Raw genomic sequence first — 71353 nt, 5'->3', positions numbered from 1 at the left:
GCTTAACTAGTTGATCATCCTATCAGTGATATTTAATATAAAGGTTTCTCTCCAAAGTTTTCCAGTTGCATAGACATAGACACAGTATTTCCACAGCTTATACCAGTATAGATGTGGGCATTTCTAAGGATGTTGATATAAAATTAATTCATTGAAATGTGCATATGAGGAGATACATGAACACCCGAAACCTCTTGGGAAAAAAAAATCAAACTGAGGGTTTGGAATTCTTCAAACGCTGCTGTCTTAACTTTCAAATGTAGGCAAAGGTTGGTATTTGACCTTTGACATTTTGACTTTGTACATGGCCAATCCACAGACCATGCCAAGAGCTGCAAGAAGACACCCAGCGATGAATACCAGGTTCAGATTCAGGTTGGTCACTGGAGAAGAGAGAAACACAATTTGAATTCAGTCTCGTCTAAAGTCTAATTGGGACTCAAAGAAGGCAGGTGTGCTGTTAAGAAAACGCTCCGTGTTTTCATACCTGTGGCTGCCGGGGTCTCTGCTGATCTCCTTAGGCGCAGGGGGCCCTGGGAAACATAGTGATTTGCAGTTTGGACGACAGCCTCTCTCTTTCGGTTGTGATGGTGGTGACCACTTGGCCATGTGGAGTTGATGCATCCTTGCGAGCACCTGGTGTTGGGGACTCCTGCTTCACACATCAGGACTGAACAGCTGATGTATACCTGAATACAAGAAGACACGCTGCCATTATATCAGAAATATCTCAGGAGACATTTACTCTCACCTGCTTAAATCTGATTCTATGATCCGCTGCTCACCTGATCGTGCAGTCCAATGAACTTGAAAGCCTCCATGCTGAACCTGAACTGTTTGTTGTGGGCAGGGGAATAGATCTCAACAGTTGGGTCCACTTTACACCTAGTCAAAGCAAGAAAAAAAAAGATAAGAACATTGCCTCTGCACTCACTACAGGGACAGAGGTAAAAGGAGCATAGGTGATGCCAAAGATGAGGTTGCCTAAATCAAGACTTTCAAATTAGGACATATTGGAGAGCCTTTGAGATAAGGGGAGATAACCATCAAAAAGAGAGACGGAGCTTATCCCAGCTTATACTGGGTGAGAGATGGAGCCCACTCGGGTCACCAGTCTATCACAGGGCTGACATGACAGACAGGCAACCATTCATACTCTCATTCACACCTACAGGAGATTTGGTTACAAACAAAAGCCCCAACAACAAATTGTTACAATCACTTTGTGGTTTCCTTTGTTGGCACTTGAGAAAGTTTTCGTACCCATTTTCAATGATGGAGTAGGTTGGATGGTAGGTGGGGTTATCATATGGTGCAGCTCTGCAGGAGTCCACAAACAGTTCAGTGTTGTTGACTGAAGAGGTGGCCTCTAACTGCATGTAAATCTTGCTCCCGATGTCGTACTCCAGAGGGTACGAATTTGGATCAATCCTAGTTTGGTACTGGTTGTCAGGGTAGAACTCAAAGTCGTAGGTGAACGTGCCGAAGCCTCTCTCCCACACTGTGACATTCTCTCTGTGTGCTGTGAAGCCCAGTGTCACATTTCCTCGTTTGGGGTACTCGCAGTAGAACTGCACCTCCAGCAGGTGCTTCCTGGTGATCAGGTCTCTGCTGTTGTCGACCGTGGTGATTTCATTCTTGAAAATGAGGTTATCATCATCTTCCTGCAAAGTAAAAAGTTATGCATTCAGTCCTCATGCAGTAAGTGAAAACAAAAAAGCAACACCAATAACGTGATGAAACAAACAACTCCCTCGTTACCTCGATCTGAGTTCCACAAGCGTTGAGGGGGACGACAGCAATGACGTGGGTACTGTTGGAGTGTGTCTGGAGGCTGCAGACGGTGTTGGTGGGATCACTGAGCCGCAGATGATCCTCGTGGAGTCCATTGAATGACGATTTGTCAACATGTACCGTCATTGTTGACTCACTGCAGACCACGTGGGCTTTAACTGGAACGAGATATGGAAAAAAAAAACACATGAATCAGAACATTTTTTTAAAATATTTTTTGACAAAACCTGCATTAAGCAATATTTATTTATTCTTTTAATTTTTTACTTTAGTAGTGTCTATATCAAAACATAATGAATATTATAATAGGTGTTATTAATTATATATATTTAATTTTATATTGATATATGTTTTATGGTAAGCAGTTAGCAGGTAATGTAGTTGGTGAACATTTACACCATTACAGTTAAAGTTACACTACCAAATGTTGACAATGAAGTAGCCCTGTGACTCACCTTGCTGATTCCTGACCTCCACCAGAACACACCTCATCTCGGACTGATAGATGCCAGACCTGGTGAGAACAGATTAGAAGATAAATTTGCAGATGCCACCAGCCTTTAAATCTAACCTTAGATACACATTTGCTTCTTTTCTGAATGATCAAGAATTATTTTAAATCTTGGTAGCTTAACAGGTTCCTTATTTTTTCATCCCTCAGTGGCTCCTCTGAGTATCAAAGTAATGGACCTCGTTGCTCAGAGGTGAATTTTGTAAAACATCAAACACAGAGAAATGACACTTACTGTGAAGTTGGGGTGGAGAAGTGATGGTGATGGTGATTTTGTGTGGCTTGACCAGTGGATGCAGCAGACCTGCAAAATATGATAAAAAAAAAAAGTTCAGTTATGGTTTCTCCCACACACACTGATTTGTCATAGAAGAAATGAACCCAAGGCTCACCCCGTCACTGATTCAACAGCAAAGCAGATTGGGAAATGATCTCCAAGGTCATCTGGGATAGGCGTCCACCTAATGAAAAACTCATCATGTGTGTTCCTGTGCTTGCTGATGTTCATTGGCCCACTGATGATGATATCATGCAATCTGTGTGAAAACAAAAGAAACCAGATATTTCCTTGTTATCACTGATCTAATCTTACCTGCTGATATGATGACAATGTTTTGTTGCCACAGGGCCTCACTGATTACATTGGTTCTCACTCACGTTGCATATGCAGCTTGTGCTTTGACTCTGATCTCCACTTCTTTGTTGACCTCTGCGTGGATACGTGCTCCATTTTCAGGTGTTGGCTGCACAAACTTCGGCAAGTAGAGTCCATCTTGACATGAGGGAGCAGGTGGGTCCACTAGAGTTGAAAAAAAGATCAATTGAAATCCCAAAGTAAAATAAATATTCAAGAGCTAGTAAACTGCCACTGTGCCACTGTCTATGGGTCAAAACTTTAAAGCTTTTGCACTCTGGCCTCATACTGTGATGTCACTAAGTGTTTACACCAGGTATCTCCAAATATAATAATCTAAATATTTTCAGATAATCAAAAGTTTTCCTCCATGTGTAGAGAAAACCTTCCTGCGACTTAGGCTTAATAATCCTTTTTTAAACTGTTTTTACAGGACATTCATAGTTTTAGAGGACCTTCATAGTGGATAAGCAAAAATTATTTAACTGAATAATTACAATGTTAAAGATCTTAGAACTTTTTTAAAATTAGGTTTTTGGTAATCTTTTCTGTGGACTTGGATTCTTGATTTCAGTATTTCTAAAACAATGGCTACAAGTATGTGTAACGCCATTCAAACATGCATGAAGGTTTTAACCCATTGAGGGCAGTGCAGCAGCACCTTTTTAGCTCAATATGAGTTACTGTGGATTGTGGCTCATAAAAGATATTGTCAGACATGTTTGTGCACGCATAAAATCTTACTTACCAAGTAAAGAGAACTGCAAAGGTAGTTTACTGAGAGGAGCAGACGTGGCATGCAGCTGCCCTGTAGTAGTGTATGGTGTCGTGGTTCTGGGTGTGGTTGTGGGTGCAGTTGTGGTTGTACTGTGCCTCCACCACCACGGGGTTGTGGTTGATGGTGTGGTTGATGGTGCGGTTGTAGTGGTCCACCACCACCACGGGGTTGTGGTTGATGGTGTGGTTGATGGTGCGGTTGATGGTGTGGTTGTACTGTGCCTCCACCACCACGGGGTTGTGGTTGATGGTGTGGTTGTACTGTGCCACCACCACCACGAGGTTGTGGTTGATGGTGTGGTTGATGGTGCGGTTGATGGTGTGGTTGTACTGTGCCACCACCACCGCGGGGTTGTGGTTGATGGTGTGGTTGTACTGTGCCACCACCACCACGAGTTTGTGGTTGATGGTGTGGTTGATGGTGCGGTTGATGGTGTGGTTGTACTGTGCCACCACCACCACGAGGTTGATGGTGTGGTTGTAGTGGGCGTCTGCCAAGTAGTGGACCACTGACCCCAGGGGTGTGGAGCTGTGGTGGGTGAATGATTACTCCACCACCACCAGTTATGTGTTGTAGGTGGTGTAGTGGTTGTTTGATATGTGTGGGATGCTTGTCTCTTTCTCCTCCTCGCCAGTGGAGTCCTGGCGGATCGGGATCCATCTGTGTAGGCCAGAGTGATGTGGCCTTGTGGGTAGTCCTCCACCACCAACTCAAATCCAAAAACTCTTGGGTTGGCAAAGGTGTTGTTGTAGTGTAATGTACAAGAATCCTAAAAATGTGAACATTTAGTAGTTGAGAGGCACAGCATCAATCCATTAATATGCAATGTATCAGTAAAAAGATTTTTCAACCAACCTGATCTAAGTGGAAGCCTGATGGCTGGTTGCACGAGCTGCACTCTGTACCTCCGGCATTTCCATATCGGCATCGAACTTGGTCACCATCAGGATCAGTGGACATCAGGTTGTATGTCCGTGGGCAGTTCTGAGGAACTCTTGAATAGACACATTAACATGAGTTAGAAGAAATGTTGACAACATGTGCGCCTGGATAGCAGGAGGATATTCTCAAATTCTACAGTTTCCTTAAAAAAATGGTTTGAGGTTAGTAGTTTCATGGTAACTCCAGGAGACTTACCGGAGGAAAGGTAGAATGGCAATGTCTGGTGATCTGTTTGGTTGTCTGGTGTCAGATCTCTTTCCCAAATCCACATGAGTCAGTAGCCTCCAGTTACTATTCCCGTTGCGCTTTGGGATCCAACAACAGCTAGCTGCCCTGATATGTGTGGAAACAACACTTGAAATACTGCAGATATAGATGTGAGTAACTGAACAAATTTACTTAATAAATAAAACAATATTTAAATGACCTATATATATAGCCCACCTCTCTTGAAAAGGTTTTTCACTCCAGAGTTTTTTCGTAATGACTGTTTCAGTTTCACACCACTGCCTGTTAAATCGTGGCGCATTGGTGCTCCTGTCAAGCACCCCCCTCTGACTGCTGATGGTCTGGCCACAGTTGCCGCTGGAACAGTACGACGAGAGGGAGTACTGACACCCATCAAAAGTGTCCCTGTTGCGAATGTCGACCTGTGAAAGAAACTCAAATTAAGCAATTGTGTGTGTTGGCTGTATTCTATAAACCTAGCAGTTATATCACTCTATAATGCTATCCATTTTTAACCAGAACACTTTTGTAATATAAACAACACAAGCAACACGTAGCTGAAGGTCATATTTTAGTCAAAATCATAAACAGGTTTTTAAAATCACAAATTACAGTCAGAAGGTAATCCAATTCCAACATAAGCCACCAAGATATCCACCTCCTTCTACATTGTCACATACCGTAATCCTAACTAAAATGCTTATTTTTTCCATGAACAGGCAAATATTAGTTAAAGAAAGGTACTAAAGACACTATACAACATTAAATAATTTCACGTGTACTCAAGTTTACTTTAACTAACTATTTAACTAACTATTTTGTCTTGATTATGACAAATAAGCATTTTGGAGGAAAAATGCAAAACACATTAGCACATTTAAAATTTTCAATCGACACCTTGCATACAGTTGAAAGCAAGTATGAAAACAGGAATCTAAAGCAAAACTATTTTAGACCTTTCTGAAGATTTAATTCTTAAAGCAGGAGATAAAGAAATTTGGATGCACTGTTGCTGTACATGTTATGCTAAAAAACGATGAAACCATGAAAGGCATCTGTTGTGGACACTGTGGACCAAGAAAAGATAAATTGATTATTTTGGGGTTTTTTTGTTTTTTTTACCCCTGATGTGCCTTGATGATGTTTTGAAATGCAAAGTAATAATAATAATTCAGGATACATTGTGTGCAGCGTTTCAAGATAAAAAGACAAAAAAAAATCAAATAGACTGAGGAAATAGAAAAAACTGAAATTGAAATTTGCTGAATTTAAAATTGTACTCTATCAGAATAACCAGAATGATGCCCATACAAGACAGATTCACACATTATCTGTAGACAATGTTGAATAACATTATCATCTCTCACCCTATGGGATCCATCAGGGTTTTGTCCTTTGTAGGAGAAGGTCACGGTTCCCCCATAGTAATGCGATGCAGACACCAGTGAGACCAGGAGCAGTTGAAGCAGAGGCACCAGTGTGGAAGCCATGATGCCAAGAACTCACCTCTGTCTCCAGATTCTCAGCAGTTTGCATCCACCTGCAGCATCTTTTATATACACCCACAGGTCTGCTGGACAAGTTGGACGTGGTCCTACTAAGTTCAATGGCATGCAGACCGTGTTTGAGAACAATAGGTTAATGTGACAAAAACTGGTTTTCAGTGAACAATAACATTGTGTTCTGGAAACGCCTCGCCTGAATTCCTTCAAACTGAAAATGAAATTAATGTATTATTGTCTTTGTCAAACTGACTGCACTGTGAGAGGTAATTAAATACATTTGTGGCATTTTGGAATGCTGATAAATGATTCACAGCTTTTTCCTCAAATGTGAATCTAAAGTGAACAAATCATTAAAAATTTTTCAAGTACCTGTGACCACTACATCAGTCTACTAACAAACCATCCTCTGAAGCAGGAAGGTGTGAAATCACGCAGAGATACTTTGTGTTTGTTAATGTTTTTCTCTTAGCAGCGTCACGCAGGCTACATGCAGGCAGCATTGGGTCAATGAAAATAAGCGTGATCGCTTATTTATTTATTTTAATTTATTAATTTTTTTTTGCACACGTACACAATAGTTTGAAACCAGAAAAGAGAAAGAAAAACAAACAGACGTGATAGAAAGGTCAGGAAGCCACAGGCATATACAGTGGATGTCCATTGACGTGGTCAGTGAGCCTTTTGTTAAAGTGAAGGTCACAACTCATTATATTTTGTAAGGCTGATCCCAACCACCCCATGGAGGAAACTTATGATCGCCATTTGTATCTGCAGTCTCATTCTTTCAGTCATGACCTAAAGCTCATGACCACAGGTGAGGGTCGGAGAGAAGATTGTCTGGTAAATTGAAAGCTTTGCCTTCCGGTTCAGCTCCCTCTTCACCACAATGGTCCAATACGATGCCTGCTTTACTGCCTACGCTGCACTGATCTGCCTGTTAATCTCCTGCTGCATCCTACCCTCACTCGAGGGAGAAACTCCATCCCAACCCGAAGAGAGCAAGCAACCATTTTCAGTGCACTCAACTGTAAACCGCCCCAGTGCATGCTGAAGGTCCCGGACTGATGAGGCCAACAGCACCACATCATCTGCAAATAGCGAGGACAGAATTCTGAGGCCCCCAAACCGGACACACTCCAACCAGCACCCACCAGCTGCATCTTGAAATCCTGTCCATGAAAATCACAAACAGGATTTTAGTGAATTAAACCTTTATGATGCTTTATTCTTGCATGTATTAACTACATCAGTCAAATGATATTCATAACACGCCTTTCTCTTGTTGTAACCAGCTTATCTACATTATTGTATACATAACAATGTTGCTGAGTAAATAAGGCGAGGTATTATGATTCTGTTTCTGTTTCTGTCTGAGTTTGGAATTAAAGCAACAGCACTGTGTGTTTTTAACAACTTCAAAAACATTTTGTTGGCACACTAACTTGTACACTCTGTCCCCAAACGCCTGTTCTTGCAATATGAGCATGACTTGAGTGTGTACGATCTGCCGGAACTATGTCAAATGCCGCCAACTATGGGTCTTCAGCTAGCTATAAGAAGAAGCTAGCGTGGTATAGTCACAGTACAGACATCATGGCAGAGTTGAAGAGATTAGCTCCTAGTGTCGGCATTGTCGCACACTGCTGCTGTGGGTTAGGATGTTTTTGGGGAATCAGATTGGCTGAATGCAAACTTGACATGCGTGGACAGCGTGATTGCTGGTTTATACTGGGATGAGGACTTTGTGTTTGTTGCCTGAGCGATCAATAGTCTTTGTTTTCTGCTGGTATTTTGCACCACCTTCTTTGTTTTTCTTTTTAAATTAATTAATTCAAGGGATTTGCAGTCCAGTACTTCATTCAAATTTTAAATGGAAGGTTTCAGGTAACATGCATGTGCATATCCACTCCCAGTCAGTGTAAGGTTTATCAACCCAACCTACAAAGAAGTAAAGGCACACATAGTCTAAAAGGCTTGAGCCGTGATCAAGTGTCTTTTCACATGAAATGAAAGTGAAGAGAAACCTGAAAACATTTATTTACCTTGATATAGAGAAAGTAGGGTGAGGCCAGGTCACAGTACAGTTCACCTGAATATCTAAGTGACAAGAGAAATTTAAAGTATTTTGTACTGATAATTCAAGAAGGAGGGAGTATGAGGTGGAAAGGAGAAGCAGGAGCCACAGTTGTTATTATATGTGGAAAATGCTAGTTACTATCTGACACTAAACTCTTTCCTGAAAAAGACCTGTATCAGTGTCATCTTGTGAGTGTGGAGCATGACAAAGAATGGCTTTAATCAAATCTTTATATTTTAAACTTTTGATTCAGATGTTTGTAGTAATTCAGGACAGCTTTGGTATCTTACATATTTTCCATTTACTATGAGGTTGAAGTGATGACTTTGAAGGTGATGTGGATTTTTCTTGTACAAGTTTCTATCAATTTTGCTGTTAGATGTGTTCTTTTCTAAGCTTAACAAACATAAAGGTCAGTATGAACATTACCAAAAGCAGATGCTTCTGTATTATCAAAACACCAGGTGAGGGAATATATTTAGGAAAAATTGTTCCTCCGCCTGTGCAGTTCAACAGTTCGACTGACAGTACATCCCTACCAAAACAGTAACATTTGTAAATGCAGCTTTCTCTCCCCATTCCAGTCCTCCATTCAGAGTAAAGTAAAAATAATTTTCTTGCCCAAAAATGAGTTTTTAATAACTGTTTCCAGACTGTATAAATCTTAAAATGACAGCTTGGTGTGTCAGTGTGCACTGGGCCTTTACAAATCGATGATGTAAGCTGCCCAGTGAGGGCTGGGGGCTATTGTGGCAGTTAACTTAAGAAGTCGAGAACAGTGCAGTTGTAAAACTTTATGCCATATCACCTTTAGGTGACACTACAACACCATGACACACATGAGTCTGACTTATTGTAAAGTCATTGTTACTAGTGCACAGACCTAATATATTGTACCAACCCAATCATCCATTAATGCATTCATCCATCCATTACCTGCACTGCAGGATTTAAATATTTTCCATATTATGGCAACTATGTCCCAGTTAGCATGATCATATATCACTGTGTATTTTGTTGCAAAACTAGATCCAGATGCATATTCCTAAATATTTCCCATAATAAAGCTTCACTAATCAGGATGTGTCCTGGGAAACCTGGAAAACCGTTTCAGTTACCAGTAACAGAAAACACATGGAAAATGAGAGAAAAAGTAAAATGTCCTGGAAAATAATGTGTTGTCCTGGAAAATAATTTCACCATTCTCCTATTCTTGGGTAAAATTATTTTCAGGATCATGTTGACGTTCATATAGTAGGCTAGTTTATAAAAGACAGTATTTTGAATAGGCTGGCTGTTAGGAAACGTTTGCCTTCAGGGCTTTATGCCAGGGAGCCTTGCTGGCAGAAAGACTTCTGGCTTCAATTTTCAATCATTCAATGCAGGAGAATATCTTGTTCCTCTTTTACTTCACACTACATTTCAGTTGTTTCATTACTGCTGCCCTCTAGGGCCGAAGGAGAACTCTGCTGCAGTATAATTTGTGTATTCAAAATCAGATTCAAGTGAAAGTATGTGAGTATAAGATTGGCTGTTATCATGTGACTGCATTTGTCATGCAAGTTCATAATTTTAAAGCCTTTTCTCATTGTCTTATATTTTACGAATTATTTTCAATTAATCCATCCATCCATCCATCCATCCATCGCACTGGCCACAATAACACAGAATACCGATCAGTCCTCCCACTGACAGGTGGCGCTGTTGAGCAGCTACTTCCCTGCCATCGCATCCGGATTGAGGGAACATCAAACTGAAAGTGCCGGAGCTCCCTCCCTGGACCAAAGCAAGCTAACTTAGACCGTTCACCTAAGGTAATGAATCACTACTTTACTATTTACTACAGCATTGTTTTATTTCGTCATCATTATGATTTGTAACTTAATTCTGTGGCGCTCCAGCTAGAAGACTTTCTTTATTATGGAACTAGTTAATCAACATGCTAGCGAATTAGCATGCTCGGATATTGCAGATTCATTCTCTTTAGCAGCAGTTAGCTAGCTGTCATACACCGAGATACAGAGAAGCGTGAAACTAATTGTGTCGAAACTATTCATTGAGACTAGATTCACGGTTTGTTCTCGTATTAATTTAGGAAGGAGATATGTATTTATTTATCTAGGAAACCAGAACAAGGTTAGCTCGCTGTGGTTTCTGGATTCTTAAAGGTAACTTAAACTTGCTATACTGAGCGACGGATTCTCCTCTTTTTTGTGTCTTCACAAATAGAGTAAAGGTTTCAAAAATCTGAAGATGTGTTTAAAAGAGTCTTTAGCTTCTCTGGGATAATCCCATCCAGATTTGACAAGGTTTAGCTGTAGTGGTTTTTTATTTAAACCTGGTCTGATGTGGTTCAGATGTGAAAAAAGTAGTGATATCTCTTCGCAAAATGTACTTACCGTATCAAATGTAGAAGTACTTATGCACTAAATGTTCCTTGAAACAGGTATTATTAAAATGATTTTATTTTACTGATTAAACTGAAGCAATACTGAAGCAACATTGCATAATATGCTTTTACTTTTGTAGCTGCTCGATGTGGAGCTATTTTAAGGACCATACAGACAGGTAGTTTATTGGTTTCCAACCTAAGAACCGGGCTCCTCTAAAGGATATTAAGATAACTTTGGCAGCCAGGAGATGATAAAGTTGGTAGGACAAAATACAAAGTTGTGGTGAATATCGCTTATTAATATTTGGCTCTGAAATGTTGTGGACTCGAAAAATGGATATACTCAAGGAAAGTACAAATACTTGAGTAAATGTACTGTTGCATTTCCCCAGTGGTTTCTGCTGGTTGCTTCATCTTTATAACAACTGATTTATATTTTGCAGGATAGTTTCCAGTGACGTGAAAAATGGTAGGTAGCTGTTATACTCTGCACAAATCTCACTTAACTTTACAAAGCAGGCAAGATTTTGTTTTTCATATGTCTTGTTTCTGTCATTATCTGTTGTTTCTCTGCTATTTAGTCTCGCAGATATGATTCCCGGACAACCATATTTTCTCCTGAAGGCAAGTGTTTGTTTTATTCTTTAAACAATTGATAATCAAATGTTAAGAGAGGTTAAAATACAGGATGCCTGTTATTATATTAACAGCCTTATATGTTATGTGCAGTGTACAATATATTATGCAATTTTTCCATGAATCACATGCCACATTGGGTGTTTTTGCCAAAGATTTGGATTGAACATTACTTTTCCTGGATTTTGTGGGTTTGTAAGGATGGACCCACCAGAGGATCTGTGAAATTGAGGATATTACATTCAGACCATTTGGGGTACTAATTAGTTTAATTAGTTGGCTGAGGCCAAGAAGAAGGGCTAGAAGTTCCATTCAGGAGGTCCAGTTTCTAGCTTTCAGCCATATTTCAGAGCTTGTCATTATTGAGTTATTTATTTTGTCAAAGTATTTTACTTTATTTCACCTGTGTTTCAGATATTTAAGCCTTAAAAGGTTTAAAAGTTTTTAGCCAAGAATGGTGATATAAACTTTGTGACTGTGATTTACAGGGCGCCTGTATCAGGTGGAGTACGCCATGGAAGCAATCGGTCACGCTGGAACATGTCTGGGGATTCTAGCCAACGATGGAGTGCTGTTAGCAGCAGAGAGACGCAACATCCACAAGCTGCTTGATGAGGTTTTCTTCTCTGAGAAAATCTACAAGCTCAATGAGTGAGTGAACTGAGCTACGGAGGGTCTCTTTTGCACCCACTAATTCGAAAAATAAACACATCAGTTATAACATTATATACCTATATCTTGTGTATCCTTAACCCTTTCAGAGACATGGCATGCAGTGTTGCTGGGATTACATCAGACGCCAATGTACTGACAAATGAACTGCGGCTAATTGCACAGAGGTAAGCTTCAGAGGAAAACCTGCCAACCATTAAAGTTTTAGGGTTGTCCCATGTACCTCTTTGGATATTCCGGGTCTGCTTCTAAATATTGGATCCATGCAAGTTTAATAACAAATGATTTTGTTCCATTTTAAATATTTTAATGTTCAGTGGAAAAGTGTCCAACTTTTACTAAACAATTTAACAGGTTTTGGAACAGGAGAGCCTGAATATTCAAACCCATAAATACAACAATAAGATTGTTTAAATTAAGAAAAAATCCAATCCAATATATTATGACTGAGTAAGAACCTGCCAAATGAAGATATGAATTCTCAGGTGTTATCACTTTCTTTATAGCCATTTATCACCTTCACCACCAACTGTTGACAAGTTTAAATTTTTCTGCAGATATTTATTGCAGTACCAGGAGCCAATACCCTGCGAGCAGTTGGTGACAGCCCTGTGTGACATCAAGCAAGCCTACACACAGTTTGGAGGTAAGATGCAAAGTATTCTCTCTATGTAGTTTATTTGCTCTTAAACTTTAATGTTGCTGAAGGATTCTAGCGGGTGAATTATACATGACCTTTGTCATTCTTGGCATTCGCAGTCTGCATGTTTACAGATGTCTACCAAAATGTCACATTGGTACACAAGTGGCCAGAGTATCGACGGAGTATTTTCATTGTTGCTTAAAAAAAAAAAAACAGGTGGATTTTGGCATTCATTAACAGCTGTGTGGTTTGTCTGAAAAGGAAAAAGGCCATTTGGTGTTTCTCTGCTGTACATGGGTTGGGACAAACACTACGGTTTCCAGCTGTACCAGAGTGACCCCAGCGGCAACTATGGAGGCTGGAAGGCAACCTGCATTGGCAATAACAGCGCTGTAAGTCTGAAATTAATTAGATAATGAGAATCAGGGAGATGATCTCAACAGATACACCAGATAGTGTCTTGCAGTTGTTGTGGTATCATTCAGAATATGAACAATGTTGTATAGAAGTAATTGTAGTAATTCTGAATATGAATAGCATAATGCTAAAATTAGGCATTAAAAATGTATATTTTAAAATTTGTTGGTAATATAAAATGCTAAGTTGTCAAAGCAACTTTGAGTGACAAATAAGTTGAAGAAATAAGTTTGCGCATCACGCCAAAGTTGAGTTCAGCTACACTGTTCCTCTGTGTTGTGTTTGATGAGTTGACTTCTTGGTCTCAGGCTGCAGTGTCCATGTTGAAGCAGGACTACAAAGAGGGAGAGATGACTCTCTCCTCTGCTCTGGCTTTGGCCGTCAAAGTCCTCAACAAAACAATGGATGTCAGCAAGCTCTCAGCAGAGAAAGGTGAGATTCAATAATAGTACTCTCTTGGAGTTTAGATTTTAGAAATTATGCTACTGATATGCAGTGTGTTAATGCAGGATATATCTTTACACCAGTTATAATTTAGGTCAGACATCAACAACAAATGACAAATTCTAAAGTCCTAGTTCCTAAGGGTTGTCAGCTCTTTGTCCTTGCATGCTGAAAGTAATGTACATCAGATAAACAAGGTGGCTATTTGCCTAAATAAATAATTTAATCACAATCCTCAAGATTTGTCTACTGCCTTGTTGCCAAAGTTCTCTTCAGTGCAATACAATAACACAATGCTGTTTCAGTGGAGATCGCCACCCTGACACGGGAAGACGGGAAAACAAAAATCAAAGTGCTTAAACAGAAAGAAGTAGAGGAACTCATCAAGCGGCACGAGGCTGAAGAAGCCAAGGCTGAAAAGGACAAAAAGGAGAAGGAGCAAAAGGAGAAGGACAAATAAGCAAATCATATTTTTTTTCCTTCGTATCACCAAATCCTGTATTGTTTTGTCTTTTACATTAAAAGTGTGGAAACTGATGGACGTGTTATTGTCTGTCTTTTAAAGACCTATCTTCATCTATATAAATGGTGTAGACAAAACACTACATTTCATATAATTTGACAGCATCATAAACTACAGCCTCCAAAAGGAAAGTTTCTTTACTGATCCTACGTGTTTCATATTAGCTAGAAGCAGCCACTGATGTTTTAGCTTCAGGTGGTCTTAAAGCATGCCAAAGGAAAACTGCTGCCTGCCTTTTCTTTTGGCCATGTACAGTATATTCTATGTATACTTGCAATAGAGTGAAGGTTTTTCGCCACATGATGGAGCTCTGAGGCCTGAGAATGCACTGCAATGCCTGTGGTGTGCTACCTAAATCTAATATCTAAAAAGCAACGCCTGTTTTTTTTAATGATATAATTTTACTCAATGCATTTATAGTTTAATTGAAATGAATTTCACCTTCACCTCCAGTTTTGTTAGAATGAAGTGATTATGATAATGTACTTCAAATTATAACACTGTAAGTAATCTGATTGTGATTCTTACAGCAAAGCAAGTTCAAATAATGACATCTATTATAAACAACAAGGTGAGTAATTATTGCAACTTAATGTCTTTGAATCCAGTAAGACAGTATTTGTTGTGCAGCTGAAAATTAACCAAATTTTTTAGGAAAAAGGGAAACATAGAAATACAGCTGTTTAATCATTGAGTTCTGGAATAAATGAGTTTCCCAGAAAGTCTCTGATCAGAATAAACCAGTTTATGTAACATTCAGACTGTTAATAAGCAGCTTGTTGTATTGACAGACTGAGTCAACATAATATTCTTCCGTCTGCCATCTCTGCTGGAGTCTCCTTTGAGTGTTACTTGTTCTCCTTACCACTTGATGGCGATAGAGTTCCCTGAAGACATTTCTTGAGGTCGTATGTCCTTCTGTTATATGTTTGGAAAAAAATGTGCTTTTAAGTATCTTTCTGCAATAACATAACTGATCCATAATTACTGCGATCAGCTACCTCCATGAATTATGAAAAACAAATTATATTTTGGTTTATGGCCAGTAGTTGTGTGGGATCCAGGCAGTAAAGAAGAAATACTGAATACCGCAGCTGAACAGTGCAGACTCACTGACGTGCAGACCTAATGTAATGACAAAGACATAACAACATTTTTAACATCAATTTTGCATATTCAAACAGCCAGCTTATTGGCGATAGTGACTTAAATATCATGTGGTGAGCTGTGTTGAGTCAAAGAGCAGGTGGTGAATGTGACAGCAACAGAGTGTCTGTTTTATCAGTAATGGGCACTCAGTTACAGACTATGTAGGTGGTCATGTCTGGATTAAAACCAGCTGTTAATGCTGCAGTACATATACTGTGATGACATGGCCCCTACCAGGTTATACAGGTACAATTTTGTGCCTAGCTTCTTTTTATCATGTCTTTTTGCTGAGACATACTGACTGAAATAGCCGTTTCTATTATTATTCTATTATTATATATTACATGTTTACATCCAAGTGGATGATGAACTTCAGGATGTTTACAATATGTAGGAAAGATGCTGAAGAGAAATTGATTCTTGCAGTGTTTTACATAAAGCTGCCTACAGCTTTATGTAAAACACTGGAGCAGAGGATGTTGATGTGTTGATATGTGAAGCTTCAGGTACATGAAGATTAGCAAGGATTTTATAAATACTGAGTCCAAATTCCCCCAGTGCAACCACAATAGCCACCAATAAATACAAATAATTATATTTACTTATTTAAAATAATATTTAAATGTTTTTTTTTTTTTACTTCCTAACTATATAAACTTCTAAAATCTTCTCAACCTCACCTGAAAAAGTAATTCAAGTGGAATAATAATATCCCTTTGTTTTATTGAAATCTTATATTATCCCTTTTTGGCCACAAACAGTCAAATATTGTATGTTGAGCCCAGTGACTTCCTGAATCTGCCTTTGCAAATCCATCATGTATATTTTTTGTGTAATAGTAGAATGTTAACTCCCCCTCCGTTTGTTAATGCCCCACACATTCCCAGAAACAATGCTGCGGACATGACCTCGATGTCCTCAATGGTAGCTACAGTTCTACAAAGAGACAATACACAGCATTTTTTTCACATTTTCACATTTTGCACTCAATACTTATAATGGCAAAGCTTCTGATAGTATAATTATAATCACAGATAAGTGGAAATTTTCCTCGTCCATATTTGTTTTAGAATAGATATAGTAATATGTTTATTACACTGCACAAAAACTCTTGATAAAGGCTGAAATGAATGAACTATTAAATAATGAATGAGTTAGTACCGTAACGAGGAAACTAGTTAGAGTCACAATAGTATGGATTTGCGGTCCTCATGCTCATTACCAATAAAGATCAATAAAGTCCCTGCAGGATGCTCCAATAAATGATAACTTCCATTATCTATTGATTTTCTATAAAATGTCACAAAATAGAGAAAAATACCCAATATAATTTCTTGTAGGTGACATCTTCAAATGTGTTGTTTCATCCTACCAGTCCAAAATCCAAAGATATTCAGTGTACTGTGATGTAAAGGAGACAAAAGCATTCAATCATCACATTCCTGGAGGAGAAACTAGCAAATGTTTAGCATTTTTGCTTAAAGGATTACTACAGCAATAATTAAATGATCAAAATAGTGGACATTTCATTTTCTGTTGATAGCTGTAGTAAAAATACAGGCCACAATATGGGCTATGGAACTGTGGTAACGCCGGTTGCTATAGAAACAGAATGTAAATGTAACTGCAACAAACTGCTATTGGCAGAATAACAGATAGATAGATAGATAGATAGATAGATAGATAGATAGATAGATAGATAGATACTTTATTTATCCCCTAACATATCCATAACATCTGCCTTTATATAAACTAACTAATAGTAACAAAAATAAATATACAAACAAAACATTTTTCAGTAACGCATTTAGCATTTATAAGCAGTATACTAACATTTGATACATGTATAATAACGCAATATAATGTTGTTTCCCGTAGATGTAAGTGTTTATCAGTGGTGTTAAGCTATTTTCTCACCACTTCTCTGTCATTTTTAATGACTGCTGAGCTTTTTCATTAACATGTTGCTGTTATCCTTATGTAAAGAGAGTTGCATGAAAGGTGCATAAAATCTAATTTATTATTATTGTTTTAACAATGTTAACTCCTCCTGTGGACACCTGCAGTGGAGGCCGGTGTATAAACATAGTGAAGGACAATAGAATAAAACACAGGTGTAATAATATAAAATAGTAAACTTCTTCTGAGTTGGAATTGATACAATTACATTATGGTGTGTTGTAAAGCGCTAATAAAATGTTTGTATCCTGATCATAAATGCTAAACAAGGGGACTTAGAGTAAAGTGTTAGTCACTTTTCCTTTCCAAGTTTCTATGAGCCGACTAAGTGACGACCCATTAAAAATTGAGATATTTAAGGCGCATCTAAGATAAAGACTTGGCCTGCAATGAAAACTTCTTTTCATCTGACTTCAATCTTTTGGTTAGGATCTTACATGGACTTAAACTTTAAATCAGCAGCACTAATTCATTTAAAGGGCAGACGCAGTGAGGTCATGGTGTTCACATGAGCTCTCACAGTGGTGAGTGGGAGGATCTTGGCATCAGAATGACTGGAGCCGCTCGCAGGCCTCCCCTCCTGAGCCTAAAACAGAGAAACAGAGATGCTCCGTCCATTGACCTCCCCTCTTTTCTGCTTTCTAAATCTGGTAAAGTTACTGTAGGATAGTGTAAGAATTTAATATCTGTGTCCTAAACTTCATACTGACACTCATATTCTTGAAAACGACACTATCTCTTGAGGATCTCGGAGTCTTTTGCCAGCTCACTTATAGCGCACCCTCAGGACAACACAAGCGTATATTGGGATGACTCTGGACTAGGGTGTAGAGGCCCACCACTGTCCACTGTGATGAAGCAGACAGGGAGAGCAGGGCAATCTGTTGCAGTGTAAACACAGTCCCAGAAAAGCACTGGAATGTCTCTGCAGTGGGAGCTGGAGTACGAGGTCAACCGGAGGCCAAGGCAGGTGGTATACATCAGAATCAAGGCTGACATCTCAGCATTAACTTATCCAAACAAGAGGCAGGCGGTATGTTATCCTGCTAGCAATGGAGGAGGAGCAGGAGGAGGAGCAGGAGATATGGGAGGAAGGAAGAGTGAAAAGAGGGAAAAGGGGGAGTATGAGAGGCCGAAGCAGACAGAAACAAGGGGGAGTGTTTCTACAATGCAGTCATCTTCCCATCTCTCCCTCAGCCCCAGAGGGGAAAAACACCAGTTAGCATACGAGGTTAAACATGACATGAGACTTGCTGCCATTTGAGAGTCCTTGATCTTGATCCTGTCACTGATCTTGAGACTTTTAGCCACGTATCACCAGCAGCAAGTCCAAGATGGTTTAGATGACAGGAGACTCACACTTTACGGCATGTTGAAGTCCGGTCAGTAAATGTTCAAGAGCTGGTCTTCCTCATTAACTAATACTGCTTCTTAATGTGTGTATTTGCCGTTGTATTGATACAGTATACAATGTACAAGTCGTTCTGTGACATTTCGCAGATGAAGCCTCGTAGGCCCGTCCACTAAATACTTTATTACATTTATTTATCAGGGCTCATGTACAAATACATGAATCTCATTCAAAGAAAATGATGCATTATTCCAGAATTAGCTAATCGCTCATTTCCATCTGCAGTCCCTGGGCAGGTAGAAACAAAATAAGTACAGTACCCAATACAAATACAAATTAAAATCACTAAATACTATTATAGTAATTCAAAATTAATTCACTGCTACCACTACTGTACCCCCACCACCACCTCAACTACAAGCACACTCCCCCTCTCACTCCCTAACTATCACCTTTTTTTACGTAGACAGACGCAGAACAAAACGACCCAATACTGTGTCTGTGTCAAATTCATGTTGACTGATTGTGTTTCTTAAAATCCATTGTGCAATCCATAACCCTAACCCTATCTAACTTTTGCATGGGGTATTTAAATTATAACAGTGGATGCTAATTGAATTTTATATGTTTTACATGTAAAATCCCAATCTGTAAAGTGTAGTAGATTCAGCCTTCAGATACAAGTAGTGAAGACGGGTGCTCAATATTACACTGTATTTCTGCCATTACTGACACACCGTAGAAGATAAATCAGTTATAAAAGTTTCATGCTTCATAACACACAAGTAGAAGCAGGTGTGTAGTGGTCTGGAATGTAGAAACTCATTCAGCTACTGAACTGGACCTGATATACTCCACAACTCTGGAAGATGAATCACGTGTTTGAGTTTCTGGCTACAGAAGATTTATTTACAATGTCAGTAGGTCACGGGGGAATAATGCCAATGAGAAATAATGTCAATCTTTGCCATCCCTGAAGCAGGACAATAACAATCCCGGGATCCTTCTGAACCACCAACTGCACATCCACATTGAGCTTCTGTGGTTAGCAGCCATAATAACAGACCCGTGGTTAAACTGGATTGTTGATATTATTAAAAGTAACATATGCGGTGCCAGGTGTAATTTTCATTTATGAACTATAAACTGCACCTTAGGTCACTAAAACCCTGAAATCCCTGCACAAAAAAAAAAGAACAGTGACCTCAGTGTCCTCAACACCTGCAGTCAGACGGCAGCACATTGTGAGTGTCTTGATTCAGCATTACTTTTCATTATTACTTCTCTTACTGACTGTACCACTAACCATCAAGCTCCCATTTAAAGCCAAGGCCACTCACTGATGTGTGAAATCCTGACCTTACTGGGAATCAGGAATTAAATAACCTTCTCATCCATGACAGTAATTTTGCAAGCAGCCTGCAAATCCTTGAGATTACAGACTCGCTGCTCACCACCAGATCAAGACAGTTCACCATAAATGGAGCCAGAGTGGCAGTAAACAATAATTACAAGCCGTGCTGCTGATATGACCTATTATGGAGTGGTATATGAGGCTATTGTGGCTGCTGCCACGTAACAGCAGGTTTTGTGGTACAGTACAGTATACTAGCATTGTTATATTTTCTGGCCTAAGAAATTATATGAAAAAATATTACAGGGTTGCTGTCAGAAAAACCTGTAACAGTTTCCTTCAGTTTAAAGACTCAGTGCTCAGGCTGGTTTGGGGAAAAAGCTCTCTGGTTTTTACAATCTTTTTTCTGACCTTCTTGGACAAACCTAAAATAAAAACATGAGGTCAAGCTAAAATCAAGCTAATGAACATTTACAATTTGTGAAAAAAATGAGCATTTCAGTGGCAAAAAGATTTTGTTCTACAGCTATGATAACTTGTATGTCTCAAACAAACACCACAGAGGCAGTTTGTTACGATTGTCGGTGATAACTTCTTTGAAACTGTATTCTGTTTAGGAAAGCTGTCCTCATTAATTTCATTTGTTGTTTTCACCACTGTTAAAATGTTCTTGCAGACATGCTGGTATGTTTCCGACTGCAACTATGGCCTGCTTACCTAATGAAGGGCTGGGGTTCAACTCTTTTGTGTGGAGAGGCGAACAAGTAGTAGAAGCAGGTATGGAAAGGTCATAGTCAGGCTCTTAATCCGCTTTGCTTTTCAACCTGTCAAACTTGGGGTACTGGTTATGTGTTGTGAACAAAACATTGCATCCTGATTTGAGAAACCTGAATAAGAACTCAATTTTAGAAAACATCTCCTGACTTCCTCCTTTCCTCCTGTCATAATCATTATGGCTCCTAGAGGTCGTCTAACAATTAAACGTAATAAGCTGCTTGCACAGACGAGCTACTGTATGTGCTTGTTTATTTGGAGAGGCCAGTCAAATCAAAACCATTGCCAGTTAATTTTCTGTCAGTCGACTAATTTATTTATCAACTAATCATATCAGCTTTAGACCACTACTCGGTTTCTGTGTGCCTGGGGAAATAATGAAACTGATGTTTAAGAGATAAAATCAGGCCGCTAATGTACACGACAGGCCAAAACTGGTTAAACTATAGCTGAAAAGAAAGCAATTAGCTCTTACTGCCATGTTATCTGCTGTCGTGATTGGTCTGATTATGTAAAAGCTTTCACCATGAAACAAAAAATAGCTCACATGCTACAGACTGTAGCACGCTAAGTGAGAGTCACAGCAGCACTTGTGTGCTAAGAGTGAATAAGATCAGTTGAGAGCACTATAGCAGCACCTTGATCAGCATTAATTTTTTCTATGTCTACAGGAAACAAGCCAAGCATGATGTTAAAGTGTGCCTGTCTTCTTTCCTCAGTGTGGAGTATGTTCTTCCACATCACCAGTTAAACCCAGTGCAAGCTGATAAACAACATGACAAATCTTATGTCTCTTATGCAACAGAATATATTTTTCATAAAGGATCTAATACACTATACAATAATACACTATAACACACATTAAATAATTTATTTTAATGCATTGTGGAATCTTTCCAATGACGTGCTGTAGAATCTAGTATCACCATATAAACTTAATATACTGCAATTACCAATTTACAGTGCATCTGAATTTTAGTCAAATGTGGTATATGTAACTTGTGCTATCGCTACATAGCCACTGTTGGCATTTACGGTTGGAGCTGTCTCCAGCGGCAGCGAGCAACGCCAGTTTTAACCCTTGTTTTATAATCAATTCTTTTGTTCTACTGAAGTTAGCATGCTAACCAGCTAGCCCCAGCCTGGCGTTAGTGAATCACTGTAGTGGCTTCAATTCAGCATGAGAGAATGAAGAAGCAGCGCTGATCAGAGTGTATTAGAAACCTCTTTTCATGTAAACACAACAATGGCCGAAGCTGGCAAGCAACCATTATCACCACCACCCGCTGCCGGCAAGTAACCATGTTGTGCGGCAGAGAAAACTTACATATAGAACCTTTAAGCTTGTTTTTTTTTGCCTCATGCAGTTCAATATTCATGTGTCACACAAGAGCCCTGTTTATGTGTGCAGTTGCTCTCTCTTCTTCTACAACAGAACGAAATGAAAGACAACATCAGTCCTGTGACGAACATCTCTGACAGTGCTACTTTAGATAATCTAATTGGACCAGTTGACGTTCCTCATTTTATACACACACTGATTTTTGAGTTGGTTTGGGAATTATAGACAACAATATTGTATGTCAGATTAAGGAAGAGCCAGTAAGAAAATATAGTACACAGCAAATACACTGTCACTCATGTCTTGTCTTTAATAGAGTGAAGTCAGATTTTCTCAGCAGGTGTTTTGTTCCTTCTCTTAAATATCTTTCTTCTCCTTGTGACCTCAGTCACCTTGACCTGCCCAACTGCAGCTGGCCACACCGCCTGCGTGAGTTACCTTCAATGGGCCTTTTGTTTCCCTTTATCAGCTCCACTGAAACAATGCTCTGATTTATTAAATATGTTATATATGCTTTGATCCCCCACATACACCCATGTGCCCAGATAGATTATTTCATATTGGACATTCAAAGACATATCAGAGAGAAGTTTTAGTCTGTAATGACTTAAAATTTACTTCAATAGTACAAAACTGAGAAGAGACACAAAAAAAGCAAATCTCTCAATCAGAAAACAGTAGATTAATCAGTGCAGGTTTGAATTAAAAAGGAATTCTCTCAGTCTCCTCAAATTAAATAAAATATGCAGCATATGGAGATTTTCTCATCCTGCATCGAGGTTTATGTCCTGTAAACATGTGGAGAGTCAGCCATATATGTCACTGATGTTCAGAAAAGTTTCAGAGCAAGAAGTTGGAGAAGTTTTGGCCCACGCCTACGTCCATTGTCTCAACTGGAACATCTTCCATTGCCCCCTTTAGATAAAACACCCCCAGAAACTCAGTCTGTTACATTTTTGATAAGAGATGAGCCCTGAAAACAGCAGGCGGCAACTGAATTATGCAACCGTCCACATCCTCTTAGGGGCAAAAGTAGAGTTAGGCTGAGTTGTCAAAGGGAACAAGCCATGACAGGCCTGAGCGTGGGGGGGTGCTGAGCATGCATTATGAATGGTGCTAAGTACGCCTCAGATGGAGGAGCTGAGTGGAGGCGATGGAGGGCGACGGGATAGTGCCAACCTATTGGCTGCCTGTGGGTAATGCACTTCACTTTAGCCCCAAAAACATTCTCTCTCCCTCAGTTCCCCCATTACAGCCCCCACCTTTCAACACAGCACCTACCACGGCCCTAAAATGTCCACCTGAAGTACAGAATCTCCACTTTCCCAAAAAAAATTCATGCAGTCGCTTTGCATCAAGCAGAGTGCAGCTGGATTGTAATAGACTGCACTTTCTGGGAGTGAGGCGGATTTTCAAAATGATTCATATGTGTTCTTTAGATAACTTTCACTTGTTATCTAATGATGTTCTGTGCAACAATGAAGGCAGCCTGCTTAAATTCTTGAAACCTTCATCGTATCCATATATTTTAGGCATTTAGGCATTCTTGAAACTCATTCAAAAAAAAGTAATGCTTAAGGACACTCAGGATGAAGTACTACAGAACACGCCTGAAAATTCTCATGTATTTTAGTGTCACAACTTCTGCAGGAAGTTTTCCTTAGAAAGCAGGATATCAAAAATGATTGCACAGGATTAAAAACACATCAACAAATAAATAAAAGCCAAAATGATTCATGCACTTAAATACTTCATTTAATTTTCTTATCTAGCTTAACTTTCATCATATAATGATTATATTTCAGTAGACTTTTATTATTACATATGTTCTTCAGCAAGACTCTTTTCATTGATCTCTTATATTGAAACAACTGTTTTTTTTTCCAGTTTTATAATTCTGCAGACTAAGCTCACAATGATTTGACAAAACTTTTAAAAATGAGTTCAACAGCAGGTCGGGAAAAAAAATGTCATATTTCCTGTCTTTTGTATGAGTGGATGGATCTGCACGATTCACCTGGTTTACATTCATGCAAACCATTAAAATCGTTCTGTAATGCATAAAATGAAATGAGGCTGTATGTCACCTCCTCTCTTATTATTTAGATATATTAGATTGATGGCGCTTGAGAGGTGTTTGAGAAATCATGTTATTACAGGATGTTTTTAACTTTTCAGAACAGAGGAAGGAGCCACCTTATGACCTCTTTTTACGTGTCCTCAGCCTGCAGCTCAGGTGGACTGTTCAGACAATATTGACCCACTGATACTGAAGACAAAGACAAAGATTCCAGGTTATTGAATGTTTCTACTTATTGACACATTTCTTCATTTCTTTCACTTTTCTGATTTTCTGTTGAAAGGATTAAAAAAAATGGAAACTGGAACTTTTTACTTTAATTTTACTTTTTTTTTTATCTGTTGTGACTTTTTTCTACCCAACACATGCTTCATAATATACTCCTCCACAAACCTTCTACTGTGTTTGGCTGATAATGTACTTTTATTTACCTTGACAGTTCACTTTAACTTCTGACTGTGGATTTGTGTAGATGTGCATCATAAGCACAAAAACACATAAATAGAACAATTAAGCTCAACACTTACATTCAATGACACTCTTCCATAAACACCATTTAACCATTTCTTAACACATGACTTTGTGAATCTCATGTGCAAGCTGACACATGTATAGGAAATAAGATGTATGCTCACAAATAGTAGAAACATAGGTAACACATCCACCGATTTAGCCTTAATAAGCAGTGTGTAAACATTTAATAAACGGTTAATAACCCACTATAATGCAGCCTTAAGCAGATATTACTATTTATTAATGAACAGGTCAACAGCTACAGCTCCTCCTCTGGGCATCCACAAGTGGAGGATGGTGTATAAATAATGACAATAAAGTAGAACACCATTGTAAAAATCTAAAATATGACTTGCAGAGGCTATGAGAAGTGAAATGAAAAAAGCTGTAAAAGTATAAATGTAAGGCACCAAAAGCATTTATGAAGAAGGCTTTGGAATATGGTCAAAAAGCTCTGGAAATAGCTAGTAAGTAAACCTTGACTTTAGAGTATTTTTTTCACAGATGAAAAATATCTGCTGCAAACAATGTGGTAAAAGAGACATACAAGCACTGATATTATGCTCGAATAAACTGTATTAATTACTTTTCAAAATGGCCACCACCCAGGTCTACTTCCTGTACAAATGTCCCATGATCCTCCAGCTCTCCTCATGCAGCCAGACTGGGAAATCCCACCGGACTCCTGTGCCGCTCAGCTGAGCCTCCTAACCAAGTTTAATATTTGATGAAATTAGTTCTGCTCACTGCTTCTGCGCTCTTACTTCTGCTGAATGCCTCCCAGCCCTAAATTGCACCCTGAATATTCCTTTTTAGTTAATGGTTGGTGTGTTTCACTTGTAATGAGTCACAATTTAAAGCTATTTGCAAAGAAAATTCTACCTTAAGTAAATACTGAATTTAGCAGGGTCCTCATTGTCGTGTGAGGTGGTAGCAGTTATTGCCAAACATCCAACTTTCACAAGAGGCAGCCTCTAACCTGTGAAAACATACTGACTGGGACAAAGTATGTTATCTGAAATAGTAAATGTGTGTTTGTGCAGACAGAGGGAATATCTGAAGAAAAATGCACTAACAGGATTTTTAAAAATAAAATATAAATCAAAATACAGAATCCTCAGGGAACATGTTTAATCCTCCTCTCAATAGTCTTTGTGTTTCTGTGATTTTAAACAAACCAAATTGTTTCAGTAAATCTGTGCCCACTGGTCCTGGGATAATCATCATAGGTGCCTCGCAGATTTTTATATTACACTTTGTAGAGATGATATAATAAAACATTTATTTCATGTTGATGAAGTAACAAAAAATTTAAACCATCACTAAGTTTTTTGGTTTTTTTCCCAGAAATCTTTTCATTCATTTTCAACCAAGATGCACTGAACAATAAAACTTCTCATGATGTTCAACACAGATCAGAAACAAACCTTGAACTTCCACTCCCGCCTGCCCCAACTGGTTCCTTACAAACTAAAGTTCTTGTACACAGTAAACCATTTTGGTTTAAATTTTGGTTAAATGTTAATTAGGTACACCATGTCTCCTTCCTCAAGTTAGTTTTTCAATATTAAACCAAACCAATATTTTTTCCTAACCTCAACCAAGAGCTGTGAGTGCACACAAGCAGAAAAAAAAAAAAATGCTTTAGTTACAAGGCAGAAATTATATTGAAAATAAATTCAGCAGGTATTTTCTGTATGGAACTTTTGCGATTTGGCAGATTTGTTAGTATATAAGTGTAATTTCCAGGAGACATGGCTGCTTGCTGAGTTACGTCTGTCTCATCTGAGGGTCAGCTCAAAAATTTCTAACTGGACTTATACAGGGGATTTCTGTGAGGAAAACCAAATACAGCAGGAATTAAACTGTCGTTAAAAGGCACGGTATAATTTGAGCAGAATAAAATTTTGACAGTGTCTGGACTATATATCCCTGTGTTTTGTATAAAAAGGAAACACGCTGGTCTTTTGAAATAGCTCCTCTTAAACGCCGGAAGGAATATTTAGATCAGACAGCTCTGACACAAGAAAGATAATAGGCAGCAGAAATATGAGGAAGGGTGAAGATGGTTTAGTTCACCAACTGTACTGTATTAAACCCAGGAATAATTAACCCTTCATCTGTTTGTCACTAGATTGCAATAAATTAGAGGTGTCACACTCTAAACTCGGGTTTCAGGATGAGCAAGTGGCGTAAAAGGCTGATGTTTATTTGGAACAGATTGATTTAGTGTCTGAGTGGGACTGAACTACGTCCTGCTGCTATTAACTGCCTTGTTATTGTCCATTAGATGAGAGCCATGCCTCGGCTCTGTGGAGCGGAGAGGGAACAGGAGAATGTGTGTTTAACATGTGTTTGGATTGGAGTCCAGTGATTGATGCTCTGTGAGATTTACCTACCGTCACTAGCAAAGCTCTTACTGCTGTGAATACTGCACTGCAGGACATGGTCAATGTTAAGAAGATCAGTCTGTCTGTCTGTCTGTCTGTCTGTCTATCTGTCTGTCTGTCTGTCTGTCTGTCTGTCTGTCTGTCTGTCTGTCTGTCTGTCTGTCTATCTGTATGTCTGTCTGTCTGTCTGTCTGTCTGTCTGTCTGTCTGTCTATCTGTCTGTCTGTCTGTCTGTCTGTCTGTCAGTACTTGTCCTTACATGTTAGCTTACATTTAGAAATGGTGTTCATTATGTGGAGCTACTGCAGCAAGCTGCACTATATTTCTTATGTTTCTCGCATTTTTACTAGATGTAAACCATCACATCACAGGTCATAGTCCAGAGTGATTTGCTGAAACTTTAATATGCTGTCCACTGTTGCCTCATCCCCTCACAACGCAAAAATAGCACGCTGCAGCTCTCAGCGAGCACTGGTGGCAGACAGAAGCGTGTCGGCCTGTCGTCACGGTGCTCTGAAAGCCTCTTATATAGTCGGTCTATATGAAATCTTTTTATAAAATAAAATAATAATGGTGTATTTGTGGTGCAGAGTTGTAATATAGGTCCTGGGCCATGTTTAGTATTTTGTCAATTTCCATTCTTCATCAAACAGTCCCCTTTTAATGACGACAGAAAGACAAACTAGTTTGACACACAGTGTGACACACGTCATCTTCCTATAAACATAATAAACTCACATCTGCCTCTAACTGATGACCTCAAACACAACGTTTGTGTTGATAAAACCAAAAATACACACACCGCTAATCTAATAAGTGGAACTGACCACGGTTCATTTAAAGAATCCCCCATGAGAAATAATATCCAGCAGCAACAATGATTGTTATTGTTGAGCTGATTCCAAATCATGTCAAATTCAGTTAGTTTTATTAGGCATGTGATGGTTTGGAATTTTACATTTTACGAATTGAGCTTTTTCACTGTATTTCATTAGGTCTCAAACCATTATGACAGTTGTTGTGATTTATTCTTTGTTAATGAGCAGGTAGTTTACTTTCCAGCGACGTTGCCGAAAAACAGAACCATGAGCTTTTCTTGTCACACAGTTGAGACGCAGGGCATTTCAGTCACAGGCTGGTCTGATTGTTATCTAAAGGCGTTCCTGTCTTTGAAATCCCTGAGCTGGTTGAATATCTACAGGCTACTACTTTATTCCTCATAATGGATTTAGCTATACAGATGCATCCAAATACGATAACATACAGCATTCAGATTAAAGTGTCCAGCAAGAAAAATCAGCCAGTTTTTCCTCTTTAAAGTCTCTGTCTGTTTCATTTAATCACTAGAGAGATTTCAGTTTCATTAGGTGCATCTACTTCTTTTACACATGAGGAGTCTTGGATTGAGGAAACAACAAATTGGTTCAATTAAACATGTCTTTCCTCGGGCTCCTGCAGGTTCAGCACCGAGGTCCACTTTTTCTACATTCTGTTATCTCCACCAAAGAGATTTGTTTGTCAGTCTGTTATTTTGCAGAATATCTCAAAAATGTGTTTACAGATTTCAGTAAGAGTTAGGCAGTGGGCCAAGAAACACAAGAAACAAGCAATGTTTCTGGTGCAGATCCAAGATTTTATTTTGGATTGGGTTACATAACAGGATAACTTTGCGAAGCCCTGTGATAGACTGGCAACCTGAACAGGGTGTCAGCTGGGATTGGCTCCAGCCCCCACAGCGAGCCTCAGAAGATAAGAGGTATAACTAATGGATGGATGGATGGGTAGCTTTGTGAGACTTTTTTAAAAATGTTGCTATTTTCTCATTGCACTTGCTGGTATGAAAATCACATTCATATTCCACAATTGCCTCACGTGTATGTAGTTTAAATATTTTCTAAAACAACAAATTTAGAAGATTGTTCATCCTTAACAACATACTTTCTAGTTTCTTTAGTCCCTCTGGTGGTTTTAAATTACATAAATGAACATTTTGTAAATCCGTTGTTTAATCTGTACCAAAACAAAAGTGTATAATGAATTGGTTTCACAGGAATTAATGCGCTGAAAGTATTTCTTGATGAACAACCGTTTATCAGTCCTCCCTTTATCTCTGTGTAGTAGCTACAGCACAGGTTTCCAGATACAGGGAGGGTCAGTGAGCACGAGTTTTAGTTTTGGTCTGTGCGGACGTGCGATGGTACCAAACCAGGAAACATCACAGGGACAAGACTTCAAGAAGCTGTGCACAGTCACTGCTGAACACAACAAAGTAGTGACACTTCTCGCCTCCCAAACCTCAAACTGTCATTTTTAAGTCTGTTTGGCAAGACACAACATGTCAACAGGCTTGACATAATCTTAATCTAAAGATCTGAGTGCATGTCGTGTCTTCTGCCTTACAGTTGCATGACACACAACCACCCCCAACACCCCCACACCCCCCGGTTAATTATCCTCTTTCCCATTCTCTTTTGCATCATTATCTTGTTTTCCTTGTTTTCCTGCTTTTTGCCTTTTCCCACCCACTTCACGTCCCCTTGAGAAGCTGGCAGCAGACATCGTGATCCCACCAGCGTCTCCAAGCTGGGAATCTGCTGCCCTTTGGTTTAAATAGCATAACCCTCCGTGTCCCATATTCCATACACAAACAGGAAGCTAAGACCTTATTGCTGAGGGAGGATGTTGTGAAAGTGTTTATTTTTCAGTGCTTCATACTTCACCACCTCTGAATATGACAAAAATCTGCTGGTATCTTGAGTTCTCTTATTTCTTTGCCACTTCAAATGTCTTTAAATAATGACTTTCTGCCTCTGCTTTAGGAATGTGATTCAAACAAGGGGGGTTTTATGCATGTTTTTCCCATGTTAAGGAAAATCTCAGAGGAATTTCTTTTTCATCTGCTAGTTTCACTTCATGAGAAAATGACTGTTTAAATGGTCCCAGTGGATCGTTTCTTCAGCATTTCCTCTTGTTAGGAATGCTCAGAGTGGGAGTGTTTCAGTGTAATAGGAAATAATTAAGTCTGTCTCAACAAGCTATAAGATCAAGAATAAGATCATCTCTGCCCTGTCTTTTCTCCAAGATCCCCAAAAATAAGTGTGAGAAAGACAGAGACACTGATAGACTGCCAGAAAGAGAGGATGGATTTATTTTTATTTCTGAGCTGCGAACAATATGTAACACACAATCTCACAGTAGTCCCCCAATCTGGCAAATCTTTCGGAACATTTTTTAGCTCATAGTTTTGTTTTCTGCTTTGTATGAAACAATAAACAGAGTCGCTGCTGGCACAGACTTTGTTGTCATTGTAGAAAACATAACAGCCCTGAGATCCAGGAGCGGTGGAGGCAATGAACTGGGGTTACTGTGTTCGACGAATGCTAAGAAGGAGAATGACAGATGGAATATATTTTTGTTGTGAGCCTTGAAGTTTGGATGAGATTAATGGTTAATGCTCATGTGCAGAACACAAACACAGCCTTCTTGCATTTGATGGTTTATATCATCAGTGTCACTGAGAAACCTCAGCCAAAGGCCTCTGCAGTAAAGCTGTGAACTCTTTCTCAAAGTCGTTTCTCATAATGAGTCACTGAGAGGCATCTGGACCAGGAGGTGATAGAGAAAGACAATGGTTGCTGTGCAGAGGTTATGACTCCCAGCTCAGCTAATGAAGGATTGGATCATTATGGTTTCTAAAGCTAAAAATAAGAAAAAGCATAGCAGGAAATGCACACGTGCGATTACTTACATTTCACTGTATCAATAAGCTGTACTAATGTGAAAAACGTAAATGAAGGCAGCCATCATTAATGTATAGAACTTTAGTGCAAATAATCATCAGTCGCAGTAGCTGGTTAGCATGCTAACTTCAGTAGTACTGACAGGGACAAGAGTTAATACTGGCATTGCTTTCCACCACTGGAGACAGCTCTCGGTGAGTAAAAGAATGAAGTTTGATGCTGAACTTACAACGTTTCTTCTAAGATGGTAAGTAAACAGCTGTTGATGCTAACGTTAACTATGTAGCAATAGCAAAACTTAAGAAACAGGTCCTTTAAAGTTATTAATTACGCCTGTTTTTCATTCTGTTAGACTACATGTCAAAATGTCTGTTGTGAAGAAGGTCTGTTGGATAGATAGATAGATCAACTCAATTGTAATAATAATAATTGTACTACTAGTAATAATGATAATTAATCGTTATTAATAAGAAGAAGAAGAGGAAGAAAAAGAAGAAGTAACAACAGTAAGCAACAGTAAGTGTTCCTGACTTTTATTTTTATTTCTTAACGACAGTTTATATGATACTTATATGAGAGTTATGTGCTGCAGCTACGTCTTATCTGACAGCAGGCAGGTGCAGTTTAGTGCTGGGTGAATGCATCAACCACTGCTCATCCAGAAAAAGTCACACCATGTAACTCCCTCTGGTATGTACATTTTTTTTTTACTTCAGAGCAAGCCAGGCTAACTGTTTCCCTTTGTTTCCATTCTTTATGCTAAGCTAAGCTAACTACGTGCTAGCTTCACACTTAGTGCACAGACATGAGTGGTGTCACTCCTCAAACCTAAGTCTTGGCAAGAAAGTGAATAAGTGTATTTCTTTAAACAATAACTTAAGATAATTTAACAACACTGCTTAATTTCAGCCTGATGTTTTTGATGCAACAATAGATGTTAGTGACTGGACTTCTTTTTTCTGTTTCTTTTGCAGTGACTCAAGGTTGACTCATCGCCTGAACTCATAAACAGAATTTTAATGGGTTTTCAGTACAACTAGTTTTACTGGTGAGTCAGTAAACTCAAAGGCTTGTCACAAAGAAAATACAACTTATTGAATTATTCCACTACTACTTTAAAGCTGCATTGATCAATATTTTCACATCAAGACTTAATCAAATAATTTGTGCAAGAGGTCACTTAGGTCACAGTAAAGAAAGAGAAACTTATAACCTAAACTTACAGCTCTAGGTCCTTTTTAGCCCCTTTCAGCTTATTATTTTGGCACGTGTTGTATGGTTCCTCCTCATTACTCACATTAACCACATTTTGTCATTTTCAGCAAACTACCGCTGAAAAAACCCACTGTGCACTTGCCACATAGCATCAAACAGGAGACAAAAGCGCCTGACCCACAACTAGCTGGCAGAAGAAAATGGAGCATCTAGCAACTAATGAGCCAGGTACTGAGCTACATTGAGTGTGAATATTGCAGTTACATTAATCAGCTGACCAGAAGCACGACTTCAGATGAATGCTGATGTCACTGTGAGTCTTCTGGATGAATAGGCAACTTTTGCCACAGCAAATTCTTAGTGATATCCGTGCTGTGTGTCTGTCAGTTTGTTTTGGAGTTCTTTTGTCCTCTAGGAGCCCAAAATGTAACTTTAAATACCTGATTTTATAACCAATATTTAACATTAGCAGTTTATCAGATATGAAAGGGGTCACTCATAGTGATTAAAAACTGGCTGTGAACATTGTGGAGCATGCAGCAGCTAAAGAAACAGAAAGTAGTGGAAACCAAAACAGAGGTAAAAGGACAGTTAACACTGGACTTACCTTTATCAGGTGGACACAAATGGGACTCAGAAAAAATGATAATGTTACTCCACAACTGCTGGATGTGTCAATAACAAACTGTCTGCTTTAAGTTCACCATATCAACTAATAGCAAACATATCTGGAATGCTGTAATGAATCACCTACAACGACTTGTGCACTTCCTCCATTTTGTGCACATCATGTATTAAAAATAGGCCTCTTGTCTCTTAATTGCTACAAAGAGCTGATGGAAGACGGCAGCTGTGACATCAAATGAAAGCAAAACATTAAATTGTTATTTATGTCTGCAGGCAAAACAGCACTGAGCAATTCCCCTCAAATCTGTCACTTTAGTGGAAATTCACTTACTGCTATGAATGTCTGTGGCACAAATGACATCACCTTAACGTTTAAATATACTTTCGACCAACAAAGCTATTCAAAAACAAGGATATGTTTATAAGTGCAGTATATAAAGGTTGATTGATTTCTAGCATATGTGGAAGCTTCTCCGTCCGCCCTCTGTCCTTGTTGGCTCTCACAGCAGGTGTGAGCCAACAAGGACTGTCCAACAAGTGTTAGCAAAAGGGCAACAGATAAAATACGGCAACCAAATGGATAAATGGTGCTATCACTCGCTAATAGGGGATTACAGATATTATTCGTTTAAACTCTTTCAATAAAATCCCTCAGTTGAAGGAATCCAATTTATACGGATCATGTCCAGGCTGAAGGCGCGGCTACATACATGTCTTTGACTAGCTTCAATGTATTCATGAAGAGAGCTATTTATTGGACAAAGTATTCACGAAACGTCACAAATGCATCCCGCGCCTCTCTCGCTCAGTGTGTGGGTGAAAAAGCTCCAGTGTTTCCTAGGACCTCCAAATGGATGTTTGGCTGTACCACAGAGGACACGGAGAACACAAGCTAAGTGCTTTAGCAGCGGGTGACGCTAACGCAGTAGGACAGGCTCAGTGTGGCGTGAAGCAGAAGAGTGCTGTGTGAGGTGACTTATGGGACAATGGGGCCGCTTTTCGCAAATAAAACATGAGGCTTATCCAGAGCCTCTGAACTATACAGTCTCGGTTTCTGTCAGGTGTTGGTGGGCAGAAAGAGAGGGGGGGTAAATCTGATTTATTGCTCCTGAACTGTTTGGATTATCTGGTGGATACAATGAAGTGTAATTTAGTGAAATATATTGTTTTTTGGCAATGTGCAGAATCCTATTAACTCCTTAGCACCCAGCTTTCCACTTTAATTTCCTCTTAAGTAGCTTTAATGTTGTTAAAACAATCCTATTTAATCCTTAACACTCTCTGACTGTATTATATTCTGCATATATATATACTGCTTAAGATTCTGATTGAAACTAATATTCAAACCCAAATCTCAGTGTTTTTATGGCTAAACCTTTTTTTTAAAAACTTTATGTCTTGTGCATCATTTTAGACACATTTCTTCCAACATTTAGTCTGATCTGATTCTAACTTCAGAAACTGTGGGAGCTGCACCAAATTTAAAATAAAACTCTGTGTCAGGCAGAACCATCATCAAGACAACATAGTGACCACACGCTCACAGGGACCACAAAATAAATTGTCTGGTAAAAATGACACAAGACCTTTTTTTTTTATTTTCCTGAATTTATAAGAGCGTGAAAAATGAAAACAGACATAAATGCAGGACGGTTGGAGTAGCAGGTCGGGACACTGCCTTTTCAGAGTAATAGATATTAATCTAGTATTTTAAACAAGAATTCATTACAACATATTGTATGTAGATTAGCAGTTCGGGTAACAAGAGGAATCTAAGGGAAATCTAACTTTCCTTCCATCGTCGAAATATTTTATTTTGAAATACTAAATAGTTTAATCTTTTCTTTCCTCCCATTAGACAACCATCCACTTAAATAAAATACTTTGGTCTGAAGAGAGCCTGCAAAAATAATATTTCTCATGCAGTTTAATGCACATGACAGCCTCCTACCATCTATCATGCATGTACAGTATTTCCAAACTGGCAACAGCAATGTTTGAGACATGTGGGACTAGTTGTGATGTAAAAGCAAAAGACAGTCATCCAGCAGGTCCATAAAAAAGTAAGTAATTCCCTCTAGTTTCTTCAATTAATGAGAAGCAGTAGTGATTTGAGTCCAATAAGGCACCAAAGTTTTGAAGCAGTCCATTTAGGCTAGAAAACACAAACACCTCTTGATAATTTTAACTGTAAAAGTCTCATCCCTCAATTATGTACAGACTCTATGCCAACGCTTTGGAGGAAGCGGCCTGTGACTTCAGCTCCAAACGTCAAGCACTCCTTTAAATCCAACCAGAGAGATGTATAAATAAGACATAGTTTGTGCCTTACATCTACACAAAGCTATCTTTGGTAGTGAAGATCACAGTTACATCTTTGGGCATAAAAGGTTCAGAGCTTCAGTGATTCAGTTCTGCTTTTTAACCCTTTGTATCCCAGTGGTCCATATTTTTAGACCACTGATTTTTAAAAAAGGTATTTATATATTTATATTAAAGGTATTTTTATACAGTTACATTTAAGAGATGTTGGAAGAATAGAGAACATACCGTAAAGCACAAATCAAAGGTATCACTAAAGAGTTTTCAGGCTGCTAAGTTTAGAGAATGTGATTTAGTGATTTAATAATTGGTCTGATTTGTCAGAAATGAGAGATCATACAAAAACATATATTTTTCCGTACATATTTTGTTTCAGCATGTTTTAAAAAAAAAAAAATAATAATAATCTGCCTTTACCGCAAGCAAATCCTTCATTACAGGTTGAGAAATATCAGACATGTTGCAAAATGTTTGAGATCATATTAACGACAGTATTCTGTTCATACACATATTTAGATTTAAAGCAATGAACTGTGTTTCACTGTTATGCATAAGAATTCAAAATCTTTATACGTGTAAGAGCAAAAAGGCACTAACTTTGTCAGGTTTTAATTTCTCATTTTGACAACAGAATCTTGGACAACACATTACGATCATATCATCCCAAATCTGCTGGATTGAAAAACACAATATTGAATTGATGCCCATCCCTGCAAAACTGAGTGATGCAAGATGCGGGTTTATGATCATATTATGTGCCCAAATGTGTCTTCTTTCAGTAAATTGTGAGGAAGGTGGATTAGATTTGATGTAATAAGTCCTGATAGAATGGAGGATGTGCCTAAAGATGGTGGCCTCCTGCACATTGGAACCTTGTGGCACAGACTGTAAGAGCTGTACATACTGAATGAATTAATGATCACTCAGCAGCACAGTCAATATTTCATAGGCAGCTGGTGTTACTAAAATGACAAACAGAGCATAATATATGTCGTTCCTTAACGTTTTCAAAACTCAAGTATAATACAGCTGTTGAGTGATGGCAGAATAGGGCAAGATCTCCGTATATCTACCGGGTTATCTTCTGGTTTATTCTTATAAAACATACATGTGTACCTTACTTTCAAATTCAGCTTTATTGTTCCCATAGGAGAAAGGTGTCTTGCTGCACAACGACTTGAACATAAAAGGTAATAAAATGCATAAGATATATACAAAAAAAATATGTAAAACATGTGCTAAAACAAACCTGCAAGCTCCCAAAACATCATGATTGCTGGTGTACACCCAGCAATCATCATAAAACTCAGTTATCAATGCATAAAACCATATCACCAGTGTCACCAACTTTACTTTGATTTCAGGAACAGATTATGATACTTGATTCAACTCTGCCAAAACCACAAGGGGATTAGCAAGAAGGTCCCCAGCCCCTCCCTCCTTCAACAGACAGACATATCAGATGTACATGTACGCTGTCTTAATTCAAATCCAATAATAACTTGCCTGATTCAGGAGGATTTTCATTTATTAAATCACTTAGAATTGTGTGTATTCTAAAATTGGTATAATCGACATGGTAGAGCTGCTTTTTGATTTTACATAGGACTGCAAGTAACAATTATTTTCATTATTCAATTCATCTACAGATTAAATTCCAAGGTGACGTTTTAAAAAGTCTTATTTTATCCAACCAACAGTCAGAAAACCCAATGATATACAGTTTACAATGATTAACAGTAAATGTGTACATCTGAGAACCAGTGAATGCTTGGCATTTTTTGATTAACTGATTGTCAAAAATACATTTACAGGTCAGTAACACTGAGAAAAACATTATTTTTCAGTGCCTCTTTAGCGCTTCATCTCACACTGAAGCTTTGCCCTAATATCTGTTTGTGCGCTGTTGCTTAATAGACACATCTCCTCTCATCGACTGACGGGATCCGTTTGTCCCTGTGTATACCACTTGGGTTCATTATGTACAGAAACATGTAGAAAACACAGCGAACCGTCACTATTTTTAGATTAAATCACTGAGAAGTACAGTGAGAATATGTCCGCCCACTCGGCAGCCCCCCTCCTCGCCCCGCAGGCCTGATTGTGCTCCTATACAAAGTCAGGAAACTGTCTGGCCTTTGAGAGCTGCCTTGTTGTGAGGAAACACACTGCATGCTTGGCTCACGTCCAGGGCAGAGCCTCAATACACAACACAGGCCTTTACTCCACCCACGCCACTCTTACGTCAGCCTGGATCCAAATCATTAAAACACACAAAGTCATTTATAATTATTATCATTTTTATTTTTATTATTATTATCATTATTTAATGTATTTGTTTATTTTTGAAGTGGCACCAGTAAGGATTTCTTTTTTTATCTCTGTAAACAAAGCCTGCTGGTTCATTTATTTCTTAATCCATTAACTGCAAATCACTGTCACGTCAAATAAATTCATAATTAATTTACTTTGCAGCTTTTCTTATTTTTGTTTTTGCATGAAGGTGTTTTATATTCAGACTATACCATTTTATTTGTCAGGCTGATTTTCTGATGAGACACTGCAATGTCATTTATGGGGAAATTGTGTGGCATCAAATGATGTGATCTACATTTCTAGGTGTGCGTGCGTGTGTGTGGTGTGTGCGTGCGTGCGTGCGTGCGTGTGCCTGTGTGTTGTGTATCGTCATCATGCAACTGAGGAAGTCAGTCACGATTGGCTGTAGATTGTCAAGCTGAAGCTTTTCTCAAACGAATTGAACTATATTAATCTTTAAAAAATTATCAGCGAAATCAGTTTATGTTACTCAGATATACTAAAATAATTCAGCCTCAGTGTAAATTATTTAGACTTAACTATATACCTACATCCAACTATAATCCTATCATCAATAATGTGGTTGAAGAAGTCCTGCATTTAAAGCCTTACATAAGTCAAAGTATGTAAGTATTATCATCAAAAATATAAAAGTAAGAGTACTCACTATACAACCAAAACAGTTCTCTGTCAATGTCACATTTATGTATGTGAAATATCTGTAATATTGGATTTTTATTATTGTTGATGCATTGACATAACTGATTTCAGTAGAGCTAAATGTATTCATTTTAGAGAGCTGCCTGTTGATAACATAAAGTTGGAAAACTCGTTTTGCCTTATAAGAAGAAGAAGAAGAAGAAGATGTGTCTTATTATTACTGTAGCGTCTGAACTGCATTGTCATATAAAGTTGAGGGTTTTGTGCTAAATGACCATTGGCTCTCCGGGTCCCATAGAAACGGTGATGTAGCGGCAGAGGGGCCGGGTCTTCCTGCAACAGCTGAGGCGGATCTGCAGCTTGATTACGGCTCACAGCGGACTCCAACATAATTGATGACCTAATTGAAAAGCAGGAGGAGGAGGTGGGAGAGAGGAGGGGGAGGAGGGGGACTCACTCGCGGACAGGAGGAGAGAGAGAGACGCGCTCCAATGAGAAAAGTTTACTTGTTCTTCCTCCGCACAGTCCCACAGCTGAGGGCATTGATGTGAGCGCAGAGGCTTTCTGTTTTTTACGCGCACTTCTTTCCCCCCATCTTTCACCCTCACACACGGAGCACAAATCCACCTTCTCACCTTTAGTTTAGCGCGTCTCTATTTCTTTTCTTTCCTTTTCCTCCCTTTTATGAATGATTCTCTCTAGCCATACAACTTCTACTACTAGAATAACCTCGGATACCTCGCCGTCCTCGTCTGCACGACCTCACCTCGGCACACCTTCTCTCCTCAAGTTCAAACGCCACCAGGACTTTCACAGCAGCTTCAGACGCACTTGGGGAAAATATCACTCGACGAGGAAAAACTTGATACTTTGTGCAGCAGCAGCGGCAGCGGCTGAAGCGACCGTCAACATGAGTCTCAAAGCTGACGCAGAGCCGAATAACAACGTTTCCATCGAGGAGGAGGTGAGTTTGGCCAAAGTTTTTAATCTCTTCGCTGCGTCCGGTCGAGTTCATGTGCAGTGACAGCGCGATAAAATTGTGTTCACGGCTACAAAGTAAGGCTTTTTACAAAGTTTTGTTTGCAGGTTGTGTGTCGGGTGAGATGCCATTAGCTTGTTTAGGCTCCTTTCGCCGCACACCGTTGACCTGAAGCAGTTTTAAAAAGGGAGCAATAAGGAAAGCGCTAAGCAAAGGGGAAATGTGGTTGTTCTGGCTTCTCCTGTTGAGACTCAAAGTTAACACGTTACACAGACAATAAATCTTTAACATTTTTATTTTCAACACGCAGTTGTGTTCAGTGTGTTCAGTAACTAGAATCATTTGCTCCAGGTGCGGATTATTAGCTACAACAAACGGCCACAAATGTGAATCAATTATGTAAACGTTTCATTGAAGATTCAGCCGTCGTTTTTACTTGTTTGTATGTGACCTTTGCTGCTTACAAGGCTCCAGGCTTTATGTTCATTAAAAAAAAAACAATAAATATATATGTTTTAAAAACGCGTTAAATGAGTAATATCAGCAGGCCTGTTTGTATTGGAAAAGAAGAAATATTCTATAGGCCTAACTTAAATAATTAGACCTTATTCTAGTTTCTAAAATATCCACTTTTTTTTTTCTTTTTTTTCTTTCGTCTTCCTAACCATCGTTTGTTTCCAGACATTGCCTGTGTTTGTTTTCAGGTACAAATATACAAAAATAAATAAATAGAATAAGATGCATCACACAAACCTGCAACTTGATTTGAAAAAGCTCCAGGTCGTCATGAAACCTAAAATGGCCTAAAACCATTGACATTCTTATTTGAAATGTTTGGATGTAAATATAGGGGGAGAATCAGAATAGTAATAAAAAAACACTTAAAAGTAATTGATTAATTGAATTGCTTCTCAAATGATACATGTTGACTTTTTACAGCTGCCACTCTTAATTTCTGTGTGGCCAGCTATATTTCCTCTTTTAATGACTCCTAATGGAGAGACACTGAGGGGGGTGCCGGGCCTTTTGTTGGTCCTCCATTGTTCCCATTATCTTCCAACAAAGCCTCATGTGGCCACTTGACTTTTCTTGGTCTAATTTGCTGATGTCTCTTTTTTCTCCTTGTAATTTAAGATCAATCATTGAGAAAACAGGCCAGGAATGTATTTTGAGGAGGAAGCAAAATCCTGTTTCAAGTCCATTTAGAGGCCTGTTAAATCAAGAAGCAGTATCTTGTCAATTTTTTGTTTCTAGAAATTCACCTAAATATGTGATGTATTTCAGGTTTTATAAAAAACAGTGTGTGGGCTTCACACAGCTTCAGGTTTATACACTCGCCGCCCTGGAGCCGCTCAATCAATAAGGAGGACAGATTAAAACATCTCCATTGAGTTGGTGTCCAGCTGCGCTGGCCTTCAATTGCCGTATGAGCTGACTTGTAAAGGGCTGAGAATTGCTGCTGTGCTGCACCTGAAAAATGCTGGAGGGCTGGCAGGGTTGGGGCCGCGGGTCAGAGGAAGGAAATGGTGTCATGCTGTGCACTGTTGTCCAGTGCTGTTCCTCTGGCAGCCCCATTGTACTGAGGGCCTCCCTGCCGGCTGGGAACTAATGGGCCTCGCACCGCACTGTTTATTTCCCCGGCCACACTGGACTGTACACGGCATCAGTTTTCAATGTCTGGTCAGTGGAAATCCAGGGGTCCTTGAAGGGAATCTGGGGGTTCCCAGCAGGATGGAGACATCTAAAGTTCACTGTTTAGCTCGTAACATGTTGGCTGTCTCAAATTCAGTTTTTAATCATAGGTTTCACTCAGGTGATTGTTCAGTTCTGCTATGCAAAATATAAAATCCTAAGGGGATTCTATTGAAATCAAGCTGTCATCTGTTTTGGGTTTTGGCAATAGCTTATAGCAGTGGTTCCCAACATAGGGATCGGGACCCACCCAAGGGGTGTGACATGAGGTGGCTAAAAAAAAATAGAAAACCAGTGGGGAAAAAATGATGTAAAATTACATATTTTCAGACCTCCTTCTAATCTTTATTCATTACTGGATAATTTTACTATTCAGAGAAGTCTGGGTGGGGGGGGGTAAATCAGTCTTTGGTTTAAACTACTCACAACTTGTAAACGTGCAAATGCAGAGGTCAAGAAGACAGAGCTTCATGTTGAAGGGGACACAAGCCAAAAAAGCTTAAAGGATCAAATCTCCAGCAACACTTTTGGCATACAGAACAACGGTAGTGTGTTTCAGCTTTTGACCTTCATCAGTCAAGGAAAAAGTTTGGGAATACCTAACCAATGGGACAGTTGACCCATGACCTTTTGTAGCTCAGTTAATATCTCCAGCTCCAGCCATTTATCTTAAATATTAAGAAATAAGATGTTTTCTGTTTATCTTTCTCATTTTCCAGGCCTGTGTGTGTGTGTGTGTGTGTGTGTGTGTGTGTTGCAGCTCAAAGTTCATATCCCACCTGCTGGTCTTTCAAGAAAATGAAAACAAAAAAACACAGATGATCCAAATGACCAAATGCAGTTTTGTGTTTGTTTGTAGGTACGAACACTGTTTGTCAGTGGCCTACCAGTAGATATCAAACCACGGGAACTTTACCTTCTCTTCAGACCCTTTAAGGTAAGTTACATCATGATATATTTCGAAGGAAAGGGGGTGTTATATGTTGTATAGATTGTGAAGGTAATTTTACGGTTTGGGTATATAAATGAAATAGACTTGACTTCTCACCCGTCTTAAAAGTAAAGCAAAGATAGCTGCTGTGTGCCAGGTGCTGGAAGAGGGTGATGGAAAGTGTTCTGGGTTTTTTTTTTTGTTTTTCCTAAAAGGATTATCTGCCCACAGAGGAAGACCTTTAAACATTTTCTTAAATTATTGAGGAAGCAACAGTAAGTGTGCAGCTAATACTTTTTAAACCACTTTTCATGCCTGTAGCGTTTGATGCTTCAGCTCATACAGCACAAATCAGTGCTCCTTTTTTGTACATGGTTGAAATCAAACGATCCCCTTGTTAACGAAAGTCCAGATATTTGCATATATGGAAATTAGGCCACATCATTGTTCGTCCATTGCGCTGTCTTTTTCTTTTCTTTTTCTTTTTTTTTTTTTGTTTTTTGACTGGACTCCAATTCCATAAACACCCCTCCCACCCGTGTCCTAACTAACCAAATTGGAAGTGGTATCCCGCGCACATGGATGATCTTGTGGAATGTGTAAATGAGTAGCCCTCGCGATTGGCCAACCAACCCTCTCCGTGACCCAGCTCGCCCACCGTGTAGGGAAATTTTTTTTATTTCCTCTCATAACGTTGAGACATTGTGAAACCACTTAAATGTTTTGTTTTCTTAAGTCACTGTAACACTGCTTTTACTTTCTTTACTACAATTGGCAAACACAGCACAGTGTGCAAATTGGGTTTAATCTGATTTATTTGAGGTTTATTTTATTTTTTATATATATTGACTGTATTCCACCTTGTTTTTGTTCTCTGAAGTACTGCAGGTAAATCTGGTTTGGATTGTTGCTAAGGATTTATCACAGCCAGTGAAAGTTGTTTAATTTTTCCATGGCTGTAAATCAGGATCAGGCAAGATCCCATCTATCAATACTCTGGTCAGGCAAAATTCCCCTTCATATTTCAGGAATTCGTTCATTCTTTAACCAACCCTTGGGCTGTTTTTAAACTTGATTTAAAACCAGTGGCTGTATTTGGAATTCATGCTTAATCTACACTTAGACCAGTGCAAAAGAACCCTCATGTATTTGATAACATTTAAACCTAACTTGGTCATCACTTCATTTTCTTATTTTTAGCTTTGAGGATAAAATCGGTGAAAGCTGCATTTGTTGGGACTGTGCATGTGTCACATTATTTAACTTTCACTAAATGTAAGCTGCAACACTGTCGCAGAGGGATCTGTGATGTCCTGCTGTCGAACTGAAGGTGTACACAAGCAGGTTTCTCTTCGTATAGCGAGAGGCGTTCATTCCTGACTTTGTGCATGTGACTCCAGGGTGGATAATTGGCTATCTTTCTTCCCTGCAGGGTTATGAAGGGTCACTGATTAAGTTAACTTCAAAACAGGTGAGATTCCTTCCATCAGTGTAAGGAGCAGCTTTAATACTATACTAAAATACTAAACAAGTGGCCAGGCAGTGTTCTCAGTTTGTTTCTTTACCTTTTTGTCTTCCAGCCTGTCGGGTTTGTAACCTTTGACAGTCGGTCTGGAGCTGAAGCTGCAAAAAATGCATTAAATGTAAGCATTGCCTTGTTTTTATTGCTACATTTCGTCTTTGAGTCTGTTGCTATTTGAGTTTCCCCTTTTTTGTATTTTTTTTTTTTTTTTTTAATCCTGTAAGTATTGCTTTGTATTTCTTAGATTTGTTCTAACATTTGCTTAAACCTAAAACGAATGATTGGGAGTTTACAAAATTCTTCTTTCCCATAGTATTTCTAAAAGCCAACCCATTTTGTCTTTTACAATTCAATGGCAGGGCCATTTTTGGAAAGAGGCCAGAATCCCGTAGCCTTACGGTAGTTTACTTTGACCTTGATACACATCCTTGTTAGTCTGAAATAGCTTTCACTGCTTTACTGTAATACTCGTTCTATAGCCACATGTGTAGTGTTATTTGGACACATCCTCGGTAGTGTAACCTCTTATTTTGTCACCCAGTAGCCCACGTTGGCAGTATCTAACACTTCTCTCTCATAGCCTAGCCTTCCTTATGAGCATCACCTCTTAGACACACCAGCAGTCTCACACACAGACACACACATACACCAAAATACTACTCACCTGCATGTGGGCACAATGCTTAGGGCACAAGAACACAAGCAGGGTTAAACCACCTAAAAGAAATGACACTCAAAAGTCTCACCATCAGCCCTTTTCCTTGTCTCCCTCTCCTCCTGGCTCGTGCGACGGGGTGAACTACTCCTCCAGTTGCCTGTGCTCTTGATTTCGTCATGAGGAAAAAGAGATGGAAGCATGTTGAAATATTTCAGTGTATCCTTCAGTCTGCCCTTTTTTATTTTATTTTTTTTACTTTTTTTATTTTATTTTATTTTTTTTAAATGAAGAGTTTTTAGTTCAGTGAAAGCAGTCAGGTGGAAGGGGGTGTATTTTAACATCCCACAGGACAACAGCACAGCACAGAACAGTGTTTAGCTCAAGGGAAGCTTGAAGGATACATCCTGAGTATTGAAACACAGCTTTAGGAAAGGAGGCCATGAGAGACTACTGAGTTACAGCCCCTCAAACTCAGCCCACCTCCCTTACTATACTATGTCCCCCTCCTCCCCTCCTCCGTCTCTCCCCCAGGGTATCCGTTTTGACCCCGAAAGTCCCCAGACCCTGCGCTTAGAGTTTGCTAAAGCCAACACGAAGATGGCAAAGAGTAAGCTGATGGCCACACCGAACCCCACAAATATCCACCCTGCTCTAGGAGCACACTTCATTGCACGGGACCCATGTAAGTTGTACGGCTGCACCACTCTAGGCTCTCTCATCCACTCTCACCTTGGCAATGCCAGTACTCGATTGCCCTTGTTACCCTTTTTTTAAAATGTGATAGGATGTTGTGGTGTTAAAGACAAATGGGCAGGGGGTAAAAACAGTATCTAACAAATCAAAGACTAACTCACCTCCACATGCATGTGTCATCTCGACTCTTAAGACAGCCGCTTTGCTTCTGTCCAGCTGGGAAATTCCACTCACAGGGTTTAGTCAGCAGTTGGTCTCTGCTCTCTTTGCCTAAACACCTGCTTGATTCATTAGATTTGGACAGGTGGTTGTTGACGACAGTGTTAAGCTTCACTCGGACCAGATTTCGTCTGGTGAAATTTACTGGTGTGGTTTGGCAATAGCAAGGAAGGAACAGGAAATGGCATGGGTAAGGTTGTAAACTGTGGGAGCTAGTTCAGATTGAAAATTTGTGCAAAGTGAAAGGGGGTGGGGGGGTCAATTTGCAGTGAGAAGCAAATGTGTCTGTTCCACATAGAAATGAATGGGGAAACGAAATCTGGTCTGACTGCTTCATAGGGGTTGTAAAAGTTATACTTACATATAGTTATAGTCACAGAACGAGCTATTACTACAATAAGTTATCACTGGTCAGTAGTAAACCTAAATGCCACACAATGCAGAAAGAAAACCTCTTTGCAGCATGTTTTGATGATGCATTTCCTTTAAGAATTTTAGCATCTGTACTTACTGTTTACATCATGCAAGCCTGTATGTTCAAGGGTAGGTAAGTCAGCATTTTTCCTCCTGCCCTGTACTTCCCCAGATGATCTGACAGGGGCAGCACTGATCCCAGCATCACCAGATGCCTGGACACCTTACCCCTTGTACACCACGGAGCTGACCCCAGGCCTCCCTCACGCAGCGTTCACTTACCCAGCGGCCGCTGCCGCTGCTGCAGCCCTCCACGCCCAGGTGAGGGACCAACCGGTGTGTTCCTCTCTTATCTTCTATTTTTTTAACTATCCTGTAGTACATATTCAGCTCTACAGAGACACAAAATGAATGCCTACACCTGGGTGCACTACTTGAATGCATGACTCTTATATAAGTTTCAGTGCTCAGGTGTTTTCATTTTGCTTAGTTTGTCCATGAAAGCTACAAAAAAGTTGAGGGGGGAAAAGTGCAATCCTAAAATATAACCATATAAATTTGATAATTAAGCATGAACTACTGCAATATCAAATTTGAGAACTTGGTACACTGTTAAAAGCAGAGTTTCAGATTCTTGAAACAATCCCAGTGGTCCTCTGAGGTATTACAATAACAGCACATAGACCTGTGTTGCTGAAGCCAATCCAGATATCAAGTCTGTAAATTGCTGTTGGCTGCACAACTTGTGCTCAGCCTTAATGTCAAACGGGGAGCTGAGTAAGTTAAAACCCAGAATTATATTGCAATAAATATTTGTAGTTTTGAAATGGAAAATGTCTCGACTCATGCCATCAGTAGAAGTGATGTGTACATTCCTTGATGTAGTGTAACCTTACACTTCCATGCACTTACCTTAAATCCCTCTCTGTGGTTGTCTTCTGACTGTCTTTGGCTGATGTCTTCCTTTTTTGCGGATGAGTCTCAGACATGGAGGTGTAATTTTTTCCTTTCCTGTCAGTGTGCTGGGGGATAAAAGGTGCTCTTACTGATAAAATGACCCACGTCTACAGCATGAACTCAAGACGTAGAAATCATAATTTCAGGAAAAATACAAATTTGAGCTTTTAAGATGGAGTTTGATCCTAACTAAGGTTTGTTGCTAAGGTTTGTATTTAGACTTTAGTTGCACTTTGTCTGAAATCAATTAAACATTCATTCTTGCATCTGGTTTGCAAATGTTCATTTCAAGCACTAACACAAATTCCATCATGTTTGTGGAAAACTGAACTGATTAACAAGATGGGGGACTAATGGATGTACAAAAGTGTTAACATTGTAAGCTATTGGCAGTGTAAATGCTACAGCAAAAGTGCAGCTAACTAAAAGGCAGTGGGCAGGGCTTTAGGTAACAATAGCAATGGAAAATATGTCTCATATTGGGTCATTTAAAGTTCATTGTGAGCTAACTTCCTCCTGCAATGTAAGAGCACAGGGGAGCATTGCACCGCAAAGTAGGCAGCTATGACATAGTCAATTTGGTCGGGCACAAGAGGCAGAGGAATGCAAGGCATTTGCTTGGAGAAATTGTCAGACCTGATGGCTTTCTCTGGAGGTGCCAACTTGCTGTCCTCGCTCCTGTTGGAACATAAGCTGAATATGTAGCCACACAAAGGGGGGAAAAGCCTTTTTAATTGCAATCTGATGAAAGATCCCTAAAATGCCCTGAGTTCTCTTCCCACTGACTCCAGGCCTTGTTGGTTTGACTGTATGACACAGCAGGGTTACATTAAGAGTCTCCAAACAACTGTTAACCTCCTGAGTATATTAAGCTGTTTGGCCCTGCAGTTGTGGCCTCTGTCCTGTTTTTAAGTGTGTAGACACGAGAGGGCTCATTCTGCCACAGGGTTTTGCCACAGGGTTTAGTCACAGGTATGGAAAGGTACAGGCATACAGCTCTTACCTAGTGGAAATGTTTAACACAAGGAGGGTTTAAACTCTCCACATTTCCATGCCTGTTAATTACTGGAGGACCATTGTCCTCAATGAGCTGCTACGTGACCCACATTCCCATGGCTTCAGTGACCAGGGCTTAAAGGGACAGTCGTCCTAAACCTGCTTGTCAAAGTAAATTTTGATGCGTGTGAATGGATGAAATCAACACAATTGAGGTTTGAAGCAGTGAAGCCTGGTTTTGGTCTGGTGTATATGACTATGTTTGTGTTTCTTTAGATGCGCTGGTACCCTACTCCCTCTGAGACTTCCCAGCCTGGATGGAAATCCCGGCAGTTTTGTTAGATATTTAGTGAGTAACCTTTGGTCCAACAGTGTTTTTAGATTTGCCAACCCCCACCCACCATCCTCGACCTGCTAACCTGATGCCACCCAAACTGAAACTTGCATAATGAAATAAACACAATGTTTAACTAGAAGCTGCAGAATGTTTCAACATAAATGAGAAAGAAGAGACTTATGAAAATAACTGATTTATTGTTCAAAGATAAGGTTGGTGATATTCTTTCTTTGTCATTGTAAATGGTTCCCATGGAAAAGATCAAAACCAACAGTGTTAATCTGCCAAACTTTCCCACTCCCAACCTGTCTCTTGGTCCCAAACCAATTTGTTCCTATTCAATACACAAATTTTTAACAGCCATCACTATATATTTTTATCTTTTATTGAATGTGAAAAAACGCTGGTCGAATAACATAATTTTAAAAACTTCAAACAGGAGTAAATCGTGCATTAGCTTGGGACTATCTTTCACTGCAGATTAATACACATTTGTTGGAAGAGTTCATTTACAGCACCAGGACAGTGAATGTGGGACTGACTCGAAATAACCGACAGTGCCCATATTCATGGTAATGAAGGAACATGTCACTCAGTGCAACAGTGTGGCTCATTAATGTGTTTTTTTTTAATCTTTGGAAAACAATGGAGCACTATGGTGCGGAGGAATGAACAGTCAGGCTTTGGATACACAGGATCAATTCTTTTGTTTGGTGCGTTGTCATGGGATTTACTGAGAAACAAATATGCAGAATATCGGCAGATGTATCCCTGTTTGACTGGTGATAGTCTATATTTTTCTAATACAGCTCAATAGTGTTTTCTGATTTAAAGCTTATTCATCTGTGCCATAGACCAATTGTTGTCCAACACTTTTAAAAATCCATCAATTAGCATTGCACCGGGTGACATGTTCATTATTGTGACACATTAGTTTGAGTCAATCTCCCATAAACTGCTTACTACTGTAAATAGTCACAAATGCATATTAATCTGCATCTGAAAGCGGTCATTAACTAGTAAAAACAATGGGGCCTAGCTGTTTTAAATGGTTTCATATTTTTTTGTTTTCAAAAAAGATTCAGTAACTTTAAAGATTTACATCTTGAGTAGGAACCAGTTGTCTTAGGGCTGAGTGTCACAGATGGTGAAGAAAAGGCAGTGAGCATTGAGAGACTAGAGCATTGTTGGTTTTTGTCTTTTCCTAGAATTTGTTGACAAAACAAAATGTAGAATATGACCAGTGTCAACCTTTTTTTAAATTCTGTTTTTAAATTATGGCTTTATTGGACTAACTCTTGTTTTCCCTGTTTTTACACAGGCTTCTGGAAACCACACCTTTGTCCAGCTGAAGTGAGGTTTGCCAAGCTCTTCATTAATTTAATCAGGTTTATTTAATGGACAAATGTGCATTATTATAAACAAACAGTATTTATATCTCCTCCCGATTGTTTCCGGGGGGAGTTTGAGTTGAAACCATCTTGCTGTCGACAATCTGAGCTCATCCTTGGCAACTATTGCGGTACCATCCTAGCACTTCAAAAAAAAAAAAAAAAAAAAAAAAAAAAACCTCATGCAAAGCCTAGTCAAAGTCAATGGATCATAATTGCTGAGGAAAATTGACGCATTGAAGTTACCGTTATTAAGCTAGTCCTTCCATGGGTAACCGCTGCTCCTGGGAGGTTTAGAAGCGTTAAGTCATTTGCATGTTAAAGTCTTTTTGGCATGAATTTAGAACGCAGAGTTCTGTGTATCCTAATTTTCTTAGTGTTTGTGTTGCCTCTTTATCTTGGCCTAGACAGCGAAATGTTTTGTTTTCCTGTAGAACCTTGGTCTTACCTCTGTGAAAGTTAGGCTGTTGTGTAAATGGCTTATCTCGCATGGACCTCGTGAATGCATCCCTTCGTTCTATGACAATCCCCGTCCTTTATGATCATATCAATGTCTGTCATTATTTGAGCAAAGGAAAGTACAAATATTTTTGTACTTTTTGCGTAATGTATATTTATGCATTTTTGTGCAACTAAATAATGAACCTGTATAAGTTTGATGTTTAGTCGTCTCCTGTGTTTTTGGTGTTAATTTTTGATCCTATAATCCTGTTGAAGTAGTTTTAAAGAAGGAAAAAAGTGCAATTTGTTTAAAGGGGAAGTGGGTATCTGTCAAAAAATGGAAGTATTCTGAGCGTGGCTTGTGCCATTCTGCTAAAATGAGATTGCTGTAAAACGATCTTTCAGAATGTGAAACTGGACTACAAACGTAATGGGTTGCTTTTTTTGGGGGGGCCATTTTGAAATGGGAAGCAGGATTAGAGTAATGGAGGAATTTAGTTTGTGGTTTAGAACATGTTTGTCTTTGTATCTGCTGTGCATAAGATGTAAAAAATATTCCCATCTTATGAATAAAAGAAGTGAATGCATTTCTCTGTTGGGCATCTGTCATTTATCGTTGCAGCGAATTGGTGGCCAATCAAAATTAACAATGCTCAATGCTAACTCTAAGAGCTGAACTCGGTGGACATCAGATGTTGACATAAATAATTCACAACTTTTCATTTGTAAGCACCCTAGCATTAGTGTCTCCTTGCATCACAGAGCTGACCGTCACACTCTGCCCCCATAAGCTGGCAAGATGGCTCTGTTCACCCAACCGTGACGGCTCCTTGAGGGACATTTAAGTGACTGTTCTCAATACGACCAGCTGCCTAATTGTGGTAACAGTGCTGCTGGTTAACTGCAAACATTTGTCCATCTTGTCCCAATTAAGTTATGGTCTATACAGGACTGGTGCTACACCAAATGTTGCCTTTAACAACATTTGATACGATACCCAGTGACAGCTTCATCTGTGCGGAACACTTCTTAAATCAATACGTTAGCATCCACTGAGCATTAGCATGAAGGTTAAAACTATAATGTCATGGTTCTTTGGGTTGAAATGTGCTGTATTTCTAATTTTTCTTTAACCATTAAATAGAAAAAATCAAGATGGGAGAATAATGCAGAGAAATGTATTGACATGACAAATGTCAACACATTTAATAAAGTTAATTACAAAGTAAAAATATCAAACATTTGGTGTTTCTCAAATGTAAAGATTTGCTACTTTTCCATTAATATGTTTGAAGTGTGTGTGTATGTGTGTGTGTGTGTGTGTGTATATATGTGTTCAGTATTTTAAAAATAATCCACACAATAAAAATGACAGTAATGAACAATCATGCATAATAGCCTTAACATGGGACGTTACGCTGCATCACTGGATGCCGACTAAGTTTAATAGAGAACTGATCATTTATATATAGAGGGTTAAAACCCAAACAAACGCCACAGTTCAGAAGAGGAAATGATTCTCTCAAGAATCACCATTTGCCCTTCATAGAAAAACGGGTCATTTAACATCACTTTCACACAGAATATTTGGATTGACATGAAATCAATAGAGTGTGAAGATGTGGATGCTATGAATTGGAAGATGGAAAATTTCATTTTCTCTGCTGTTTTTCATGTGAAGACACAAGCCAAGGTCACATACAAACCTAAACATATAGCTATTATCTGTTCTCACAGAGTATTTGATATTTGTCTCAGAAACCTCTGAATTTAAATGAGGTGCATGGTATGACATTTTCTTTTTAAACATAAATAAAATGTATATATATACTTATTACAGCTGTCATCTTTCCAGGCTGCAGTGGCTCAGTGGGGTTAGGGATTGACATTTTTCTTCAGGAAACAGTTTCTATGACAAAATGAAGAGTCTTATTAAATAAACTAAATTTAAGAATTAGAGCATCATCAGACAACATAAGCTGTTTTTTGTAAGGAATATGTTGGCACTTCTGTCATTTTTTGTAGAAAAAAATATCAATGGATGAAGCCCTCTGTCTCTAGAAACAGCTCAAGACCTCCTCCTTCTTTGTCATTGTTACAGATTTTCGATTACGCCAGCTTGGTGTTTGAATACGGCTGAAAGAAAAGACGGCTTCTTTTGGGCAGCAATGAAACAGCAGGAAGGTCGATCACAGACGCCTGGAGATTTTTTTTAATGCAGGTCTTTGTCGTCCTCTACTGGTCCAACACCCACACGACAAGGAGGCATGACGCAGCTGAAGAAAGCAAGCTGACCCCTCTGATAAAATGCCTTTTTGTTAGCTGTGAATTACACCTGAGAAAGTACCAACTTCAAAATAAAGTGTGTGTGTGTGTGTGTGTGTGTGAGTAATAAGACACATTTATCAAGTGACTTCCTCTTACTTGCAGTGAAGTGTAAAAGTAACTTAAGAACAAGTGATCTCTGTGCTCAGAGAAGGAATAACCAATCGGAGATAAAGCCTGACATTACATCTGCTACACTGTACATTCTTTAAATAAAATCCTTAAGTGTTTATTCTGCAAGAACATATATTTTAAAGTTATAATATTTGTGGGAAATCTTTAAATCTCTGGGAATAATACAAATGGGAAATTAACAACAAATGTATTTCTGTGTAAATATATAGCCTAGATAGGGATGAAATAATGGCTGGAACAAAATTGTTTTGCAAACTTGAATGCAAGACATTCTGCTGTTGGTTGACAAGCGTACAGAGACGTCATACAATAAGAATTTAGTGCCACACTGACAGCGACTGTAAAAATAAAATCAATGTCATCTGTAGTATTGCTGTTTGTCTGCAAGCCTGAGAAATGGCAAAAAATAAATAAAATGATCTAACATCCTATTAAACCTCGAGCAAATAATCAGCAGATTTATCCATAACAAAAATAATTTATGCATAAGTATTAATATTCTAATGATACAGTATATAAATACAACAGTCACATGCAACAATTTTCTGCATATAATGTTTTTACTTACTTTAATACTGTCAGTAAATTTTCCTGATTATACTATACTATTATATACTCTATTTGGGTAAAATTTTCAATGCGGGACTTGTAACAGAGTATTTTTTACAGTGTCTTGTACAAATAATCTGAATACTTCCTCCATCAGTGGTCAGCAGAATTCAAAAGAGGGATCCATACACCTAAACCAAACCCACTTGTCCTCACCAGGTGATCCAGCTTCAATTCTCTACCATTTTCCAATAGGTGGGTCACAAATGTGGATCAACATTCATTTTTAAGTTGGTGTATGCGTCCAAGATTTTATGGAGGAGCTTTCTTTGTCTGTTTTAGTGTTTTAGTTTTAAATGTGTTGAGGCATCTTGCACAGGTGTGACATCATCTTGGTGAAGGTGCACATTACAAGGGGACTGAGGTGACCTGAAGGTAAACAAAAAAAAAACCTGAATGAGGAAAGTGAAAGAGCAGCACTTGACACCTTCTTCATTTCAATCACTGACCTCCAACTGCTCCGATGGAGCTGCTCAATGGCTAACACATCAGAATGGAGTTGCACTGGGCAGCATCCAGGTGAGTGTGTGTCACAGATATCAAGATCTCTTTTGCAAGAAAGAGCTGAGTGCAGCAGCAGAAAGAAGAACAGAGATTACCAAATATGTTGTGAATTGCAATAAAGTCTTATCTATAATATATATGGTGTTATCTATAATATGTCATAATTCATTTGTTAAGTATGTTGTGTTATTAATCTGAATTTGCAAATGAATTAGTATCAAATAAATGTAGTGTACAAGTAAAAAGTGCAATATTTGCCTCTGAATTTTAGTGGAGTAGAGGTATAAAGTAGCACAAAATTCAAATACTCAAGTCTAGTACAAGTAGCCTACCTCAAAACTGTACTCAAGTAGAGTAGTTTAGTAAATATACTTAGATACTTTCCACCATGCAATTCTGCATGTACAAAATATATTTTGTCCATTCAGAAAATATTAAGAATATAAAATAAAGGCAGTACGAACATAAATAAATAAACAGTCCTGTTTCTGTGTAATTCTTTTTTTTTTTAAATATCTCTTTTCAAATTATAATTTATAGTGACACGTGATTTTTATTTTTGCGGTCTGCTCTTTGATGTGGGGCACGTGAACAGACGGAGGCCCTCGAGGCACAGTTATTCGCCGAGCACACGTTCACTAAATTGAGACTAATTAGCAGGCTAGCAAACTTCATAAATATGACCTTTTATCACAGCCAGTGGCTATTGTTGTGACATTTGTCATAGGCTGTCAGTCCGTATCATGGCGTTTTCTCTGGTGAGTTAAAAACCAATTTAAACGGGTGAACTGAAGTAGTTTTCGGCCACCTTTAACTTTATCTTCTGACCTTTTGTGCCATGAAACCACCACCTACGTCTTTTTTATGCGTTAAACCTAAAATAAGCTTCACGGAAACGGTTGGAAAATGTTTTTTCACTTTGCCACATGTGTCCTAACCTTGAGGTCAGCTCGTATCATGCATACCGAGTTAACTTCTCCTCTCTCCTGCAGAGACACGACCACCACAGGCCGGAGAGCCCGGACTCCGAGTCCCCGGCCCTGTCCACCTGCAGCAACGCAGACATCTTCCGAAGGATGAACACTATGCTGGGCAACGCTCTGGATTTCACCGGTGTGTGCACCACACCCAACACCAAGGGAAAACCAGATCTGCTGTGTGGTAAAGTGTCATTTATTTTTCCAATCTGCAGCAGGTGGAAATAAATGAAACACGAAGTTAAATTATTCGGACTTCAAAACATGAAGTTAGATTAATGTGGGTGCAAACTCACAAGGGAATTAAAGGAAATAGCTGGCAGATACACTAGCAGTTAAACAGGAAGAAAGCATTGAAATTTAATTTAGCAAAGAAGCATTAATAAGCAGCGACTTAACTGGTTTAAGGCAAAAACAGAGGCAAGTTGGGACCAAGAAACGCCAAAGAGGGAAACATAAGGTTGAGATGGGTACACACAAGACTAACTAGAACATTACAGCTAATTGGTAAATATCTCACTCCAGCATAGTGGGTGGCAGTAATGCACCTTAACTGTGAGTTGACACCTGCCATTAAAAAAAAAATTAAAATTAAAATAAAAAATGGTGGTGGTGGCTGCAAAGCAGGAAAAGGTCTCTGTTGTTACTGACACTAGTGGTGTAAGTATAAACACTCTTGACAGTCCGATCAGGTTCAAGAAATGCTGAGATGATTTCAAGGCAAGTGTAGTTTTGACTGAATTGGATTTTTTTTTTTTTTTTTATATATATTTGAGTGTTTTCTGGAAACTTTCCCTATACATGAAGGAGTCAATGCTGTTTCAAAGCCACATTGACAGGAAACAATTTGGGTTGAAAAATACTTCATTTGTTTGTTGGTCCAAAGGTAATCACCTAAGTGTTCTTTTCATTGTCATTATTTGTCATTATTAAACTGTTGGTTAATCAATTAGATTATAAATATCATGAAATGAAATCATGCCATGTGACGTCTTGTTTACTGAGACTGCATGAATCAGCCTGGAAATTCCCACCAAGGTTTAATTGTAGGTGAATGTAAATTCTTTCCAGTTCCCTAAAAACATCAAATTCCCAGAAAGGTTAGGACAAACAGAGCCTCAATGTCATCATTAGAGCTGAAAAAATGAGTCGGTTAATTGATTAATCACAGACTATTTTGAGAATATAGTGAAATGGTGCCTGATATTCTTAATTCCAGCCTCTCAAATAAGAGCATGTGTTTTGGACTGTTGGGTCAAACAAAACATTTGAAGACTTCAGCTCTGCAATGTTGTGATTTCAATTTTTGACATTTCTTCATTTTTGTTGTAGGTACACATTTAGACTAGAAAACCATAAAATGACCATGCATGCAAGGTACAATACCACTTCTTAATTTTATTACGGGGTTTGTTTTTTATATATAGGTGCAAAGTTGCACCCCCACCGCAGAAGGAGCCCTTTCACTTTCTCAGCCAGAATTGCCATCTGTTAAACCTCCTTCACCTTGTCATTATCTTTTGAGTGCCAGCAGCTGATTCATGGTGCATCGCAGTCTGCAGCATTGCAGCAATTCTAAGTGTTCGTTTTTTTACCCCAGGAGTGAGATTTGCCAAGATTTAGGCTCAGCACCCTCCCTGCGTCCTTTCTTTGAATTGTTAATTTGCTCAGGATGTGTCTGCACTTGACTACTACACTTGTTTCAGATTATGTGTAATTTATACTATAATTCTCTGCTCAGTTTGACACAAGCAGCAGCACAAATGTTATGTAACTTTTAAGTGACACAAAAGTAAATTAGATCTTGACGCACACTGAGCTAAACTTCTGCTGTGGCCTCTCTGCCCCATCCACCCCAGCTTGGTGTTGCTGAATCAGGGCTGTTGCTGGAAGCTTTCCAGACCTGGAGAGGGCAGGGAGGAGCTGGCGGTGCAAATCGCTACGTCCTCAACATCTGATCAGTCAGCTGTTTGTGCTACGGCGAGGCTTTGCTTGCCTCTTTCTTCTCGGTGTATGTGTTTTTTGTGCAAAAAATCAGGAGAATTCACCAACCTGTGAGTACAGTGATTTTTAAAATGAAATTATCAGAGCATCCTCAAGCCTGAAGTACTTTTAGTTCAAGTCTGCTGAGTCATTTGCTCCCATCTCCCATGCTGCCTCCCACCATGCCGCTGTAGCTCTGCCCCTCGCCTCCCCCTCCCTCCCTGCCTCTCTGTCAGCTCGCTCAGGAAACAAGGCTAGACACAGTGTAAGCAGCAGCGGTAACAGCGGCAGCAGTGGCGGCTGTCTTCCCACCGACTCAGAGACGTGCTGTGCCTACCAGAGAGGGGAGTACTTCTATCAACAAGCCAATAGCTCCGACAGGAATTTTTCATTACACAGTTGTTAGGCAAGGAAGCAGGGAGGTGGGGGGGAGCTGATGTCATTAGCAGGGGTGTGCGAGTGCATCAGCAGCCATGTCACATGCTGCTAGGTGGGTCAGTGATGCGGACGGAGATGCATGGCAGTTGCACCGGGCACAGAAGCAGGTTAGCTCCCCCGTCAGCCAGGGTAGGGGGAGATGTGATGATGAGGGAAGTTTTTATTTTTAATCAGATTTTTCTTCACAGAAACAGTTTTGTGTGACAAATCTGTCCCTGCTGTTTTCTATGCAACGCAGACTGAACCTGATCTTTTCTAACACTTCCTCTCTCCTCTCTTTCGCTAAATCTCTGAACTGGATCTCGGACCTAAAAGAGTCAGAGCTGGCTGCAGTGGGCAGCAGGAGGATGCTCTTTCCCAACTGTGGTGGCATGCCCGGCTCCCAGGAGATGCCGTCATCCAGGGGCCCATCGGGTGTCACAGACCTGGGCCTGGGCCTCCAGTCTCTCCGTCTGTCCAGCTGGGACAGACCCTGGAGCAGCCAGGAGACGGACACACATGCCTCCCCCTCCCAGCTTCAGACCAGCTCACCCTCCAGTAAGTACCAGGCCTTTTTGTTTACCTGAATGTATTTAGGGTTTGCTGCAAAACCGGCAGCTTGGTCTCCTGTATTTTATACCACATAATGTCCCAGAGTCCAGTTGGTGGTGGTAGCTGTTTTCCCAAGAGTTTGTTTGCTCTCATGACCCCGTTTATTTGAACATGACAGTAGATATTGTAACATCTGTGAGGTTGTGTGCCTTGATTTTTATAGCCCTCATTTATATTGAAATGTGATGGTTGGTTATTAACAGCAGTGTGTGTCTGAGTGTGGGAACAGGCTGTAGCGTCACTAGGGAGGATGATGTGGCACTTTTGCTTTGCTGCATCTGTAGCAATCCAGCAAGCACAAAAAAACAATCCAGGGAAGCTACTTTTCTTTTACCTAAACCTTAATTGGTTTGCCCTATACGCTAGGTCTAAATATTTAACTATATTACCTGTTGATCACACTGATAATGTTTTTTTTCAGACTGAGTTTATAGGTTTGGGCAGAAAACGGGAGAAACTAAGTCCCACATACATGTTTAAAATGCGTGAACTAGGATGAAATAAATGCTGACATTACCGCTGTCAGACAGTTTTGAGATGAGCTTCTGTCTTTAGAGAGGCATCATCGACTATTACTGTTCCCCATTTTGTCCTGACCCATTTGTAGAGCTATAGTTTTAACGCTGCATGTCCAAACTGACCTGGCATAACTTCATTTAGAGCTTTCTAAACTGGGCCCGCAACAAAGTGGGACAGAGCTTTGAATGCGGCCTACAGCTGAATAATCCCCTCAGAGCCTCATGTTCACTGTTACAGGCCACACAGTACATATCTGTCACTGTTGCCAGCTGACTCGCTTGGTTATCAAGAGGAGAGAAGACGCTGAGCTGCTTAGCTGTCACTGGACTTTGCTTGGGAAAGGTGTCGGATGAATTGACCTCCAGTAAATTTTGCTGTGTAGCTTCTGTGACTAGATTGTGTTTCAAATGGCAGTCAAGTTCCACAGCATCAACTGTAAAAGTGAAAATGCTTCAACTCGAGCTTTTCAGGTTACTGTTGACAGTCAGCTTGCACATCAAGTCTCCTCTTCTCCATGCACATTTTTGAGACTTGAGTTTGCATTGCAGCATTTGAGTTCTATAAAATCAATGTTCATCTGTAGATTCGGTGCACAAACCCAGTTTTTTACTGTGCTGATCCAGTTGCAGAAGAGATTCCCTCAAAGAGGAAAGAAAGAGATAAAAAATGTACAAACTTGAATTTGTAGTGCAGCATGCCTCTTGACCGACTGATTTCGCTCTGTAAACTCAGCACACCATGTTTTCTTCAGTTTGGTCATCCACTTGCAAAATGGACAAAAATAAACAAGCTGTAGGGGTAATACTGCCACAGCTGCTGAGTTGTTTCATTTATACTGTAAATGGTGTAATTGTCCTGTTTCCACAGTGCTAGGTATTCTGAACAGTCCCTTCAGCAGCATCCTTGGAAAGCCTCCAGGCTACTTGCCCCCTGACTCCATGAGCATGACTGCTGACTTCCTGGAGAAGTTCCCTGGCATGGCTCGCATGGCAAACCGACTGGACTCGAGCTCCTTTTTGGACTCTCGCTCCAGCAGTCCTGAAGACTCGGAGACCAGTGGCTTCAGCTCCGGCTCAGACCACCTCTGTGACATGCTGGTAAGGCACATGATACTTTATTGTAACTCCTGTTGTGTGTTGGCTTGCAAGGAGCTACTCAGGTGGGGGATATTTGTCACAAGACTAGATGGACTACCCACTGGCATTTTACTTTACCAAACAATACTGAGGCTGATTGGACAGCCAGGTCACAATATGCTGAGCTGTAACTGTGTTGATGGACTTGTCTTCAGTTCAGTATTTGACCATTTCTGATTGAAGCCAAAGATTTCACGTTTCTTTCACAGTTGTCAGTTTTGGTATTTCAGTATAAAAGGGTCTTAATTCACATCAGTCACTTTGTCCCTGTTAATTGTCAATTGTCTGGACATGTCTTTTCTCTTCAGTCGACTTTGCGGATTTCCCCTCCCCTTCCTTACCTTGCATCAAACATGCAGAAAGATCTGCTGCGACTGGGCTCCCGACTGGATCCCCAGGACTCCAGCTCTCCCCTCACTCCACCATCCAGTGCCAGCCCCTCCTCCTCTGCCATTTCCCGCCGCTGGCGTACTGGCTCTCCATGGCCTGGTGCAGACATGCTTGACCAGTCGGATGACGCATTCAGCATTGAGAGGGAGGCCCGCCTGCATAGGCAGGCTGCTGGTAAATCTAAAACCTTCACATTTCTAATTTCTTATTGCGCTACCCTGTAGTAAATGTCTTAAAGCTCAGTTTTAAGAGTGTATACGGTAGTTTGATGCCTTTTGTGGATAGAAGTGACATGTGAATTTTGGCTATCCTTTTCTTCTTGACTCATCAGCTGTGAATGAGGCCACATTCACCTGGAGTGGTCAGCTGCCTCCCAGAAACAACAAGGATCCTCTGTATTCCTGTAAGGTCTTTCTTGGTGGTGTGCCCTGGGACATCACAGAAGGTAAGTGCTGCTGCCAACATGCTGGCTGCCTTAATTTTGCAGGGCTAGATAGATACTTGTTTGCCTAAATGTTACAGTGCAGTGCGTTAGCGGCCTTTATGTGGCTGTGCTTAGATTCATTTTTTTAATTTATTTTATTTTTTTACAGTTCAAACACAATGTCGATGTAATGCAGGCAGGCATTGTTTAAAATACTTCAGAAATGATTAGAGACTGCCTCCTCACACTGTAGAGCTCTGACAAGGTGTTATGCAAAAGTCTACATCTGCGATATACCAAGATTCAGTTTTATTCTCTCTGTTGGGACATTTCAAACAAGTTCGACACTAAATTTAGTGAAAACACAATGCTTCAAATTATTGAAAAATATTATCAACATGTCTAAAGTTAATTGTGGGGTTTAAGTGTCAGAGTTCACTTAAATTTTACTGAAAGTAAAACTATAACTTTGGTACGAAATGTCAAAAGGTAAAAACATTGGCTGTTTAACTGTGGCATGAATTTAACATAAGTTATGTAGAGACATTTTTCTAGTGTAAACCTCTTTTCGCTTATTTCATTGTGGTTTGACAGATTTCTTTTTAACATTGCTAAATAAAAACCAAATCCATTTAACACCCACTCATCTCTCCCTCATCCTTTCTTTCAGCTGGTCTGATCAACACCTTCAGTGGGTACGGCCCTCTGACTGTGGAATGGCCGGGTAAGGATGGAAAGCACCCTCGGTGCCCTCCCAAAGGTAATGTGGCCAAAGGTAACAAGTTTGGTAGGCTATTTTTTTTTCTTCCGGGTTTCAGGGTTGCACTGTGGTGAGCACATGGTATGCTGGTGAGTTTAACTGTGGGAATTAAGAGATACTTAGGATGGTGATTCTGGGCGTAATTGGTGCATAAAACACGGTGCTATAAGCAGGGAGTAAATGGCAGTTTTAGAATAGAAGGGTTTGACTTTGGAGTCAACTCTGTTCATTTGAGGCTCTGAGGGTTGGTCAGCAAATGTCCTGTTAAGTGTTTGTGGGTCTACTTGTGGCTTCTGCTCCTCTTTGGTATTACAGGTTTTCCATGTCGGTTGGCACATACTGCCTGAATGTAAGAATGAGAGCTGTAAAATGTGTAAAGGGTTGTAAATATTTATTGCTGTTATTGATCAAAAATATTTGAAGGCATTTTTGCCTATGCTTTCAATTTCTTGCTTTATGTATTGTGATTTTCATGCCTCCAATGACAAATTGCTATTTACCTTAATGGTGCACTTGTCTCGTCTTTTTGTAATTAATCGCTACAGTAGCCACTGCCTTAAAATTGTGAGTCTATTTGAGTTTAAATAAATTTAACGGCATAATATTTAAAGGGGCCACTTTTTTATTTTTTTTTATTTATTTTTTTTTCTCCTATATTCTAAAGTATGTTGCTGTATGGTTTGTAGGCTATGTTTACCTGGTGTTTGAGAATGAGAAGTCTGTCCGGGCGTTGCTCCATGCCTGCTCCCAAGACCCGTTTCATCCAGAGGACAAGCTAGAGTATTACTTCAAGATGTCTAGCCGCAGAATGCGATGCAAGGATGTGAGTAGAAACTAAACACACCAGGCACATTTATGCACTGCAATATACAGAGTTGCAAATCATTGGGAATTGAACAATATCGACAGTAATACAATCCAACACCCACCTTGCATAAAAACTTTATCTGCCCCAAAGTATAACACTTTTCAGTATAATGCAAGGCAATGTTGCCCTGTAAACTCTTAATTGTAATTATCGCACAAAATTATCTCAACAAAAGCCAAAAAATGTTGCTTCAAACTAATTATTTCAGGGCTAATGCATTGGATTGCATTACTGTAGATTGTGTACTGTACCTAACAGACCTTGGTGTACATACAGTACATCTCAAATCTGTTGAGGTTTATTGTGAAAATACTGGATACATTTAAATAGTACCGGATCAAATTTAATCTTAATGTTTCTTCACTTTGACTGTCTCTCACATGCGAGTTGCTCCCTCATCTTCTATACAGTATGATTGTGTGTCTCTTCAGGCTTTAAATCTTGAGTTTATTTTGTTAATCTTGGCACCTGATTTTGATTGAGTGTCTGGGTCTTTTTGAGTGAATTATTTTTAGTCAAATTTTAGCTGTGATTTTGTTAGATTTAGTCTAGTTTTTGTTGAACTGAAGACATTTTAGTCTAGTTTTCATCAGTGACAGGTTAGTAACATTTTAATTTTTGTCTTCGAAGCATTTCGACCCTACAGCTGTAACCACCTTTGTGTTAGTTAGCATGTTAAGCTGTTATGTAGTAATGCACCAACTGACTGGCCTCAGTATATCAGTAAGCATTTCCGAATGTTTCTTAATCTAGTAGAATCGTTTGTGCTAACATATCTTTGCTTCAGCTGCCAGGGCTGTGTTCAGTAATTCAGAGGCTGGATTCACTCGCTTGTACGCTAAAATGTATTTCGTTGTCTGGTTTTAGTTCTAGAGGAGACACTATTGTTGTTTAGTGACCATCTAGAGAATGATTCAGATGGACCACAGACCTTCATCCTGAAAATTACTCGCTCTTTCTCATAGCAACACTAAAGAGAGCCGACAAAGTAATGTTTACTTTACCTCGACATCCACAGCACTTAAAAGTGACATTAGCCTACTTTCTCTATAAATGTCGTCATGCTGTCTGCATGTTTTTCGTAGCTTGTAACGGCTGTTTGTTGCTGCTCAGTGGATTGTGGATGAATTTGTTCGCTAAATCAGTTTCTTCCAAGAACAGGGAACATCAGATAACATTACTGACAGATGCATAACTTTTGAAAGGTGTTTATTAATTGAATGTCAAGGGGCTAAACTACAGAATGTGATAAGATACCTGCAGGTTGTTGAATTAGAATGTGTCCATTCACACGTCTTTATTTACATTATGGTTTACCTTTTTATTTGAAATATATAATATTTTGTCAGTTGCCATTTTCAAATGTTAAATTAATGATGATAGATTAACCCTTAGTTGCTTATTCTCTGGTTTAAATGAAAATATTGCCAGTAAGTTTGTTTGGCCTACATACTATTTGATGACTTTGCCTTTTTTGTTAAATGATAGGGGGGAAAAAAAGGAAAAAGCATTCTTAAATTGAGGTTTCAAAAGTATCTGCGCCTTGGTATTGTAGCAGCATTTGTATCAAAATTACTGGTTTTACATAAAATACCCAGCCCTACTCTCCACCCTAGTTCAGGTCTTCATTGGAAAGCAAAGGGAAATGAGGCTCGGTACGCATTGTCTGACTTTTGTGTCTCGTTCCTGCTGCTACAGGTGCAGGTCATCCCGTGGGTGATCTCTGACAGCAACTATGTGCGATGCCCCGCCCAGCGTCTGGACCCCAGTAAGACGGTGTTTGTTGGTGCGCTTCATGGCATGTTGAATGCTGAGGCTCTGGCCAGCATCATGAACGACCTGTTTGGAGGCGTCATGTACGCTGGCATTGACACGGACAAGCACAAGTACCCCATCGGTGAGATTGCAAGCGTTTTAGGTTGATTGCAGTTTGTAGATATTGTGCAAGTCATCAGTATACCCTCACCTGTGTATCTTCAGTGATGAATCAAGCTATCCAGTTCCACTGGTCTTTAAAGACAACATGCAACTGTTTAGAGGTTTCATTCAGGCACCATAACACAATTTCATACTGATTTTTCTTAATGAATTTCAGTGCTATGTGTATTCATTGTACTCTGAGGCAAAATAAATGTAGTGTAGTGTGGATTTGAGGCATAGACCAATTGCAAATCATTTAGATGGTGCTAACCATTAAGGAAATGGATTTGGAGGGTCCAGAACTGACATTGAGTATTAACTGTTTTATGTAAACTTACTGTGCAGAATATTTTTTGCCAAACAATCCTATCCAAATGGAAATCATGTCTAACTTCTTGTGTACAGGCTCTGGACGTGTCACTTTTAACAATCAGCGCAGTTATCTGAAGGCTGTGTGTGCGGCATTTGTGGAGATTAAAACACCCAAGTTTACAAAGAAGGTAAGATACTCTGTAATTAGTCTTTGTACTTTCTATAATTAATCATTAGTGTCTGTACTGCTGCTGCGGAGAATGACTGTCTTTGAGTAACTCTGTGATTAAATGTCTCTGTAATGTAATGTCTGGAAACTGTGGTTAGGACTCAAATCTTTAATATAAATAAAACAAGTGAATATTTAAATGTTTAAAAAATAAATAAATAAAATACATGCAGCACAAATGCTTCTCTTTAATCAGCAGGTTCTCACTTGCAGTGGTGGAACCTTTTTTTGACTGTGCTTTTGCACCTCACTTGGTGGGTTTCCATCCACTTGTTTTAATGTTAGAGCCCGACAGATTTATTGATATTGGACTATCAGACATATCCGTATCAGCGCATATTAGTTATGTTTTTTTTTTTTAATTTTATAGTTATTTAATTCCCAGTGAAGTTTACAGTTTTAGTGCATCATTTTTAATTTGTAAGGGAAACAAACTGGGGGGGGGGGGTCGTTGACAGCTATTCTTAATTGTGATCTCATTGTGCAGCCTTCTGCAATGGTTTTCAATGGCACCCAACTTGAGAAACATGCAACTCATTTGCATTTTCTTTTGCAGAGTTTTCTAGAAATTTAGCTTTACATTTAGATGGAAACCTACCTGCTTACTGTGACTGCTGTAAACTGAGCACTGTCTTTTCCCTCAGGTCCAGATTGACCCCTACCTGGAAGACTCCATGTGTCAAGTTTGCCTTCGCCAACCTGGGCCTTTCTTCTGCAGAGACCAGGTCAGTGGAAAATCCTGTTTCAACAGATATTTGTCTTGCTAGCAGCGGGGCTTAAAGATAGTTAGGTGTCAGACCAGCGCTTTGGGAGCCATAATCATTCTGGTCTAGAACTTTCCAAAAACTGCTTATTTATATTTTTCTATACACTTGTGTCAGCTTGACAAGATGAAGTGTGGTTTAAGTGAAATTAATTATAGTAGACCCTTAAACATGTGGCACTATAAAGTGTTTTTTTTGTAAGGCATAGAAATGGATTAAAAGAACTGCAAAGACAGTGAAAAGGTAAATAAAATGCAAGTAAAATTATCTTGTTCCCTCAAACATTATGCTGATTTAAATTATATGATCTGGTCCATTAAAGGATAGTCCTGCTTTATTAGAACATTGATCTTATTTTTGTAGTTTTGTGCCTGAATAATATTGCACCAACTCTAGAGAGTTAGTTGTGGAGATCTTGGAACACAACTTTAATAAAAACAAAAATGAGAAACAAGCAGACAATTATTACCTTAGCAAAAGATTTTTGCAAGCACTTATTGAGTAGATGAAGTACTTAGACCAAGGTCTCATACTGCACTGAAGCTTTAGTGTTGTCCCTCTCTGGTAATTCACTTCGGATAAAAGCATCTGTTAATTAAGGTAATATGACCATTCATATATGTTTCCTCATTTAAAATCTTACTTTACTTCCTGCCTCAACTTTGACCCACTGTACTTGCTCTAACAGTCCAGTTTTCTTGTGCAGTAATGAAATATTATTGACATTAGGACGCACTTGCTTTCAGGTTTGTATAGGTCTTTAGTTTTGTTTACAACCAGACTGACGGTGAAGACCCTGTTCTGCTTCAGTGTAGCGACATTGCTGTTTGAATATTTCAGCGACTATAAGTACAGTGTTGTAACTGAGAAAACAATTGCCAACACCTCAAGATCAAAATAAGATTTAATAAAACAGAATTGTCCTTTCAAATGCTGATATTTGTTCTATTGTGCATGAGTTCAGGTTGAAAAAGATCACCAGGAAATTTTTTTTTTTCTTTTTTTTTTTCATTTTTTTTTTTCATTAGAAATGTCATCATCACTCAAACACTTTCTTTTGACACCCAGGCCTGCTTCAAGTACTACTGCCGCTCTTGCTGGCACTGGCAGCACTCCATGGACATTTTGAGCAACCACCGGCCCCTCATGCGCAACCAGAAGAACAGAGACTCCAGCTAGAGCAGATGGACCCAAACACTCTGAAGGGCCAAAAGAAGACCCCCTCTACGGGGCGAGGCTGCCCGCCAAGGAGAGCACGTGTGTCAGACGTCCCTCAGCACGAGGGCACCATGGCACTCCACCAGGCACTGGGGATATATCACTGTAGAAAATGTTCACTTTTGCACTTGCTACATTTTTGCTGTTGTTCACAGTGGCACTATGCACAGTGACCTTATTGGGAGAGACAAGGGGCCCTTCACACTTATGCATTTTCCCAGACTTGTGGCCAGACAGAAAGATGGGAGTCAGCCTAAGGTTAAGAAGTGGATGAAAATGCCATTTCTTTTTTCTTTTTTGTTTACATGTGTTGCATAGTGAAGAGCAATCACGCAAGTCTCATTGCCGTTCATTGGCAAATGCCATACAGTGCCTTTAAATTTTTATTTTTTTCCCTCCTCCCTCCCTCCCCTACCCCCAGTTGGCATCTGTTTTTCCTGTGCAAGCCAACTGGTGTTTCTTACTTTTGGGAGTTGAATGTTGGGCTTCATTTAACCAGTCGCATTTCAGACATTTTTACGCAGTTTTTTACTAATTTGTACACAAACGGTTTTAAGTCATGACATGAAAATTTTGAACAGAAAATTATACCAGGCGGCTGTTTATGGGAAAACCCCCCTTTTTATTTTATTTTTTTTTTCCTTTTCCTCATAAATTTTTCTGTGGCTATTTTTCCTTTTTTAATTTGCCCTCCCAAATCTCAACTGAATGGGCACAAAATGTTGGAGATACAACTTTAACTTGCTTTGTTGGTCCAGTTATATTAAATGTATGTAACGATAGCACTGGAATATGCTTCAACTGGTAATCCGTCGTTTCTCAAGCATCTGATGGATCCTGTTGAGACTAGAGTAGAGTGAATGAACATTTGACTGTACATAGTTTGATTTTTGCACTTTTTAATTTGCACGTGTGGAGAGGTGGCAGTGGTTTTTAATCACTTTTGTACATCAGCAGGGGGACACGCCTATGTTACAACAGCTGCTTGTTTCCTGTTGAATGTAAGAACTTCCACTTAGCTGATGATAAATTAATCTATCGATCTATCAGCTTGAGTAGACCCCAGTAAATGATTCCATGCTTTCTTATCCCATTTTGCCTTCCTGTTCCAGTTGGACATAAATGCATAATAAGCTGTGTGCCAAAGACAAAGTGTCTTTTCTTTATCCATTAGGTTTGTCATGCTGAGCTTGTTGTCCCTTAGCCCAGCTGCTTTTTAGAGTTTTGAAAGTCTACCTCATTGTGGTCTGCCAAGTTTGCTGCTACTTACAGTTGTGGAGTATGTTCAGATTGGGCACAATAAAGGTGTTTAAGCATTACTTGCTGTGTCTGGACTCTTGACTAAGTTAACGGATGTATTTTGGAGTTCTTTAAAAATCTTGGCCGTGTATCTATACTATATCAAATTTACTGTTTTACATCCCTGATAATTGTCAAAACAAATTAACATCCCATCAATTGTTTAAATGCAAATACTGGGCTAAAATGCTTGTTTTCTTTTAAACTATTTCTGAACTAGTCATTGAGGAGCTACTCCTAACCAACCTGAGAGCTTTGACATCTAAGAATGTTTTTGAGTGTGTGAGACTTAGTGTGTGATTTAAGGAAATCCTTCCACTTTTACACCAACTCAAACTTCATAGGTCTGGACTGAATTCCTGTAAAGGAATTGACTGGAATTTGCATGTAATGTTTGCAGTCCTGTGTCTGTGATAAAAAGTAATATGGTAAACCCATTTAACCATCTGTTTTAAAGGGAATCTCCACTCATTTTTACACATCAGTCTGTTTACTAGTCATTAGGAGTAACTACACAGTGTTGTATAGTCTGTGCAAGAGCATGCCACACGTCATTGGGTTGTATGCAAGTTGTGCATTTTCTGTTTCTGGAGGAGCTTTTATAATCTCTGGAAAAAATGACACTACCTGAGTCACCTCAGTTTGACTACATACAGTGGGGTCTGAAAGTCTGAGACCAATGTTCCGTCGACTTCTGGACCCCACCGTCTTAATACAAGTCATGTAAGCAAGTGCGTACGTTTGCATATGCAAGGTAGGGACATATCCCTACCAATATTTTGTGAGGACAAAATTGTCTCTGCCAATATTGGAGTGAACTTGTTCACACTGTTTAGAGTGAAGTCATTAGATGATTTCAATGTGTTCTCCAAGGGGGCTATGTCTCCAAGATGACCGATTTAAGCATGCTAGCATTTGATTGAATGAAAGGGCAAGGGCTATCTGAAGGCTTACGTCGTGAAGGTATCACAGTGGTACCTAACATCATTAGAGAAATGTCAGCTGATGTTATTTAGCCATGTGAGCTAGCATGACCTAGCAATCTAACCCTGGCTCTTTTGTAGGCTTGCAATCAGTAAACAAAATGGTTGATATATCAAAGTATGACTTGAATTTAGGTTGAGAAATCCCATGAAAATATCACCATGAAGACTGACTTTTTGACTTACTGTACAATGACCTTTTATGCCTTACTATATTATTATAGCTTTTTCATGGGGTGGCATGGTAGTGCAGTGGTTAGAGCTGTCGCCTCCCAGTGTGAAGGTTCTGGATTCAAAACAGGGCCTTTCTGTGTGGAGTTTGCATGTTCTCCCTGAGCATGCATGTGATATTTCTGGGTACTGAGACTTCTCTCGCTGTCCAAAACCATGCACATTAGAATAATGGAAGACACTACTGCCTTACTATTCTATGAATTTTTATGCTTTAATATACTATGACTTTTTTACATGGGACAGTGAAGTATTGGTTAGAACTGTTGCCTCACACTGAGAGGTTTCGAGATTCCAACTGGCCAAACCTATGGCTTTTTTATGCCTTACTATATGATTCTTCTTTTATGATTTAAAAGTGTGGTAAGGCATAAAAAGTCATAAAAATGACATTATAGTAAGGCATAAAAACTCGTTAAAATGTCATTCTATATTAAGGCATAAAAACGTCAAGATACGACAGCATAGTAAGGCATGACAAGTCATAAGAACATCATAGTATAGTAAGGCATAAAAAGTGATACAAAGGTCATTGTATACTGAGGTATACAAACTAATAAAAATGTCAGTATATTTAGGCATGAAAGCGTCATAGTATAGTAAGACATAAAAACATTGTAAAAACATTAAAATATATTGAGGCATAAAAAGTCATAAAAACATTATTATAATAAGGCATAAAAACTCATGAAAAGGTTGTACTATATTAAGACATAAAAATGTCAAAATATATTGAGGCATAAAAAGTCATGTAAAAGACATGCTATAGTAAGGCATAAAAACGTCATAGTATAATAAGGCATAGAAAGTCATAAAAACATCATGCTATAATAAGGCATAAAAGTGTCATAGTAAGGTAAGACATAAAAAGCCATGAAATCGTCATGCTATAGTAAGGAATAAAAAGTCATAAAAACGACAGAATAGTAAGGCATAAAAAGTCACGAAAAAGTCATGCTATGGTAAGGCATAAAAAGTCAAAAAAACGGCATAGTATAGTAAGGCATAAAAACTCATTAAAATGTTATAGTATAGTAGGGCATACAAATTCATGAAAGCGACATAGTATTTAGAGACATAAAGTCATACAACAAGATAAAAAAATACAGAATATATTTAGGCATAAAAAGTCATAAAAATTACATAGTATAGTAAGGTATAAAAAGTCATAAAACCATCATACTATAGTAAAGTTATAAAAATGTGATAGTATAGTGAGGCATTAAAACTCATAAGAACATCATAGTATAGTAAGATATTAAAACTTATTAAAACATCATAGCATAGTAAGGCATAAAAACTCAAGTCATGAAGTGATATACTATAGTAAGGCATAAGAACATCATGCTATGGTAAGGCATAAAAAGTCATAAAAATGACAGTATGGTAAGTCATAAAAAGTCATACAAACGTCATAGTATAGTAAGGCATGAAAAGACATGAAAAGTCATGGTATAGTAAGGCATAAAAAGTCATAAAAACGTCATAGTATAGTAAAGGATAAAAAGTCATAAAAACATCATAGTATAGTAAGGCATGAAATGTCATAGTATAGTAAGGCATAAAAAGTCATAGTATAGTAAGGCATAAAAAGTCATAAAAAAGTCACAGTATAGTAAGGCATAAAAAGTCATAAAAACGTCATAGTATAGTAAGGCATAAAACGCCATAGTGTAGTAAGGCATGAAAAGTCAAATTAAGGCATAAAAAGTCATAAAAACGTCATAGTATAGTAAGGCATAAAAAGTCGTAGTATAGTAAGGCATAAAAAGTCATACTACAGTAAGGCATAAAAAGTCATAAAAACTTCATAATATAGTAAGGCATAAAAAGTCGTAGTATAGTAAGGCATAAAAAGTCATAGTATAGTAAGGTATAAAAAGTCATAAAAAAGTCATAGTGTATAGTAAGGCATAAAAAGTCATAAAAACGTCATAGTATAGCAAGGTATGAAAAGTCATAGTATAGTAAGGCATAAAAAGTCATAAAAACGTCATAGTATAGTAAGGCATAAAAAGTCATAAATATGTCATAGTATAGTAAGGCATAAAAAGTCGTAATATAGTAAGGCATAAAAAGTCATAGTATAGTAAGGCATAAAAAGTCATGAAAACGTCATAGTATAGTAAGGCATAAAAAGTCATAACGTCATACTATAGCAAGGTATGAAAAGTCATAGTATAGTAAGGCATAAAAACGTCATAAAAACGTCATAGTATAGTAAGGCAGAAAAAGTCATAAAAACGTCATAGTATAGTAAAGCATAAAAAGTCATAAAAACGTCATAGTATAGTAAGGCATAAAATGTCATAGTATAGTAAGGCATAAAAAGTCAAAAAAAAGTCATAGTATAGTAAGGCATGAAAGTCATAAAAATGTCATAGTATAGTAAGGCATAAAAAATCGTAGTATAGTAAGGCATAAAAAGTCATAAAAAGTCATAGTATAGTAAGGCATAAAAAGTCATCATATAGTAAGGCATAAAAAGTCATGAAAACGTCATAGTATAGTAAGGCATAAAAAGTCATAAAAAAGTCATAGTATAGCAAGGTATGAAAAGTCAGTATAGTAAGGCATAAAGAGTCATAAAAACGTCATAGTATAGTAAGGCATAAAAAGTCATAAAAGAGTCACAGTATAGTAAGGCATAAAAAGTCATAAAAACGTCATAGTATAGCAAGGTATGAAAAGTCATAGTATAGTAAGGCATAAAAACGTCATAAAAACGTCATAGTATAGTAAGGCATAAAACGCCATAGTGTAGTAAGGCATAAAAAGTCAAATTAAGGCATAAAAAGTCATGAAAACGTCATATTATAGTAAGGCATAAAAAGTCGTAGTATAATAAGGCATTAAAAGTCATAGTATAGTAAGGCATAAAAAGTCATAAAAACGTCATAGTATAGTAATGCATTAAAAGTCATAAAAATGTCATAGTATAGTAAGGCATAAAAAGTCGTAGTATAGTAAGGCATAAAAAGTCATAAAAACGTCATAGTATAGCAAGGTATGAAAAGTCATAGTATAGTAAGGCATAAAGAGTCATAAAAACGTCATAGTATAGTAAGGCATAAAAAGTCATAAAAACGTCACAGTATAGTAAGGCATAAAAACTCAAGTCATGAAGTGATATAGTATAGTAAGGCATAAAAAGTCATAAAAACGTCATAGTATAGCAAGGTATGAAAAGTCATAGTATAGTAAGGCATAAAGAGTCATAAAAACGTCATAGTATAGTAAGGTATGAAAAGTCATAGTATAGTAAGGCATAAAGAGTCATAAAAACGTCATAGTATAGTAAGGCATAAAAAGTCACAAAAACGCCATAGTACAGTAAGGCATAAAGCCGTAGTATAGTAAGGCATAAAAAGTCATAGTATAGTAAGGCATAAAAAGTCATGAAAACGTCATAGTATATTAAGGCATAAAAAGTCATAAAAATGTCATAGTATAGTAAGGCATAAAAAGTCGTAGTATAGTAAGGCATAAAAAGTCATAAAAACGTCATAGTATAGCAAGG

At 38.8% G+C, this 71353-nt stretch overlaps 4 protein-coding genes across 6 annotated transcripts in view; 3 read left to right on the top strand and 1 right to left on the bottom strand.

Moving 5' to 3' along the window:
- Positions 1–6410, bottom strand: part of LOC111651662 (uncharacterized) — a 6646-nt gene extending 236 nt beyond the window's left edge. The window contains exons 1-15 of one of the 2 annotated variants that reach the window (XM_087172760.1): positions 6255–6410; positions 5104–5309; positions 4855–4992; positions 4573–4711; positions 4182–4486; positions 3688–4130; positions 2963–3104; positions 2698–2841; positions 2541–2609; positions 2250–2308; positions 1762–1952; positions 1264–1664; positions 786–885; positions 488–689; positions 1–383 (exon numbers count right to left, since the gene is read on the bottom strand). The exon at positions 1–383 is cut by the window's left edge and continues 236 nt beyond it. In XM_087172760.1, the coding sequence (XP_087028886.1) occupies positions 247–383; positions 488–689; positions 786–885; positions 1264–1664; positions 1762–1952; positions 2250–2308; positions 2541–2609; positions 2698–2841; positions 2963–3104; positions 3688–4130; positions 4182–4486; positions 4573–4711; positions 4855–4992; positions 5104–5309; positions 6255–6377 (2799 nt within the window). In that variant the 5' untranslated portion in view covers positions 6378–6410 and the 3' untranslated portion in view covers positions 1–246. Of the gene's footprint in view, positions 384–487; positions 690–785; positions 886–1263; positions 1665–1761; positions 1953–2249; positions 2309–2540; positions 2610–2697; positions 2842–2962; positions 3105–3687; positions 4487–4572; positions 4712–4854; positions 4993–5103; positions 5310–6254 lie in introns of both variants that reach the window. The other variant, XM_087172759.1, reaches the window with a different exon arrangement.
- Positions 6411–10162: 3752 nt separating this feature from the next.
- LOC111651653 (proteasome subunit alpha type-4) lies at positions 10163–14210 on the top strand. The gene is made up of 9 exons (XM_023401653.2): positions 10163–10283; positions 11305–11330; positions 11443–11485; positions 11986–12148; positions 12259–12336; positions 12727–12815; positions 13074–13204; positions 13538–13661; positions 13979–14210. The coding sequence occupies exons 2-9, from the start codon at positions 11328–11330 to the stop codon at positions 14131–14133; spliced, it is 786 nt and encodes a 261-aa protein (XP_023257421.1). The 5' UTR covers positions 10163–10283; positions 11305–11327; the 3' UTR covers positions 14134–14210.
- A 24263-nt stretch (positions 14211–38473) lies between these two features.
- On the top strand, positions 38474–49805 carry LOC111651665 (RNA-binding protein, mRNA-processing factor 2a). 2 transcript variants are annotated; one of them, XM_023401675.2, is made up of 8 exons: positions 38474–38952; positions 41519–41596; positions 43023–43061; positions 43171–43233; positions 44302–44452; positions 45269–45432; positions 47326–47398; positions 48708–49805. In XM_023401675.2, the coding sequence occupies exons 1-7, from the start codon at positions 38677–38679 to the stop codon at positions 47389–47391; spliced, it is 837 nt and encodes a 278-aa protein (XP_023257443.1). In that variant the 5' UTR covers positions 38474–38676; the 3' UTR covers positions 47392–47398; positions 48708–49805. The 2 variants fall into 2 exon arrangements, with proteins under 2 accessions (XP_023257443.1, XP_023257444.1); XM_023401676.2 differs by having other exon boundaries at positions 38475–38952; positions 45269–45417.
- A 3549-nt stretch (positions 49806–53354) lies between these two features.
- Positions 53355–66639, top strand: cpeb1b (cytoplasmic polyadenylation element binding protein 1b). Its single transcript, XM_087172758.1, has 12 exons — positions 53355–53549; positions 53784–53904; positions 56505–56726; positions 58167–58396; positions 58744–58999; positions 59157–59270; positions 59920–60024; positions 60696–60832; positions 62576–62774; positions 63203–63297; positions 63983–64063; positions 65171–66639. Exons 1-12 carry the CDS (start codon positions 53535–53537, stop codon positions 65279–65281), a joined length of 1686 nt encoding a protein of 561 aa, XP_087028884.1. The 5' UTR covers positions 53355–53534; the 3' UTR covers positions 65282–66639.
- Positions 66640–71353: the final 4714 nt, after the last annotated feature.

Source organism: Seriola lalandi, unplaced genomic scaffold (assembly GCF_002814215.2).
Source record: "Seriola lalandi dorsalis isolate HSWRI2012SDOR001 ecotype SW California unplaced genomic scaffold, Sedor1 jcf7180002053712, whole genome shotgun sequence".
NCBI lineage: Eukaryota > Metazoa > Chordata > Actinopteri > Carangiformes > Carangidae > Seriola > Seriola lalandi.
This window is presented reverse-complemented; position numbering and strand designations above follow the sequence as displayed.

Coding starts and splice junctions, on each gene's coding strand:
- LOC111651653 (XM_023401653.2), top strand. Junction 12,149..12,258: donor AAAATCTACAAGCTCAATGA/GTGAGTGAACTG, acceptor TAACCCTTTCAG/AGACATGGCATGCAGTGTTG. Junction 13,662..13,978: donor CAAGCTCTCAGCAGAGAAAG/GTGAGATTCAAT, acceptor ATGCTGTTTCAG/TGGAGATCGCCACCCTGACA.
- LOC111651665 (XM_023401675.2), top strand. CDS start 38,677: ATGATTCTCTCTAGCCATACAACTTCTACTACTAGAATAACCTCGGAT. Junction 44,453..45,268: donor CTTCATTGCACGGGACCCAT/GTAAGTTGTACG, acceptor GTACTTCCCCAG/ATGATCTGACAGGGGCAGCA. Junction 45,433..47,325: donor CCCAGGTGAGGGACCAACCG/GTGTGTTCCTCT, acceptor GTGTTTCTTTAG/ATGCGCTGGTACCCTACTCC.
- cpeb1b (XM_087172758.1), top strand. Junction 56,727..58,166: donor TCAGACCAGCTCACCCTCCA/GTAAGTACCAGG, acceptor CTGTTTCCACAG/TGCTAGGTATTCTGAACAGT. Junction 60,833..62,575: donor GCAGAATGCGATGCAAGGAT/GTGAGTAGAAAC, acceptor CTGCTGCTACAG/GTGCAGGTCATCCCGTGGGT.